Raw genomic sequence first — 67985 nt, 5'->3', positions numbered from 1 at the left:
TCTTCATTCCTCTCTTCATTTCAGGCCCCTTCTTTGTTTCTAGGTAAAATAAGTTGAATGAGCCACAACTTGATCCAGTCTAATCCGTTAGCGTTTTAAGCCCGTTGAACCACCTTGGGCAAAAACTTTTAGATTAGCACTGATTTTTTCATTCTAAATTATTTTGTCCTTTCAAAATAATAAATTAAATTTCCAAATTTTTTTTTCTCAATATGCGATACCCGGTCAAACTAGAGCTGGTATTGCCGGGCTTAAGTAACGGTACGCGTTTTCACAAAAATTTTTCATAAAAGATACATTTTTTCACTCATAAAAAATTTATTGAATTCAAATTTTACCTTTGTATTTTAAAATTAAGACGTCTAATTTTTTTGAACCGATTATGGGCAGTAGTATTATTTTTTATTAAAACGGTTGTTCCGATTCTTACAGTATGATTATTTATTTTTTTTATATTATTTTGTGAGTTTAACTTTTGTTTAAGGTTATTATTATTGTGGTTAAATTTGGCTTAATGAAGTATTTTTAGAATTGTTGGTTATTTAATGAAAGTAAAATTAATTTGTCTGTCTCTTGTTGTTTGGTTGAATTAAAAATTTGTTTTTTATTAGATATGAGTTTTACTATACTTTTAAATTAATTTTTTGAATAGTTTTATCTTGTGAATTTAATAAGTAATTTTTTTATTAGGACGATACTATTTTCTTCGAGCTCAGTTGAAGTTTCCTTCTTTTTGTCTGTGCAGTAATATTCCAGGTTAGTTTTCTATCTCTGAATATAATGAATTGTTTAATTTTATGTTGGACTTACTTTTCCTAGGATAGAGTTTTAGGATGGAAGTCGGATAAGGTTGCGTAGTGGCGCCTTCTCGAAAACCTTGTTTGCTAGAAATTGTGGAATTATAAGGGATTGCGCACTAGAATGGTTAGGATTTGATGTTTTATTGAATGCATGAAGTTTCTGCGTTGTTTTTTGTTTTTTTTTTGTTTAAAGTTTGGTTGTTTTGTTTGTTTTGTTAGAATGATAACTATTTCGGGGAATTCTATTATACACTTTGCTAATTCTAAAAAATAATATTTCTTTGTTCATGATTTAGGTTGTATTCGTATGACTATACTGGTATGAGATACCTGGTAGATAATCTGAATTTTAGTTGACGCGTTATGCGCATGTTTCTGCATGAACGTTTATGTCTGAAGGGTTTTAGGTGTCAGTCAAAGTGGGCTGACTATGGTTAGAACTGGTTCGCTCTCTTCTATGGTTCAGTGGTATGTGGATGAAACACGAAGAAGTTGACGAGCAGGGAACTAACCTATTTGCCTCTAATTTGAATAGGTCCGGTTGTCAATCAACAAGGGTTCACGTGGTGAGAGACCTAAACAGGGATGGAATAATTTAGGAGGCTAACCAAGAGAGATACAACGAGATGGTGTGTGATGCAATAGGTGTTACAAAATTGGAAGAGACTAAAGAAGAGCCTAACCTGGAAGCGAAGCGATTTTATCATTTGTTAGAAGCTGTTGCGAAACCTTTATATGAGGGGTCCATTCATTAGGAGTTGTCTGCGTGTATTAGAATGATGAGTATTAAGTCGGAGTCAAATCATACCCAAGAGTCTTTTGATAAGTGAGCCACTCTTTACAACGAACTAGTACCTATAGGGTCATAGTAACATGTCATCTTAAGCAAATTTTAGGATTTTTTTATTTTTTTTAAGTTTTAATTAAATTTCTTTTTTTCCTAGTAAAATTAATAATTAATCAAATATTTGGAGTTGTGATAGTATTTTATGTTTTCAAGAGTTTTGGGCTTAAAAAGTAGTAAAAATCAACCTCCTTTCATAAAGAAAGCACAAAGGAAATAGAAGCATGGCACAAGAAGCATAGCGTATGGAACAAACGCGTACCCAAAGGGAGGGAAACTGGAGCCCAAAACGTATATGCCCGGCGTACATGTCCACCAGGGCTGATCTCTTCACACTCCAGCGGTTATAACTTGAGCTATAGAGGTCCAATTGCGTTAGAAAGCTAACTTTTAGAGCTTCAGAATGATATGCATATGTCTATAGTGGACATTTAGTTTCAGCCATGTACCACCATCATCTTTGGGACACGAAAAAACAGCGCCCCAGACAACTCAAAATGTAAGTCCGGCGTATTCCAACTCTCAGGATGCAACAACTAAGACCCAAGCTTAATTATCCAAATTATCAAAAGCCTCAATCACATTTAGAAGAGAGGTGAAGATCTAGAAGATTAGTTATTAATTCTCTCTAGAAGAATAAGAGATTTGGTTGTTAGGATTTGATTTGAATTATCGTTTTTAAATTTGAATTAAAGGTAATAGCTTATCTTTCTCTCTAGAAGATAAGTAGTTATTTTATCTCTCCTAAATATAAGATTAGTTTAGTTTTGAATTTGAATTCTAGAACTTAGGCTATAAATAAGTGATCGTAGCTCACAAGAGGGGCAATCGGGATTAGGATCTTAGCATCCAAATTCAATTCTCTTCAGCATATCTTCATCGTGTTTTTCTTTTATTTTTCATGGGTAACTAATTCTCTGTCAAAGTTAGGAGTTCTGTATATGTTTTCTATGGATGATTAATCAAAGTTTATTTCATTTTGAAGTCTTGCATTGATCTATTTCATGATTGAGTTATTCGTTCTTTATTCAAATTAGTGGTATTAAAAGATATTCAAATCTCTTTTTGAATTATTTTATTATAATTGAAAAAATTGATATTTGAATTATAGCTTGAAAACTCTCTCACATGACTATTTGAACTCGGCTAGGAATAATAGTTTAATTAGTGTGCGACACATACATAATTTTTAATCACTCTAATTTTAAATAAGTAATATATAATTTGGATTAGAACAACTTTTGAAAATCATGTTTTCTTTTAAGATTTAACTGGACAAGATTAGCTTAAATACGTGACGTAATTTGACCTAAAGACTACTTTTAAATTTTATTTGAATCTAAAATTAGTTTTTGTACTTAATATCTTAATTAATTAAAGTGATGCCTAATTAATGCTTGAAAAACTGAGGAGTCAAGGAATTGAAATCAGTTACTAAAGGTTTTATCGTGAAAGATCTTTGCAAATTTCAAGATAAATAAACAAGATTGGTTTTCCTAAGAGTATAAGCATCTCCAAAGCCCTTGACTCTCCACTGTCTTTCTCAATTCAAATTTCAAGTCTCTGTCTGCAAGCATCCAAGATTCTAAGATTCCTCATCAATTCAAGTTATTTTAATCTAATTACGCTTTTAATATGATAATTGCTTGTTCAATCCCTTAATCTTCGTGAGAATGATATCCATTCACTGTGGTATTACTCGTGCGATCCGGTGCACTTGCTGGTATATGTGAGCTTCGATTTTTGCTCATCAGGTCATCTGGCATCCCCCAAAACCACTACCAAGCAAAGAAGCTAGTTTCGAAATTCGGTCTAAATATAGTGAAAATTGATTGTTATTTGAATAGTTGTATGTTTTACTACAAGAAGGATACAAACCTTAATAAATGAAAATTTTGTAGATCACCGAGATTCTAAGTTGAGAGGGAATAGATTGGTAAACGTCGGTTAAAGAGAATTCTACTTAAACGGATGTACTACATGCCCTTAATCCCTAGGTTTAAACGATTGTATGAATCGATGAGTTCAGCCCCTCACATGACCTAGCATAATAGCAACAAGAGAGATGATGGAATCATGAAGCATCTGTCACACGTAAAAGCTTTGAAGTATTTTGATTGGGTCCATCCTACATTTGCGAGCAACCCAGGAACATTAGACTAGCTTTGTGTTCTGACAGATTTGCACCGAATTCCAATTTCAGTAATGCGTACTCTTGTTGATCCGTAGTCATGACACCTTATAACCTGAGTCTCAAATATGCATGAATGACCCATACATGTTTCTAACTTGCATCATACCTAGTCCCTGCAATCCAAAGGCCAAAATTGATGTCTCCTTGCAGTCTTTGGTGGACGAGTTACAAGAGTTGTGGATACATGGTGTATAAACGTTTGATATCTCAACGAAGAGAAACTTCCAACTACGTGTTGTGTTAATGTGAACCATTAATAATTTTCCTGCATACGACATGTTGTCAGGTTGGTTACTCAGGGTTGAATGACATGTTCCATTTGTATGGAGGATATATAGGCATTTTGGTTGACAAATAGCGGTAAAAATCGGGTTTTGATTGTCATCGAAGATTTCTCGGCACAGATCATCCGTTTTGGCGCAATAATGACTCGTTCAAAAAAGAATAAAACTGAACAAGAAGAGGAACCTGTGAAGTTGTATGGTAGGCAAGTTTGGCTGCATGTCAAAAGAATTCCATAGATCATCGATAATGGGACAGGTCTGAGACCTCCAAGATATAGCAAGGAGCATAATTGGACTAAACGGAGTATGTTTTGGGAGTTGTCTTATTAGAAAAATAACTTGGTTCGACATTGTCTTAATGTGATTCACATTGAAAAAACGTGTTTGATAACATCGTGCACACAATAATGGATGATGAGCAAACAAATGATAACAATAAGACTATGTTAGACTTGATGGACATTTGCAGGCGGCCAGGTTTGAACTTAGACATAATTGTTAAGAGAATAATCAGAATCAAATTAGATCAAATTAGATCAATTAGTATCATTTGTATTTATATAGCGTATCTGTATATTAATTGTAGGATTCTATACTTTTATTACTTTGATTCTTCTAGCAGCTATACATACTCTTTGTACATTGTATTTTTTCTCAGACTGAATAATACACAAAATACTTTCTTTAGATTGGTCTCTTGTTTATAAATGGTATCAGAGCATATATTTTTTTTCCATGAAACTTAGTTCATAGTTCCGTTGTTTTTCCTTCTCCGGCAGTGTTCTTTGGCCTCACTTTTCATTCACTTTTTGACGCTTTGGTTCGTCACTCTTATTACCACCGTGTTCGCCTTGTTGTTGTGATTTCAACGCAACCAAATCGCTGCCATCCACCCGCCAGACGCGCCTCCACGCACTGCTGAAAGACGCTGCTGCCACCAGATTCATCTCTTTCCAAATTCATATTGAGCCGTCAGATTGGGCCTTCGATCAAACGGCCTAAAGCTATACACATGTCGCCCTGCAGTTGATCCATTCCAACCCGACGGCCTGCACATGGACCCGACCGGTCTGGTTAGCTGACCCACATGCTTCCTTCCTCCATCTAGACGCTGCCACGTGTCACTGACATGTCACTTTTCGACGCTGTCACATGTCCTTCTTGGCTGACGTGGCTATTGACGTGGCATCTAACATGGCCGCTGACGTGGCAGATAGTGGAACTCTCCATAAGATTTTTGGTGAGCTCTTTCCGATTCTGCACTTCGATTTCTCATTTTTTGCTCCGAAATTGCTGTCTTCTCTCCTCTTTTTGATCTCTGTGTCTATTATTATAGAAAAGTCAGATATTTTTGCTGCCACAGACAGAAAGGATAAATTCTGTCGAAACTATAATAGTTCCAGGCACTTCTTCTTCGACTATCCTTTTGTTGAATGTCGCACATGCTACCAAAATGGTCACATTACCTACCATTATTCATAGTTGTTCTACCATTATGGCAAGCTCTCGGGATATTTGATTACTATCTGTCCTACTCACCTGCCATGTCCGATCAACTCAAGTGTCATTCTCGTCCCAACTTCTCTAAGATTGTCCCTGATTCTGCTGTTGCTGCTACTATTGAATCGACCACCTCTACACCTCTCGACCCGTCTCCCGTCTCTCTATGTGATATTGCGTCTCTTCTTCAGCATCTTCTCTCCCTTTCTAATAATACCCCTGCTACTTTTTCGACTCCTCTAGGTAATTCTTAATGGTATTTTGACTCGAGTTACTTTAATCACATGTCTCTGTTGCGTAATCTTTTCTCGTCTCTGTCTACCACTATAAATGCACCTTCTGTCAATACTGCTAATGGTTCCCTATTGCACGCAATATACAAGGGTTCTATCTCCCAGTCGACTCTTAATCTTTCTGACACTCATTATATTCCCAAATTAAACTTTAATCTTATTTCTGTTAGTCAACTTGTTGATTTAGGTTTTAATGTCACTTTTTCTATTTTTGGTTGTCGTGTACAGGATCTTCGAATGGGACAAATCATCGGGACTGGGTGTAAGGTCGGAAGGTTGTTTGAACTCGAAAATCTTCATATTCCTCCTGTACCAAATCTTTGTGCTGCTTCTTCTCCATCTACCCTTCACTTATGGCATCAACGTCTAGCCCACAGCTCCTTAGGAAATTACGTTCTCTTGTGTCTCAAGGTGTTTTGGGTCAGGTTCTAAATGAATTTTTTGATTGCATTTCTTATCAAACTGTCAAACAACCTACTTTATCTTTTCACAATAATTCTTCTCTTGCTTGTTCTTCTTTTGATCTCATTCACTTTGATGTTTGGGGCCCCGCTCCCACTGCTTCTATGGGCGGAGCTCGATACTTTGTACATTGTATTTTTTCTCAGATTGAATAATACACAAAACACTTTCTTTATATTAGTCTCTTATTTCTGACAATAATAATGGGCGGTGAGCTAAACCAAAGGTGGTGTTTTCTCTAACGAAGGACCAGAGGCAAAATGTTTGTAGGTGGATTAGAGGATTAAGATTTTCTGATGGTTACGCCTCTAACTTAGGCAAATGTGCAAATGTGTCATAGGATAAGCTTGCTGGGTTGAAGAGTCATGATTATCATGTATTCATGGAGTCTTTGCTTCCGGTCGCATTCAGAAAACTTCCAACCAACATCTAGAAACCCCTCACAGAAATAAGTGAGTTTTTTAGGGAGTTATGTGCTACAAAACTTAATATTAATGACTTTACAGTCATTGACAAGAATATTCTCATCATACTTTGTAAGCTATATTTCTTCTATCTTTTTTTGATGTTATGAAACATTTAGCATTCCACCTACCGTACAAGCAATACTATATGGGCTGGTCTAATTTCGATGGATGTACCCATTTGAGAGGATGCTTGATTCCTTCAAGTGAACCATGAAGAACAGAGCTCGGATTGAGGGCAGCATCTGTGAGGCATTCCTGGCTAAGAAAACTTTTGCATAATTCAAAACTCTTCCTCTTCCTCTTCCTCTTCATCCTCCTCATCTTCTGCTGCTTCTTCTTTCTTTTTTTTATCATCATCACCATCCTCTTCTTTTTTTCTTATTCATCTTTTCTTTCTTGTTTTACCTTCTCAAGTTTCTTCTTGTTTTACTCTTTCTTAACAAGAATAAAAACAAAAAGAAGAAGAAACATATAATGCTACAAAATTACTTGAAAGAGGATGAACTTACATTCATTCAACTAAAAAAGAAAGAAATAAGGAAAAAAAGAAGAAGAAAAAATGCAGCATTAGAGAAAATATTTTGTGTAGTTACAGCAAAATTCGGGGTAAAACTAAGACATTTAGGTGTATTATTTAAGAATTTAGGTGGATTTGTATTGATAAATTCTGCATAATTTAAAACTCTTTCTCTTTTTCCTCCTCATCTTCTTGATATTTCTTATTTGTCTTTTCCTTTTTGTTTTACCTTCTAAAAATACATATCATTGCAAAACAACAGAAAGAGGAGGAAGAAAAAAGTGCAGCAGCAACAACAACAATAAAAAAATGACCAAAGTATAAACACGGGAATATGAAGAAGGAATGCGAAAAAAATGGAAAAGAGCGCAAAGAAGAAGAAGAAGAAAGAGGAGGAGGAGGAACGCAGAATACAAACGTTGGAGGAGGAACGTCGTGATTTCACGCACGCGTTATAAAAATGAATTTTGTTGGATTAGGGTTAACTTGTATAAATTTATATGGCAAAAAGACTTATATGTGTAGCAGATCTCTAAATATTTTTGTTAGATGTAAAACTTTATTCCTTAACTTTACCATCTTTTGTATCATTAAGTCAAAATTTAAATATTCTAAGAGGCCAAAGTAGTTGTTTAGCCTTTATTTCCAATTCATGGTTATACTTCAAACAATTAACTTTTTTTTAAGGGTTAACCACAAAAAACGCTTTTAAATTATTTAAATGCTGAAAAAAATGTACCTGAATTTTATTATAAAAAACACCTTTAAATAATTTAAAAACATAACAACAAAATCTAACAATAAATATATATTTTCAAAAAATGTCTTAGAGATTGAATTTTGATATGACTGTTTACAAGCATAATTAACAAAATGATATATTATTATTTTTAAAATTTAGTATTCTTTTAAGTATATATTTTTTTGAGATTTTTTAAAAGTATTATTAGTTGTTAACAAAAAAATTACAAAAAAATATATACGCAACGAAAAATTATCAAATTTAAAGATAATAATATCTCATTTTTTTAATCATGCTTGCAAAACATTACATTAAAATTCATTTTCTAATGTATTTTTTTAAGAATACATATTTAACGTTAGATAATCTTGCAAAAAATATAACATTAAATATGTATTTCTCAAAAAATACATTAAAGATTGAATTTTGATGTAATTTTTTACAAGCATAATTAGAAAAATAAAATATTATTATTCTTAAAATTTGGTGTTTTTTGTTAAATATATATTCTTTTGTGATTTTTTAAAAGTATTATTAGTTGTTAACGAAAAAATTATAAAACATATATACTTAAAGAAAAATTATTAATTTTTATGTATAATAATATCTTATTTTTATAATCATGCTTACAAAAAATTGTATTAAAATTTAATTTTTAAGGTATATTTTGAAAATATATATTTACTGTTGGATATTGTTGTTATATTTTTAAATGATTTGAAGAATTTTTTTCATAATAAAATTTGAGTATATTTTTGTCTACATTTAAATAATTCAAGAGACATTTTTGGTTGTTAACCTTTAAAAAAAAAAGAAAAGAAAAAAGAAAACAGCAGAAGTGCAGGACACAAGACAAAGTGCGAGTGCAGTTACGCTTTCAATACGATTTGTTACGTATCAGGGAGACCTAACCAACAAACACAATAAGCCATAAACAACTAAACATTGAAACAACAGCACCACCCCCGGATCCAATCTTGCCGGTGAAATAAAACGCGGCGGTGGCGTCTCCACCGTGGTAACTAACTTTCAAAGCCTTTTAACCTAACAACCGATTAATTAAGCTAAGGAGTACGGATCCTTCTGAGTTCCGACTACTTTGTATTGTGTTGCGCGCGCATCGGAGGGAGAGATGTGGGTGTTTTACCTGATCTCGCTGCCTCTAACGACGGGTATGGTGGTAATGACTCTGAGGTACTTCGCTGGGCCCCACGTCCCTCGCTACGTCCTCTTCACCGTCGGATACACCTGGTTCTGCTCCCTCTCCATCATCATCCTCGTCCCCGCCGACATTTGGGATGTAAGTTTCAAACCCTTCTTCTCTTCTTCCGATTTCAATTCACGATCTGCTTTCGTTCTTGTTCATCCGCTTCCAACTGTGTTGAGTTGGATTGCTTGATTGCATAATTGCTAGTTTTGTTTCATAAAGGAATTAGAGTTTAAGGGAGTCGAACCGATCTTAACTACAAGCTAGTAATTGTTACGCTTGTTGTTTTGATAAAACTTGATTCCATCCCAAACCCCTCTGCTTGGTAGGAAGAGATGAATGTAATGTGTTCTATCACTAACCATTTAGTTTAATCATAATTTTGCCATTCCAAGCATTTAAATTCACTTGGACTCTATTTCCCCGAACTCTATACAACTTTTGTGAATGCGCCCGGCGCCTGGTGGGTGGAGGGGGGAGATAAGGTTCGTGAACGAAAATGGTTGTAGTGAGAGATTGAATCGCTTTAAAACTGAGGGACAAATGCAGGTATTAGATTGCTTTTAACATAATTTCTAGATGCTGGTAATGGTATATGTAAGCGAATGTGTAGCAGTATCCAGACAATGTTTCCACCTTAGGTAGTCAACTTTTGGAAATTACTTGGGCATGAAGATGTTCTTGATATCTGGGTTTTAAGTTAGAAGCTGGAAGAAAGATTTACAAGCATGAGTGTAGAGCAATTTACTTTAAGAATTGTACTGAGTGATGAAAATCTTTATGCTACATTCGTTTTGTGGGCAAGGCAGCTGTGTGGCTTCTTATTTTGTAGGTTAGCTTGTATCAATTAAATCAAAGTTGTCATTCATGGCCACTTTGCTGCAATCTACTTCGACTAAATAGTTCTTGAGCTACTAAAGTAGCTATTTTCCCCTTCCTTCTTAAATGGAAGATGCTTGGAACTATAAGAATAAGGAGTAGTGTGGTTAATCTGTCTTTATACATCATATTGAGGATCTTTATCCTCCGTGCCCTTTCTAATATCCTTCTTTTGTTAATAATATTTATATAATGGTGTTTGTATTACACATGCAGACATTGTCATCTCAACATACAAACAGAGGCATTTCTTTCTTTTGGAGCTGGTCATATTGGAGTACGTTTTTGCTCACTTGGTACGCTTAATGTAAAGAATTTATTATATGTTTGCATCACTTTCACATATGACTGTTTTTCTGCTCTCATTGCCAGACAGAGCACACTTCCAGAACTTGTTTTGAGTAATCTGTCTGTGCACTTTGTCATGTGTACGATATTTGATCAAATCAAGTCAAAGTAACTATTTGATGTGAATGTATATAACCTTCATAGGCACTCATGATTAGATTATTTTTCTTTTGGTTGGAAACTTGGCACTATCTATCTGCTGGTATCTCTTCTACTCAATTTCCTTATGTAAGGCACAATGCATGCTGACCTTTTTCCCGCTACAGATCATACTTTGAACTTTGCCAGAAGAAATGGTGAACTGCACAACATGATTTGGTTATTATTTACAATAGTAAATTTTAAGCGATATTATGTATGTGGCCAAAATGCTATTTTGCTTTGTGTTGCTCTCATATGCTTGCCTTTGTAGTTTGTACTAAGCATGATTATTTCAAGGAATTATTTAAGTAAAATTTACATATTAGAGATGCAAATTTCCTCATTTTAAATTATTTATCCTAAGCAGGGCTGTGGTGCCCCTTATTCAGGGTTTTGAAGATGCTGGGGATTTCACTGTATCAGAAAGATTGAAAACTAGTGTACATGCTAATTTGCTCTTCTATCTAATTGTGGGATCCATTGGCCTGTTTGGGCTTATTCTTCTCATTATGATGCACAAGACCTGGTTGGTTCTCTTTTCTTATCCTTTAACCCTTTCTTAAAACTTTTTTTAAATGTAGATTTTAGTTGGTTGCAGTATGATGTTCACCCTAAGTTAGTAATACCATCTTATATTTTTATTTTTATTTCTTTCCTTGGTTTTTTAATATTAATATTCTTGTTTTTGACTGTCTATATGGTTTCCTTAAAGGCGTGCATAAAAATCAAAGGCCTATGTGGTTTTTATTTTCTTGTTTGTAGGCTCATGATTTTATATAGGAAAAATTGGAAATTAGGAAAACAATATGAATCCTGTTTCCTATTTTTATTTTTGTTTTTAATTATTTATTACCTCAACGAGAGTTCTAGTTGGTTTATACTTTGGTGTAAACAGGAAAGGAGGTCTTTTGGGATTTGCCATGGCTTGCTCAAATACTTTTGGACTTGTTACTGGTGCATTTCTTCTTGGCTTTGGTTTAAGTGAAATTCCTAAAACCATTTGGGTAAATGCTGACTGGACCACCCGCCAAAAGGTTCTTTCTCACAAAATTGCCAAAATGGCTGTCAAACTTGATGATGCTCACCAAGAACTTTCAAATGCTATTGTTGTAAGTGGTTAAATCAAGTTGTTAGGAAATTTTGTTATATAATTTTACCATTACAAAAGGAATCAGTATAAATGGATTTATTGAAAGTTTTGGATTTTGATAAAGTCCAATGTAGTCATTTGGTCAATTTAGCTGACCCACCTTGTTAGTTTTCCTTAATGTTTTGTACTTGCACCCAAGTTCCGATGGACTTTTCTTGTTTGAGTCGTTTCTTATATATATTTTTAAAAGAAACTGACTGTAGAACCTTTGCTACTAGTTGGCTGCACCAGTGGGATTTATATAAGTTATTGGTACATTAAACATAAAGTAATTCTGAAACTTATATTCAAAGTAGGAATTATTCTTCATGGAGCTGATTTATGTTTTCTGTTTAGTATCTGTTGTCTTGGTTCTCCCCTTCTCTTTCTTAGCAAAAACAGAAATAGATTGTTTGTGACCTGTTGGAAGACTATTAAGGGGGTTGTTGATTCCAATTTATAACCAGGCAACTTCATAAGTTGCCTTTGCCATTTTACGCAAGTATTAATACTTGCCAGAAGTATATAGGTGGCAGTTTTGTTGACTAACTTTTCTGTACATGGAGCATCACATGTAGAAATTATCATTATTTTTATTTGTTTGTGAGTTAGAGGAGGATGTAATATAAGGATAGATTTTCAGACAAAAATGCGTCCTTATCCTACACTTAATCCAAGAAAAAATTGTGGAGCTTGAGGTTTATTGCTTTATTTCTATAGGTTGCTCAAGCAACATCGAAGCAAATGTCCAAGCGTGATCCTTTGCGGCCGTATATGAATGTCATTGATGATATGATTGCTCAAATGGTAAAGATATTACATCATTTGATTAAGGATTTGTTCTTGGTTATACAAGTTTTAACCTTTAGAATTTCAGTTTAGGGAAGACCCCTCCTTCAAACCACAAGGTGGTCAATTGGGGGAAAATGATATGGATTATGATACAGATCGGAAGTCAATGGCAACATTAAGGCGTCATCTTCGGAGTGCTTCTGAGGAGTATCAAAGATATAAAAGGTAAGAAGATGACCAATCCCGCCTCTTATTGGTGTTATTTACTTTTGAGGTTGTTCTGGAATATGGTGTCTAATACATCAGCAGTTAGTGTAGATTCAATTTATGGTCTTAGAATTATGACAAACACCCATCATATCACTTCATTCTCATTTAAAGTAAATACACTAATCAATCATATAATTTCTCTGGTTAATTCTGCTTATTAATTTCAATATTTCGGTTTTTACTTGCACATGGGAGAGTTTCATTTTTGCTTCATAGCTTCTACAAATATAAGTGACCTTGTAAAACCTGGCTTTTTTATGCTATCCTATGGTGAAGTGTATTCTTTCTTGCTTACTATAGAATTAGAATCATTGATTTTATGTATGGTGAGAGTGGATATGCTGGCTTCTTAATTATTTAGTTGTAGCTCTTTTTAACATCCTTGCAACTAAGGTCACTTAAAATTTTCCTTCAGCAATAGCCAAATTTTATTTAATGCTGTTGCTCATGCAGTGAGTATGTGACTTATGTACTTGAAGCCCTTGAATTGGAAGATACAATTCAGAATTATGAACGGCGCAACTCAACTGGATGGTTTGGTTCAAATTTTGTTTTTTCACTTTGATGTTGTCTTATAATATATTGCATGTTCTCCGGATGACTCGACAATTTATGCTTTAATTTCAGGGAATATAATTCAAGCATTAGACCTGCTCGGACTGGCAAGTTGGGATCCCTATTTGATACTTTAGGTAATTGTGAGAATCATTATTTAGCCACCCGCTTCTTCCTAACTTCACGGAACGTTTCTTCGCTGCATCTGCAGTAGCAGTGACCTTTTTTAATTGGTTAAAAATCTGCTTTTTATGTGTCACCAATTTTGGGTTTTGTTTCCATACCAGTCCCTATACATGGATTTGAATCCTCTCGTTTATCCACAAGCTAATAAACTTCATTTATGGCATTAGGTAGTGGGTTTCTTTAGTTAGATCATACTCTGGTAGGTGGTAGCCACATAGGGATGACCAGTCCACAAAGCTGTGACTCTATTTGATTTTAGGGACTTATTTACAAATAATTGCGTATGTCGGGATCGATTTTAAAATTTTTGTCATGTAGGTAATAGTTTCATATAATTATTCCTAGAACCTACATCTCTTTTGATGAGTATGCAATATTTTGAGATTTGAGTTCTAATTATTCTCTGCAGAATTTTTCTGGCGATGCATTTTGAGTAAACAAGTTGCAAAAGGCCTGGCTGTTATCCTCGGTACCATGTCTGTTGCAATTCTTTTCGCAGAGGCAACTCTTCTGCCCAGTGTTGATCTATCACTTTTCTCCATTCTTATAAAATCTGTTGGAGGACAGGAGGTGTTTGTGCAGGTAGACCAAGTTTGTCTTAGATTTTGGTTTTCTTTAATTTGAACATTGAGATGCTGTATACAAATTTTTTTCCTGACATATTGAAAAGAAAGATTTTTATGAAGATTTAAACCATGCATGCATACTATGAAACAGAAAATAACTCATTGAATTGTTTGGAGGTTGAATTATGAATGATTGGAGACATACCCCTAGAACTAACATGTGCAACAAATCTTGACTTTTGGAAGAGATGCATTTACTAAATAAAGAATTCAATCCATGCATGCTGTTCTTGTTGCTGTGATGATTTTTGATAGTTTGTTCTATCATCTGGCCCTCATGTGCCGGTGACTCGATATAACATTTTAAGGAAATCTGAAGTCTATTATTTCTCCTTCTCTGCCTATTTAGCTCTCTCTCTCTCTCTCTCTCTCTCTCTCTCTCTCTCTCTCTCTCTCTCTCTCTCTCTCTCTCTCTCTCTCTCAAGCAAAAAAATGATCCAGAGGCTTTTTAATTGGTACTTCTATGCAGCTATGGTAGCATCACATACAAGGCCATTGCAACTGCTTACATGTTTCTTTTGTTGTCCCTGTACTGTCAGATGTTACTTTATTCGTAAATTGTAATAATTTTAATCACTCGTTATTTAATGTTTGTGGTGACTCTTTGGTCTTCAAAAGGTTGCATGACATTGTGTCTTCAATTTCTTCCTTAGGTGTTTGCTTTTATTCCTCTCATGTACATGTGCGTCTGTACATATTATTCCTTGTTCAAAATTGGAATGTTGATGTTCTACTCATTGACACCCAGACAAACCAGCTCAGTTAACTTGCTTATGATATGTTCGTAAGTATTATTTATTCATTTACATTACTACTCCCACTACCCCTTATGTTTGTTACTTGTTGCTCTTAATTACGAAATGAATCACAGTATCCTCATTTTACTTTTCTCAGGATGGTGGCTCGTTATGCTCCCCCAATCTCTTACAACTTTCTTAATCTCATTCGTCTCGGTCATAAGAAAGTGACTGTATTTGAGAGGGTAATTTCTTTATCTTATAAATGCACTGAAATCGCTGCATTGTTGTCTACTGTGAATAACTTTCTCTTGCTTCCTAATATTCCTGGAAATCGCTGTTTCATAATCCGTATCATTGGATGCATAACATATTACATGACTGTAACAGATTGTAACTATGCTACTATGTATTCATAAGTTCATTTGCCTAATATTATCCCCCTTCTTTATATTTCTCTTCTTCTAGATACAAATAACTTATTTTTCTGAGCATACCATGATTTTACTGTTCTGTATTTAGTTTTACACAAACTGTATGTTCGTTCAAAGTGGGCTAGCAACTGCTAAATTATCTGAAGTCTAAATTTTTTTCATCAGAACATGTTTACTTCCTTTCCTTGGTATTTCATTTTAACCGGCTACACAATGTGGCTATTATTGCAGCGAATGGGGAACATTGACAATGCTGTCCCTTTCTTTGGCGATAAGTTTAACAAAATCTATCCACTTATTATGGTTGTATACACACTTTTGGTTGCAAGCAACTTCTTTGACAGAATGTTCTCCTTTCTGGGGAGCTGGAAGAGATATATCTTCAAAACCGAAGCTGAGGATAGGGATGGCTTTGATCCATCTGGAGTAATTATTCTTAAAAAGGGTATGTAAGTGAGGAATTACAATGCTGTTAAAGGACAGAAATACAATATCAGAAGTATTAAATAGTGATTTTCTGATACTTGCACATTATTTATTGTTTTGTTTTATTTGCAGAGCGGTCTTGGCTTGAACAAGGTCACAAAGTAGGGGAGCTGGTTGTTCCACTAGCAAGGAATTTCAATGGTGTTGATATTGAATCAGGCAACAATTTTAAGGTAACATGGACATGCCCCCAAAAAAGTGGAAGCGAATTTTACTTTATTTTTTAATTGGGTATAAAGTATGTTTTTTATCTTTGAGGTTTGTGATTTTTTTTCCAAAATTACCCCTAATGTTTAATTTTGTTCAATTTTGTCCCTAATTTGTGTCAAAATTATCCTTGGTCGTTTACTTCATCTAAAACATTAGGGACAAAATTGAAAATCTAAAACATTAGGGATAAAATTGAAAATGTCTAGGGATAACTTTGACACAAATCGAAAACGTTAGGGACAAAATTGAATGAATAAAAAATTTTAGCCATAAAATTGAATCAAATTAAACGTTAGAGGTATTTTTGAAGAAAAGCACAAACGTTACGGACAAAAAACATTATCCTTTTTAATTTGTCATCTAACATATCCAATTTAAATTAAACCTAGTTGTTGTTTCAATAGAGACTACTATTTCTCTATTGCAACAAGTCTCTACTCACCTCATGCCTTGTTTGTTTAGGAGACGAATGGCGTCGAAATGAAGACAAGTTCCAAGTTAATCTCTGAGGAAACAAATGGAAGTCTCTCTAAAACTTGGAAGGAAGAAACAAGCAGTAGATATGGTTCCAGCAGGGAGGCTATCAGCAACAAGTATGCTGCCATTAGGGAGCAGGGTAAACCGAAACCAGAGGAAGCCATGGCGGATTCTTCGAATTCAGAGCTCGATGAAGGAAATGATAGTTTGAGTCATAGCATGGGACGACCACCTTTGGGTTTGTCTTCGACTTGGCAAAACATGAAGACAGGTTTTCAGAATTTTAAGGCCAACATAGGAGCCAAAAAATTTATGCCGTTAAGACAAACACAAATACAGGAAAATAATGTCTCCCATGCTTCCTCTTCTGAATCCCTTGATGAAATATTTCAGAAACTCAAAAAGCCTTCCTCGGATCAAGTTAATTATCACGATGATAATTGAGAGTTGTGACGGAGGCACAATACATGTGGTTCCTTTTGGGAAGAATGTGCACGTTCTCTTAACATTGGGAATGGTGGTCCATATTCCATAATATCATGTACAGTAATGGGAAAATAGTAAATGTTGATGTTCACAGAAGTGAATTATAACTAATTCCCCAATTCAGAGTAAAATGGGCATGGGAAAGATATATTGATATTGTATACATTAGAAATCAAATCTCATACAAAAAACAATCCATCCAGTGGCGAAAAGAATACAAATTGTACCAGTTGATTGCAATGAAAATGTTGTCTGGCTTGGATTCGGAATTTCATTTTTTAGATTCATGATTATAGCAGCACTCGAGCACCATTTTATTTATTTATTTATTTATTTTGAGATTTATTTCGTACTTTTTCTTGTGAATTTACTCCTTCAATTGGGTATAAGATGAAATAAAATCCAAATTCGGGCTAAATACTAGCTCTCTATGATTGCAATTAAAGTGGGTTGGGAGTTAAGGATGGTAACACCATCTGAACTTGAAGGTACCCGTCTACTCCCAACACGATTAGATGGATAATTATCCAATCCAACACTGGGTGAGTTGTAAAATTGCTTTTATCCATCCGATACATTTATGATAAAATAATAATAATATTATTCCATAAAAAATTAATAAAAAATAAATATGAAAACATATAATGTTATAAATACGGTTTTTGTTAAACATACATATATATTGTTATTCATACATACATGTATTTTGATGTTATATTCTAAATTTTATTAATACAAACTAAAATAATGGCAAAAGTATATTTAAGAGGGGTAAATACTTAAAGAGTTAGAGTACAAATTTCCAATGCACGAGTAGGAGTGAGTCAAAATCTAAATAGGAAAACATAAGGCCGAGAAGGATCAGATAGTGCCAAAATTCGTCCATTGTCATCCCTATTAGGAGACATCTATCTAGTATCTAGGAATTGGTGTAGGCTGTGGAGTGAGATGCAAGAAGAGAGTAAGATTTTATCCAAGCGTGATTCGTATCTAGTTAAGTGTGATAAAAATAAAGATGTTGAAATAGATGAGTGGTCACATAAGTATGAATAAAATAAGGAATAAAAGTATAAGAGAGAAGGTTGAAGTAGTGCCTATTTTAGAAAAGATGATATAATCTCATTTCAAGTGACGAATAATAGAGAAAGACCATACATGAAGTGGACAAAGAAGATCTACATATCAACATTTTTACTGTAGACATGCCAATGACGCTGTTTAATTTGGGTAGCAGATCCTAACTAGTAGGTTATAGATTTGTTGTATGTGTTACGCTGTTGTGATTGGTATCTAGTTCTTCGATGTGGTTGGAACTTGGAACAGTTTTGCAGCAATAGCATCAAACCATGAGACCACACATAACCTCTGCTAAATTCCACAGCACAGAGCTAGATTCAAGAGTACTTGAGTAAGATCTAGGTTGGGAATTTTATTTCAGAGGAAAAAGCGATAGATTTCACTATTATATGAATGAAATAATTTTATTAATCTAATAGTAAAATCCTAGAGGATTCGGATTCAAATTACAATGATAATATCCCTTTTGCAATTGAAATCTAAAGAAAGAAAGACTCCAAGTTTCCTTTTTCCTTTTATTTTTTTGGTCCACAGCGAGCCAAACTTGAAATCCACCGAATTATGATATTATATGCAACATAAACATCACCACCAACCCTTTTTTGTTTGGTGGAAAATAAAAAAAAAAAACCACTAAGCTCGTCCTTCCATTTGAGTGATGGAATTCTTGGAGTCCTTTTTATTAGTCAACTTAAGAACCTTTGACCAAAACCCATCTTTTTTCTTCCTTCCCCATCTTTCTCCACTCCCATGATCCCTCTCTCTAACTCTTCCTCTCGTGGCAAAAGCAAGCGATCTACTCTTCTTCAAATTCAACCCATAATTGAAACTTACCATGCAAGAAACCGAATCCCCCGCCGCATGGGAAGCGTTTCGCCGGAACTTGACCCCACGGTTACCCGCTAAAACCTTATTCGAGGATGCACAGACACTGACACCAACACCAGAAGAAAATTGTTGAGGAGAAGTAGGAGAAGAAGGAGGAGAAGGATAAAAATAAGTAGGGTCAATAAAATTGTTGGCTTTATGGTTGTTGGTATAAAGTTGTGAGAGTTTGTCCCTTAAACATGAAGAGCACACACCGGGTAGTCTCTTATCATTTGGATGATCCTTACACCCGGATCCACACTCTGACAACTTCATTTGATTTCTTCTTCTTCTTGTTTCAACAACTCTTGCACACACACGCTTGTGCATTGTTATCTTAGTGGTTTTTAAATTTATAGAGATTCAATGGTCAAAGATGTAATAATGCATAGGAATGTGCAAGTGTAACACACAAGCACACGTGTACATTGGAAGGTTCCTATTGGTTGCTTGATCTAAAATCACAACCCAAAAAAAAAAATCAACTAGAAAAATAAAGTTTTAATACTTACATTATTATTATTATAATAAATTTAATTTTTAATGAATTGATAATATAAAATTTTTTATATAATAATTTATTTTTATAATATTATTTATTAATATGTAATCTACTAAATTAGTCAAAATGTAACAGTGTTATAATTAAGAATAAGAATGGGATTATTGTGTTAAGACAGCGTTCAATGTAATCCATCTTCTAGATTTCATTTATTTCTTTATGGAAAGGAAGTGACATATGCATGTATATGCACAATCTCGATGAAGATTTATTAGTATTTATATCACAATTTCACGATCCATAATATTGCTACATGGTTATTATGTTTAAATATATTACCTATTTTATTTACTTTTTTATATGAATAGGGATTGTTTCCTTTTTTCAGTTATACGGTAGCAAGTGTTTTTCCTTTTTCTTTCATTTGTTAGCTAAAGTTACGTTTTCTTTTCTTTTTACTTTGACGCAATAGAATTTCGCGTTGAGCACTTTTAGAAATATGTGTATCACAAATCTTCACACAAGTCATGCTATTTATAAAACACTTTTTAACTACGTCTCTTATGAAAATTCTTAAAGAAATATATATATAGTACGTAGTAAAAGTATATATATAACTCATAGGAATTTTGAGGCAATTTTAGTTTACAACATCAAACAAATCTCAGGATGAATTAGCGTAGTTAACTCTTAAGTTGAATTTATTAAAGGGTTAGGTTAGATAACTAATAATTTTTTTAAATAACATAAATAATAAATTTTAAAATTGGTTCAATTCAAGTAAAACACACTATACTATCAAATTATCTATCTAAATCTTAATATTAAAATAATTATCTGTACATCTAGTGAATTAAACATTCAATATATTCATTGTTCACATTGTTTAATATTTTTATTGTCTATCGATACTTTTTTTTATTAAATTTAAAAAAATTGCAGTGATCAAATTTTGTACGTTATTTGAGCACGATGGTATTTGACTCAACTCTTTGCTAACTTGATTGTTCTCCTTTCTCGTTTAGTTAATAAAATATTTATAAAAAATATTATTCTTACACCAAAATCAGTTATCAATATATTTGTATATAAATACATATGTGATTTAATTTATTTTTAATATATATTTATATTTCAACATATATTTTATATTAATGATTGACTTCTGTAACTGATTTTAGTGTACACTTAGCATAGTCGAATATTCATATCATTGTTAGTTGATTCAAACAAAAAGTTAATAATGCAACTTGTTAAAAGAAATAAAAAAATCAATAAAGTGACAATTCAAGCTCACTAATTGATGTTTACATACATACTCTGATTAACGAATTTCTCAGGTTCTTGGACCGGGTCTTACCCCCCATAATCTTGAGTCTTATGAGCTTATTATATACTTATCTGAAAAATATAATAAAATCAAATAAGATTATTCATTATTGGTAGGTTGAATATGTGGGCACAAGATTAGATGGAAAATATAATTTTTTGAAATTTGAAAATGGATCACGAGGCGACGGCAGCCTAATATTAATTAATAATTAATTTACAACATCAGCATGTGATAAGATATGATAAGTATATATTATATGGCGATATTGGTCCACGGACTATACATATATTCAATTTAAAACAATCCTTGATTGGCATATACATTCAAAATTTGTATTTAGTATTCTAATGTGAATAGGTTTTTAAAACTCGTTAAAAACATGGTTTTTCCATGATGGTATAATTTTATTTAAATATTTTTCAATAGCGATGTTTTAACGTAATTTCGAGTTTTACTAAATAGGTCATAAGAGCTGTTATATAATCAAAGAAGAGCTTTTGAAGCCAAAAAAAAAAAAATAGTTACCATATGGGGAATATATATCTTGGTATTAAAAAAATGAATTCCTTATCAAATTCAAGAGTATTGGTATATTTTAATTATTTTTGTACCAAAAAATTTACATTTTCCGCTTATTTAAATTATCAATTTTGAAATAATTTTAAAAATTTATAAAACTTGTGATAAAATTACAGTAATTGGATACAAAAAGCGAAGTACCGGTATTTTTATAACATGAAAGAATATTTCAACTTGAAATCACTTTTAAATAAAAACTAAATATTTTTAATTCATTAATGAGTTGTTTTACATAAGTACATGGACAAAACATACATAATGCTACTTGTGTTGTTAAAGTAGTCGAGAAAAATAGCAAATATTGAGTTGGTATTTGGTGAGAATGCATAGAATATAATTGAATGATCAGAATCCTCAAAGGACAAAATATGTTGGAAAAGAAAAGCAATATGTGTGTATGTGTGTGTGTCTCACACGAAACTGAAAACCAACGTGTGGTGTGTTGCCTAACCCTATCGTTTTAATTTGCTGGTGGGGTCAATAAATGAATAATTAATTAATTATTCATGCACCAATGGTTTTGGTTTGCAATTGCATGGAAAAGTTTGAAGTTTCACATGCTAATGTTCTCTCAAATGAGGACGGGACCATATTACATAAAACGGCGCGCAATGGTCCTCGTTTTGATACAATTTCCAATTGGAATTTGAGAATACATAGGAAGGAACTCCGTGTGTATTACGAAATTGGTTTTAGTAGAAGACAATAAAAATTAGTTAGTTAATAAAAAATAAGCAGTCATTCATATAAAATATAAATTAAAATATTATGGAAAAAAATGAGAGAACGAGTGAGAGAAAGAGCGAGAGATAGGATGAGAAACACAGAGTGAGTTAGAATTAGAGAACATGTAAAAAATTTTAGGATTTGAAATCGAGAAGAGTATCAACGGTTGAAAATAAGTCTTTCTTTATCTTTGTTGATAATCCCTCTCAAAATATTTTGAAAAATGAATTATTTCATCTGTTCAATTGGACTGGATCGGACGCATTAACAACATCTATATTATCACGAAAATAAAAAGATGGTAATATGTATGTTTTTGCATTCATCCGATATACAACGAAAGGTGGTGCTCTGAAAGCTATAGCAGAAATGAATCGTATGAGGTTGAGAAGAAATGTTGTGTACGTGGGAGAAACAAAGTATAGAAAGACAACTGAGACAAAGATTCAAAAGACAGCTCAGGAAGGAGGTGATAGTTGGAACAAGATAAATTCTCAATCTCAGAGAGAAGATAACCAAAGGCAGGTAGAGAAATTAACAAGGCACCAAAAAAAAACCAGACCCGCATGGAAATGGGTGGGCGAAGAAAGTGAAAGTATCGGTGTGGTTAAAGAGAATTTGGACTGGCTACAGAGAAGTCTGGTCGGCGGTACAACGAAGGCAATAATTTTAGTTCCTTGAAAGAGATGATTGGAAAAAACTCGCCTCAAGTTGTCCAACTATGGGAACTGGGAGCGTATAAAGTTCTTTTGACGTTTGATTCTGTATTGAATATAGAAAAAATATATACATTTAAAATGAATAGTCTCTTGTAATTCTTCCATAGTATATGGAGATGGGATGAGACGGAGTGATGTGAAACTCGAAGAGTGTGGTTAGAATGCTACGGAGTTCTGTTACATGTGCGTGGTCAACGGATACCTTTAGTATGTTAGGAGGTCAATGGGAGGAAAGTAGTCGGTTGTGATGAAGTGACAGAATCGTGCATGTCTTTTAGTGTTGGACGAGTACAAATTAATACTTGTATCATGAATATAATTAATGAATAGGTCCATATCACAGTAGGTATTAGTGGATTCAATGTGCTAGTGAAAGAAGTAGGACGGGAGGCTTTTGGATTGAATTGTTATGAAGAAGCTAATGAAAAAAATGACTGTAGCTGTGAACAACAAAGAACAGTTGCGGAAAAAAAGTGTGCCGGTACAAGTTTAAGGAGTGCACAGGCTATAAAACCGGCAGTTTTCAACTACCAGGCAATCGATATGGTGATGGGGGAGCTGAGAAAAGACGAAGAAGATAAGGGCATGTCGGTAATTCCTGAAATTATTTTGAATGAGTGGATTAATGATCATTCAAAACAAAATCAAGTAAAAACGGTAACATATCAACTAATTTATGAAGGAATTGAAGGGAGAGTGAATTGTGTGGGATGTAATTATATTAATTATGAAGCTGACTTTGAAAATAAAGTTACATGAATTTATGAAGGTAATTTTAATGGGCTGAAAAGGAGGGATAAAAGGAATAAAAAAAAGAAGATCTTTTGTAGACTTGGTGATAAGTCCAACAATTTAAGAATGTCCAAAAAAGGTAGGAAAGGATCCTTGGAACCAGTTTCCTCAAATAATCGGTTAGGTGATATTGGATTAGGAGTAGAACCCGGGTCAGACTTGATGGAAATGGATCACGGTTTCTACGATAGGGATGGGCACACCAGGAAAGGGTCTATGGCAAGTGTGCAGGAAGCTGTATTTGCGACACTTGCACTAGAGACCGGCGTGGAGGTGACCAAGGGAGATCAAATCGGTGTTGAAGGAGGAAAGTTAAAGGCTGACCATGGCAGAGGAGGCTCAACGTGGCAAGAGAGATGCACAATCCTGACGCAGCCTATGTTAGGTCGTGAGATGGAGGAGGAGTTGGTGGTGGAGAACCAAGCCGCTACTCTCCCAGTGGTGATATTGAATAGAGAGACTGGTGGGTTGGGTGTGTATGTTGATGATGAGGGTGCAGAAGACGTTAATGAAGGAACGGGTGATAGGGATTACATTGTGAATGATAGTGGCATGGGTTCCGGCACAAAGAGAACAACATTGACAAAAATAGAGGGGAGCTGTCAGAACATGATGAAAAAGTACCTAAGAAGAGAGTTATTAATGATGGTCGTTCGGACAAGAATGAAGGAAGTAAGGAAAACAGAAATAGTATATTGGAGGAACAGATGCTTGAAAATAGAAAAATTTGGGACTTCGCGTTGGAATCAAGTGCAATTTTATACAATGAAAAAGATGATATCATGGCTATTCTCCAAGCACAGAATGAACAAATTGCTCAAAAAAGAAGATTGGCAAAATAGAAAGAGAAAGCAAGACGATGCAGACCCAAAAATAAAAAAAAGGTGCGTGATAATTTATTAAAGTAATTTTGTTCTTGGAATGTTAAGGGATTGAGGGGTGATAAAAAATTGAGCATGGTCAAAAACCTCAAGAAAAAATTTAAATTGAATATGTTAGGCTTGTTTGAGGCTAAAAGGCAGGTAGCGATGAAGTTTGATGTAATAAGAATTTAGGGGAGTGATACTGTAGGATGGGAATATGTTGGGTCGGAGGGTGCTGCGGGTGGTTTGCTATTAATTTGGTATGAAATAATATTTAAAATGAGTCGCTGTCATAAAGGGGAACGTTGGTTGTGTCTTGAATAGGTCTTATTAAAAATAATTTCAATTGTGCTTTCTTTGGTGTATGGGGCTCATACAAGAGAAGAAAAATTTGCTGTGTAAGAAAAATTGAGTTATATTGCAGGATTATGTCAGTCTCTATGGGAGAATTCAATGAGATTGTGCAGGTGGAGGAGAGAAAGGATGCTGCCAGATTAACCGCGACTGCAGACGATTCAAAGAATTGGATACAAGAAGATATGCAACTAGTGGACTTTCGATTAGCGATCAAAAGTTTACATGGTTTACATGTCGATCTTGCAGTGGGATTGACAGAGTTTTAGTAAGCTTGGAGTGGTTGGAGATTAGGGATGGCAAAAATCCCCAGCGGGGCGGATATCCGCGGGGATTTACCCGTCACGGGGCGGATATGGGGACGATTTTGTACCCGCGGGGACGGGGGACGGGGCCCCGTATATTAAACGGGGCGGGGGCGGGGATAGAGGTCCCCGCCCCGTGGAGACCCGTTTAAACTCCGTTTATGTAAAAAGACTAGAATACCCCATTTGTGTGTACTATGATTTTGTTAAGCATTTGTTATAATTATTGAATTAAGTTAAATATAATTTATATGATTATAATTAAGCATTTGTTATCATTTTCATTATCTTTGTTTGCTTTTTCTATTATAATTACTGTGATTTGGATAAACATTTGTTATAATTATTCTAAAATTTTTATTATTTTACTGATTTTGAATTTTTGGTTAAGCATTTGAGTGCTATACATGTAATTCATAATATTGAAGTAGATATTGATGTAAGTAAAATACTAAATTATATACAATACACTATTTTTTAAATTTTTTTCTAATTTTTTTCAATTTTTATTATTTTTTTATAAAAATCCGCGGATATCCGCGGAGACCCGGGTCCCCGGCGGATATGGGGCCCCCGTTACCCGTCACGGGGATGGGGCGGGGACGGGGACGAATAATGGAGGCGGGGGCGGGGGGCGGGGGGCATGTCCCCGCCCCCATGGGGACCCGTTGCCATCCCTATTGGAGATGTTTCTACGAGTATAAAATTAGGAGTACAAAATCTGGAGTACACTATAGGAATGAGAAGCGCAAAAAATGGTTGATAAACTGCTTTTCAATTTTTTCTTTTGTTTTTTTTGGTGTTTTTGTTTTTGACTTTTCTATTTGCTTCTTGTTGTTCTTGCTTCACTTTTTGTGTTGATATCTCTTGTTCAAAAAAATAATAAATTAAAATACTAAACACATCTTGAATACGATCGAATACCTCTTTAAAAAAATTGTACTCACTCTTAATTGTCAATTGCAACTAAATTTATTCACAGTATTTATTCAAACAAATAGTCGACTTATTTAGAAAGATCGCACCTAATCTTTTTTATGTTACCAAGAATTATTACAAAGCCAAAAAAATAATTTTTAGTTGAGTTGAATGCCATGAAGATAGATTGTTATTTAAATAGTTTTAAGATTTACTAAAAAGACAATGAAAGATTGATTAACTGTAAACTTTTTTAAATCACCTAGGTTTGACTCCAAAAAGTAAAGCACCAAAAAATGGTTTCTTTTAAAAGAATGCATTACTTGCCTTTAATACTAAGATTGCAAAAGTTATAAACATCGATGAGCACTGTTTGTAGTATAAGGTGTGATTTTGACAACTCTCGAATTAGCAATGTTATGACTCACTTTTCTCATGGGAAAGCATGAATTTATGTTGACAAAAAAATCTAGATTTCGCAGCAAAGTCTAAAAGTGTTAGACTTGGCCATTGTTCTGATGAATTTTTTTCTAATGTCAACTTTAACATCTCATACTCTTATTGTTACCCATACAATCTTTCACCCAAAATGCGTATGAAAAATCCTTAATTCTTTTTAATATGTTATCCCTGGTGCTAAAAATTCAAAGGATAAAATATATGTATTTCTTCAGTCTCTAATTGATAAGTTGAATAATTTTTGGTGTCCCGATGTTTTGACTTATAATGTAACCACTAAAACAAATTTCATGATAAGAGCCGCTTTAATGTGAATGATAAATGATCTTCTTGCATATGGAATATTCTGGTTATATGACACAAGTGAGGTTAGCATATCCTATACGTATGGAAGATTCTAAAGCATTTTAACTAGATATGGTAAAATGAAGTATTGGTTTGATTATCACAGAAGATTTTTACTTGAGGATAACTCCTATAGATGTAACAAAATTGCGTTTAGGAAGAATTGCAAGGAACGTGAAAAACTTCCAATTAGGTTAACCGGTGAGCAACTGTGGGCAATAGTTCGTGATTTTTCTAGAGTAGTTGATATAGGTTGTCTAATATAATTTTTGGGATATGAAAATAAAAATAATTAGACCAACAGAAGTATCTTTTAGAGCCTACCTTATTGGAAGAACTTCCTAGTTTGCCATTGCCTCAATGTAATACTTGTTAGGAAGAATGTACCTGATAATGTCATTCACACGATTATGAATAGTGATCGGACAAAGGATGACAAAAAAGCTAGGTTAGACTTGGCCGAGTTTTGTAGGAGACCTGATTTGAATATAGTATTCTAGTATCTCTAGGGGATGGACAGTGGACAAAGCCAAAAGCAAGTTATATGTTATTAGTAGAACAAAGATAAAATGTGTCAGTGGTTGTAAGAACTAAGGATGCTTGACGATTATGTTTCTAATCTAAGTAGGATTGCGCTAATGTGGCCAAAGGAAGGCTCCATGGCATGAAAAGCCATGATTATTAGGTGTTTATGGAATGAATACTTCCAGTGGCTTTGAGAGAATCGGCTAGATATGTCTAGTAGCTATTGACTGAATTGAGCCAGTATTTTAGAAATTTTTATTCACCAACTCTAGATGTAGAGGACTTACTTATCATTTATAAGTTAGAGAGAATATTTTTGCCTAGATTTTCTAATGTCATGAAACATTTGCCGATTCACTTGACATATGAGGAATAAGTACGTGGTCCTATGTAATATAAGTGGATGTCTTTGTTTGGATATCAAATAGGTGTTTAGAAGAGAACGATTAAGAAAAGGGACAAAATGAAGGGGTCAGCATGTGAGACATATCTCTCAAAAGAAACAACTCATTCCTGTTTATATTACTTTGAATTGCATGTCAATCATTTTGTACAAGAGTTGATCGCAATGGCGATAGTGGTGAGAGTTCTACATTAAAGCCAACATTATCTATCCTCAATCATTTGATGTTCTTGGGAGAACTAAAAAAAAAGAGGTGATTAACTTTTTTAAAATTAACTGCAGCTCCCCTTCACATTCTTTTTAATTGCAATGAAGTCGATTAAATTAGAAGATAATCTAAATAATTTGTTAGTTTCTTTATTAGTAGCAATTATACATATAATTACATACATTAATTGCTTGGATTACTTAACAAAATGTATGAGATAATTTTCGTTGGAAAAAGCATGGAACAATTTTCAGTGTGATTTTAGTCCTATGTATGATTTGATTCATTACTTAATAAATGTTCTAATAAAAACTCTTGTTAACTTAATCAGTAGCAAGTATATAATCAAGATGATAGATTCATGATCTGAACAACAATAAAACATGTCCACACCTTATTAATTTAGTTAGAGTCCGAACAAGACTTGTACAAGCTGGATCATGATGAAGATGAACATGATGATATTTCACATACCTGAACATGTTCAAAGAAGGATAACAATAATATTGGTTTCACTTAAGGGTAATGATGGTTAAGGAAACATGAATGGTTTAGACTTTTGAAGGAGAATTTGAAAATAAAGTATCTGGACTTGCCAATCAAATATGCGGTAGCGTATGTTTTTATGAATGGTATGACCCTACATGCTCTAATGGCACACGCACAAACAGAAATCATAAGATCATTAAAGTTAATTATAGTAGGGGTATGAAAGATATGATCCACTTATTCTATCTCAAAATACATGTCAAGTATATTACATATAATATCCTAGGAGGTCTAAATTTAATTGGAATATTAAAAAAGCCACAAGGTATGATTGGGACTCAAGAAAAAGATGATATATTGTTCTACAATCAAGATGTAAGCCCCTGCTAGATTCATAGTCAAAAGGTCTAGTATTTCCAACATGAGAAGTTAATTTAATCGAACTCCTATTATAGCAACTCAACAATAACGCTGAAGATGATAAAGAGTCTAATAAAATAGATGCTAACACATCTAGTCATGATATATGTCTGATGACTCTAAGTAAAAGTAACTTTATTATTATATACTTTATCAATCGAAATTCTTACTTATTTAATTGAATGTTATATTATGATATTAGTATTATATAACCTCACAATATTTTGCATATTAGGTTACGATGCGAGAAAGATAACGCTAAAAAACGAAGTTATGAGCGGGATGTGTGGATTGACTGCGGGTGGTCGAAGGAGCAGTCACAAATTTTATTTTTATTGTGACACATATTTTTGACATTATTTATAATTTGTACTATTAGGATGTTACTTTTTATTATTTGAATATGATTTGTGAATAAATTTAAATGTTTATTGTTATTAATTTCAGTTAGCATGTTTTAAAATTAAAATTAAAAGAATTCGTTTTTACCAACGGTCTTGGCATCGGTAATATTTATATATTTAATAATATTATTTTATTAATGACACAAATATTAATAAAAGAAGTAAAAATAATATGTAAAGGAGCAATATTACAAACAGCTATAATACATTGGTACAAATTAATTAGTTTTATCAATGCATTGAGGTCAATTGTAAAAGTGGATCGAAAATTACTAACAAAGACTTGTTCGATAGATATTTACACATTGTTTGGATTGGGAGAATTTGAAAAGAAAGAAAATGGGAGAAGATAAAATGAATGAAAAAGTGAATTTTTTATTGTTTGGACGAGAAGAGATAATGGAGTGGAAAGACAAAAAAAATGTGGGGCTCACTAAAATATTTTCACCTCAAAGATGAGATGAAAATGGAGAAAAATGTGACAAACATTAATAAAATTACATATTTACCCTTTATATTAATAAATTATAATTTATATATGTTGAGTTAAGAAATTAACTAAATTAATTAGTAATGACAAATATTGTTTTATTATGCAAAAAAAATAATTAAATGTTGATTATTTATAATTATATTTTGCTGATTATTTGAGGTTAAATGTTGCAGGTAAAAATGAATTGTTGTAACAGCCTAATATAAAAGCAAGCAGCCCAAGTGGTTGAAAAACTAGAATCAAGGTTGGTGGGCTAAAATATAAAGAGAAGCCCAAAGAAAATCAAAACAAGAGATCAGGCGGGCCAAGCAAACCAAGACCCGATTCAAGTCCGATTTGACTTCAGCAAATCCCTCCATTTTGCTTCTAAAGTAACGTTCTTTTTTTCTCTGTCTCAGTCAAATCACAGAAGTAAGAGAAAGTACTTAGTTCCTAAGCTATTCACAGAAGAAGGAAGAAAGAGAAGGATAGGCAAGAAAGGGTAAGGTCTAATCAACCATTTCAAACCACATCAAGGAAAGATCAGAAGCTAAAAGGTAACCCATTTTCTTATGCATGCATCATATGTTCTTCTCCTCTTCCCAACTCTCTGCTCAGTCCGAAATGGAATACAAAGGAAAGTTGATTTCTGTTTTTCACTGCTGTGTATCTACGGTCACAAGTGATTCTTGGAGACCAAGTAGTTTTTCAATGGCCAAGATATGGGTTTACCATTGAAGATATCTGCTTTCTGCTTACCTATGGTTTTCGGTCAGCAAGAGAAGGTCAAAGCAAAGTTTCTATTCTGAGGATTAATGGGAAAAAGTGAGATGGTGGGTTGGCGAAGCACACTGCTCAAGAAGTTGACCTAGGAAGAAGAACCTAGCAACATGCAAGGAGATAAAAGAAGATTTCTGTTCATTCAGAAGCTAAGGAGAGAAAACAGAGTTTGGTGAGTTGTGTTCTATGAAGAGTTCCCTAAAGAAGTTCCTCTACTTGGATAATGCTTTCTTTCAAAGAAGCATTCGGTCAATATTGAAGAGCTAAATCAGAGGCTTGCAAATCTGGTTTATCACATAGCAAAGAGGCTGTTGATGAAGTCAATCTCCTTCATGTTTTACAGATTGTAATTTACTTTTCAATGTTTATCTTTCTGTAATTTCTTGAGTGAAAAGACATAATGAGAGAGCTCAAGTAAAAGCCAAGAGTGGAAATAGGCTGAGTGATACACTTGAGAGAAAAGTCTAGAGTTATTTTCAGATTTCTTTAGGTAAGTTTGTGTCTCGTATCAAGCACTAGTGAGGTACCCCTTTCTTAGTTGGGTGAGCACTAAGAGTGAAGAATTAGGTATTAGCATAGCCAATGTCAAGTTAGGTTAGAATTTGAGTGTCAATCCTGTGGAATTGGTGTATGTAATACTTTTAACTATAGTGGAAATCCCTCCATTGTTGCGGAGGAGACTGGACGTAGGTTGCATAGCACAAGGCAACCGAACCAAGATACATGCTGGTGTTAGCTTCTCTCTTCTCTGCTATGTTCTGTTTTCTGATATTCATGAGACAAAAAAATAAATTATCTCATAAATTTTTCGCTGCTGAATTCAAACAGAATCAGAATTAAAAGTTTATTTTAAAGGGTCATTTCAGTAACTTAAAAGAAAGGCATAGATTCAACTCCCATTCTTTGAGCCTACCACAACCTTCAACATATAATATAGATAAGGATATTAATATAATTTTATATTATTATGATTTTCTTTCTTCTCACTTTTCTTTTCATCTAAATAAAAAAAATTTCTCTCTATTTTTTTTTTTCATCTATTTTCTCTTCATGTATACAACACACAGATAACTCCACTTTTTCTTTTATTTTCACTCCTCTCATTTTCTTTCCTCTTATTTTCTTTTTTTCCATTTTCTTTTTTATATCCAAAAAATATTTTACTGTCGTCATAACTGTCGATAAATTTGATTTATCTAACAGTGTCTATAATCTTCTTGTTTTTATTAATATTGATGAATTTAAGTGTAGTTCTCTTAAATACTTGAATTTCAATTTGTAGTAGCTACTTGTAAAGTGGTAATTAACAGAGGATAAGTTGATTATAATTGCAAAAGAATTATTTGATTAAAATTTATTATTTTACTATTGATTATAAAGATAAGGAACAATAATAAAATATCAAATTGTGCCTTTTAAGACATGTTAGTCATATGATATGAATCTTTAAAGTTGTAAATAAAATATATTTAATGTACGAAATGAAACTAAAATATTGTTTTTGGTGTCTAAATAAAATTAAAATAAATAAAACATTAGTATTGAAATATTTTTAAAATGTTAAAGACAAAAGAGATAATTTATGCTATTGCTTATAATCATGTTAAAGCCAAAGTGCTTTGAGGTTTGATTTAAGTGGTATATTATATATTGAAAGATGTTAGCTGACTATCAAAATTTATTTTTGGTCATCAGTTAGTTATTAATATTTAAAAATAGAGGAAATTTCATTCCTATATCCTAAGAGATGCTAAAATGATACCCCTCTTTTATCTATTTATAAAATATACATTCCACTCTCTAATAACTTTTAAAAAATTTCTTCTTTAATCTATTTTAAATTTTTTGTGTTAACTAATATTAATTTTATCTATTTTTCAAAAAAAAAAATAAATTATTTTTTACAAAAATGCTCTTTAACAAAACAAATTTATTTCTTTTGTCATTAAATTTTACTTATCAAAATATCTTTTAATAAATTATATTTTTACTAAAATATTTTTAAAAAAATAATTTAATTACTAAATATTTTTAAAAATATTTTGACAAAAACATAATTTAATTAATAACAAATAATTTATTAAAGGATATTTTGATAAGCAAAATTTGATGACAAAAAAATAAAATTTTTGTTAAAAGGTATTTCTATAAAAAAATTTATTTTTTTTTGAAAAATAGATAAAGTTAACAATAGTTAACACAAAAAAAAATTTAAAATGGATTAAAGAGGAAATTTTTTAAAAGTTATAAAGAAATGAAATGTACATTTTACAAATAGAGAAGAGAAGAATGTCATTTTAGCATCTTTTAGAAGAGGAGAGTGAAATTTTCTCTTAAAAATATGAAATAAAATATGTTGTTCGATTACTAAACTAAAGAAACTACAACAATGAAATTAGGTTGATAATTAAGTAATGACAAAAAAAAATAAACTTTAATAGTCCTCTAACATTTTTTTTATATGCCTCCCAAACAACTGCATTCGAGTTCAAATTTCACTTGTGGAGAGAGAAAATCATGTAATGTAGTATAGTGTGTGTGGGCTGATTTTTTTTTTGTTGGAACAAATTATATGATGTGCTCCAATATTTTAGTGCATGTGAATTTTACTCTTGTATGGAATAATTTTTTACATTTTAAAAGACACCGACATTTTGAATGTAAAAATAACTTTTAAATTTGTTAAATACAAAACAGCAATACCATTTTCATTTAAAAAATAAAAAATATATATTTTTCACAAAACGGCAAAGCATGGGGTAATTTTTTTAAATTGAGAATAGGAAAGCGTCATTGACATTTTGATGTTTTTTATTTTTTTAATTAAAAAAGATTGAAAACAATAGTGACATTTTGTATATTTCCACAACAATATTAAATACAATATTTTAGACATGTTGATGGATTACACCAAGGATAATTTTCTAGTGTTGACACTAATTATACTTTTAAGGTGTGTCATAATGAGAAGGTGACGTGTGGAAGGTAGCTTAGTACGTATAGTTAGGTGTTGGTTAAGGATAGGTGGATTTTGGGCATTTTTTTTTATGAGCTCGATGATGATATTTATTGTTTTGCAATGCAAAATAGATATGATTAGAGGTCGAGAAGGCAAAAAAATATTTTTTAAAAATAATAAAACATAAAAAATATTGAGCATTTATTTTTTTATCATTACTACTTAAGTGTATTTTTGGGCTAAAGTTTGGAGTAGTAATGATCTAACAGGTGAGAGAAAAAAAATTTAAAAAAATTATTCTTCATAATAAGAGTAGATTTACGGTTAGCTGATTCTTTCTCATATAAATAGAATGTTCTTAGTACCGCTAGTTAATGAGTTTGCGGATTATAATAGCTAATATGCTGATTAAAAGTGGGTGCTATGTGTATTTTGCTAAATTTTATGTTGTAATTAGATTATATTTGATGTTAATAAAGTATTATGTATTGTAATTTATATGCCAATTATCTAACGTCATAAAAAGTCATATGAAAGTAGATTGCGGTAAAATTTTTTTTTTTTGGAAATTAAGTTTAAAAATGTAAAATTAAAATGTACCACTTAAGGTCCAATGAATTTAAAAATACTTTGTTAACAAATATTAAGGTTGAAATATGTTAAATCTCCCTTAACTTTGTTAACAAATTAATTAAAAAAAGATTGGTTAAGCACAAGTATTAGCAAATGGTGGTAGAAAAAATTTTAAAGACATTAGGATTTAAAATTTAAATTGAAGTAATAGAGATACAATGAAATAAATATTTTGAGAATAGGATTGAAAATATTTAAATTTTGTAAGGATAGTTAATAAATAAATTAAAAAAAATGGTTAAGCATGACCCACTTACCAGCAGTTTCCTTCTAAGCGTCACCTTCTCAGTATGACACACCTTAAAAGCATATCATGCTGATAAAAAAAATTCGTGTGGGGTGTCTTGTATTGTAAAAGACAAAAAAAAGATTCTTCAAACCTTTGTAACATATAAGGTAAAGTTTTTTAAAATAAATAGTCATTTTTTGGCACCCAAAAAATTCTGATTTTGATAAAATGAACCATCAAATATATATTTTGTTTGATAAAGTGATTCCAACGTATAATTAATAGTTAATTTATCTAATCAATCATTAAATTTTTATAAAATTACTGTATTGCCGTCATTTTTTGTTATAAAATTACAAATATATTCTTCTTTTTTCCTTTTCTTCAGCATCACACTATTTCGTAACTTCCACCATCACTGTACTCTTGTCCTTATCAACAATGACAACCCACAAATTAACTATCACCAGTTCACTACAAAAGATTAATAGTTACTAATTCAATATGATATTTTAAAGCAGAGGATTAATATTCACTAACCCGCATCATCATTTTTCGATGGCTCTTTTGTTCAATCCATCATTGGTGTCAAGGTACATTTTTTACCTTTCTCTTATAACCCCTTTTAAGAATTTTTTTGGGTCTCTCTTAAAATTTCAAATGCCTCTTTCATTTTTTTGGGTTATAAAAAATGAAAGTCGGAGTGTACTATGTTCCCATTTATGAACTTGCCAATTCATAGTTGTTGCTATCGATATGTTTTGATCATTTGGTTATTAGGAAAAAAATCATATTTATTTTGATGGCGGCAGATGAAGTGCAAGTCCTCTTGTAATGGTTGTGGTTGGCCATAGAAAAAGAAGAGTAGATCATAGCAGGACGGTGGAAAAAACAAAATTTGACAACAAAAATTCAAATTGGGACAAATACTGTGCTTAAGGTGTTTGGAGGATGTGTATAAAATATTGAAAGTTGAAAATATATCATCACAAAAAAATAAGAGAGTTTCGCTATATGAATTATTAATGAGAACTACTGCAATGGAAATATAAGACAAATTAGTAATTTTATAAAAAGTTAACAATTGGCTTAATTTTAAAGCCACTTTGTCATACCAAACATATACTTAAGGGTTTATTTTGTCAAAAAAGTAAGTTAAAATTTGTTTTGTCAAAATCACAATTTTTCAGCTGCTAAAATAGTTATTTATTTATTCTTTAAATGTGTAAAATCGATGTAAACCCTCTGGACATAATATCACTCTGCACTTCATGGAAAAGTTCGGAAGTTAGTGGAGTCCTATCAATGGGCCTTTTAACCCTACTTATTATGTATATTAGGCCTTATCTTAATGTTCCTACCACCAAAGAGGTGCATTCTTTGTGGGCTCAACTTATATAAGGCTGGGCACTTCTTACTTCAGAAAATCCAATATTCCTATGTGGTGGTTGGAGGCTTGGTTGAGTGGCATAACATATGTCTCTTTAACAACCATATTGGGATTCAAATTCTGTCGGAAAAAAATAAATTTTTAAATAAACTCATGTAGTGTGTGAGTGTATTGTATAGATGTATAATACATGAGTAATATTTAAAATTAGGGGGTCTAATCTATTTAACCCAAATAAAAATTTGGATGTATAATACATGAGTAATATTTAAAATTAGGGGCGGTCTAATCTATTTAACCCAAAAAAAAAATTTTTATGTGAATATATATATATATATATATATATATATATATATATATATATATATATATGACAAATGGAGACCGTATGTTAAAACACTAACAAAAATAAAAAAATAAAAACTAAAAGAACTAACAATTCTTATGTTTTCTTTTACTGCTTTGTTTCTTTTTTTTTTCTTTTTTACTTTGGGTTTCTATTTTTAACACTCAAAATGACGCTCCAAATAATATTCTCCATTTGAAAATATTTAGAATGTAGAGTAAACTATCATTTTTAATAATATAAACTTAAGAGTTTAATTTTAAGGGAAAAAGATATATAGATCCTGATTTTTTAAACTTTTGATAAATATATTTCTGACAAAATTTAAATACAAAAAAGTTCATGACTTTAACAAACGGAGGACAATTTAGTCCTTCCGTCTATTTTCCTCTCATACACCAAACGGAACTGGCTGATGTGGCTAAAACGGTATCCAGGTGTCCGTTACGGTGCCACGCTAGAAGGAAAATAAAGTTCGAAGGACAAATAAGTCCTTGACGTCATTTTACAAATAAAGTTCGAAGGACAAATAGGTCCTTGAGAATTTTTTTTTCAAAATTAATAAACTCCTTTCCTAAATTCTCTCATCTACCTCTCTCCATTTTTATATTTCTCTCTACTATTTTTACTCTATATATAATTATATTTTATATTAGTAATTTGACAAATCAAAATATGTTATTTGATATTTTTTTACAATTAAAATATTTTAAATATAAAAGTATACACATTAAATTATTTTAAATTTTAGATAACGAATGTTAAAATTAATTATTAATAAGAAATTAGACTTTTTCATATAAAAATAATAACTAAAAATCTTATTATTTAATTTTTTATCTGCGGATATTTTGGTCTTCTTAGTCAGAAACTTTTGTCAACTTACGACTTTTTTGTAAAATTAGTTTGATTTTATAAATCTTTTGTGTCGTGCATAATTTATACTGTTAGAACAAAGTGAACTATAATTTAAAAAAAATTATTCTCATAATGTTATTATGGATAAAAATACTAGTTCTAATATAATACACGAATGCACTAATACTAACTTAATATATGAATGATGCACAAATGAACTAATGCTAACTTGATGCATAAATGAATTGATGCTAACTAATGCCACTCTCAACTAATGCAATTTAACAAATTCTAATATAATACACAAATGCACTAAAACTGAACTAATGCAATTTAAGAAAAAAATAAAAACAGAACAAGCCCAATTTCTGCAATTTTAATACAAATAATTTAAATTGTAGAATACAACAAGTTAACTAGATTTCAAAATACAAGCATAATTTTATAAACTAAATTCTCGTAATAGAAACATAATAGAAGCATAATGAAAAAAAAATTCTCAAGAACCTATTTGTCCTTCGAACTTTATTTGCAAAATGACGTAGGACTTATTTGTCCTTCGAACTTTATTCCCCTTCCAGCGTGGTACCGTAACGGACACCTGGACACCGTTTCAGCCACGTCAGCCAGTTTTATTTGGTGTATGAGAGGCAAATAGACAGAAGGACTAAATTGTCCTCTGTTTGTTAAAGTCAGGGACCTTTTTGTATTTAAATTTTGTCAGGGATGTATTTGTCAAAAATTTAAAAAGTTAGGGACCTATCTGTCTTTTTTCCTAATTTTAATATACTGATAGTGTAAAATATTTTACGTAATTGATCAATTATATTTGTTTTTTTATGATTATTTACACCGTTAATATAAAAAGACATTACATAATTGAATACACATGTAAAACTGTTTTATACTGACAATGTATAAAAATAAATTTATAAATTTAAATAATTAATTATAATAATAAAAGATATAAACTAACTCGATAATTATAAAAAATTAGGTTATTTTGACAAAATAAACTACTCAAAATGTTCTAACACAAAAACAATCTAACAAACTATCCGTTTTAGGTAATTTTGTTGAATGAATTCAAATTTTGATGAGTACCAAATTAATTTATATGTTTCATGGTTAAAACTAATACCTATATAAAAATGATGATAACGTTTTAAGGGAAAAATAAATAATATTATCATTACCATGGGATATCCTAAAAGAGTGAAGTCGAGTATTTGTTTGCAAGTAATATTGTAATAACGCATACTGACGCATAAAAAGAGTAACTAATCATGCATCTTAAGCTCTCAAGCTCAAGCAAAAGAGTCTTTAATAGGTTTCCTTTATCAATCACGCTATATTTACACTAAAACATCAGCCATTAGTTTAGCCACACAAATAAAATATATATTAAAATATAAATACACATTAAAATTATAACTTAAAGCTTTCTCACTTGAGAAAAAGTATTGATAAAAATACAATTATAAAAAAACTAGAAATTAAAAGCACTAAAGTGGTGTTATTGCATGGGCATAAATTTGAATTTATAATTTTTTTGTGAAGATAAAAAAATCATTGTGTTATAACAAACATAGAGTTAAGATGAAATTTAGTGCGCGAAATTAGAACTCGCACAACTGACCCGATAAGTGCACTGGATTGTCCAAATAATACCTCAGGTGAGTGAGGGTCGATCCCACGAGAATTGTCAGATTGAGCATGCTGTGATTATCCTGTAGATTTTAGTCAGACGAATAGAAAGTTGATTATTGTTGTTGTAGGCGCATAAAAAAAACAATAACGAAAGCAATTAAAAATTGACGTAGACACAATGGTGAAAAATCAGTTAAGGTCTCAGAAATGCTTGTTCTTCCGGAGTAATACTTCTTACTGACTACTTTAACAATGAGTGATTCATTCAATGGCAAGGATGTAAGTGATTAAGCTAGGGCTAGTGGTCATTCAATCTGGACGAGGGTAAAGCTCACGCAATTCAATCTCTGGTGATCCTACTCAAAACGCCACAGACTAGGTCAAATCTTCCGAATCGGAGAATGATGCTCAGTATTCTAGCCTTAACGCCATAGAGACATCAATTACCAATGACTAACGAGATTTTATGTCACGTATCCCAATTAGCCTAAATAACTTGTTGGAACTTGTGATGTATTCTCAAGTAGTAGCTCAATACTATCCGGCTAAGGCTTCGTAAGAGCTCATGTAGAATAAGGGGTCATATTCTCGTTCCACCCCAGATCCATAAAGATGAAGAGCGACAATACATCATAGAATGGAATCAAATATGTATTAAAGAAGAAAAGCAATAATATTAATCCATGGGAATGATCTTATCCTTAACCTAGGAGGTTCAGCCGCTCATACTTTACAGAGAAAATAGAAGTAATGTCTGTGCTTCTCCTCTCCTGGGAGGTATAGTCCTCAAGAGGAAGGAAGTCCTTTATTTATAATAAAAACTCTAAGACTAAACATAAAAGATATTGTTTTTAATTAAAAATTACAAAAAGAAAATAAAATAAGCTAAGAAGTGCTAAAATCCACTTTGGGGCCCACTTGGTGAGTGTTTGGGCTAATGCCTGGCATCTAACTCAAGTTCTGGGCGTTCAACTTGGGAGGTTGGTCCTTCTTGGATGTTCAACATCCGTTTTGGGCAGTTCATTCCAAAGAAAAGTATACACTATTATATATTGTTGGAAAGTTCTGAAAGTTAGCTTTCCGATGCCGTTGAGCGCGCATCAATTGAACCTCTATAGCTCCAGATATGCTCATTGGAATACACGGAGGTCAGTATCTGACAGCATCTGCTATCATTTTTTTGCCTCCGAATCAGACTTTGCCAAAACTTGCCAATTTCACCCAAAAATCACTTTAAATCATAAGAAAAATACTAAAACTCAAAGTAGCATCTAAATATGAATTTTTTCACTAAAACCTATTAAAACTTAATAAAACTTAATAAAACTTAATAAAATATAACTAAAAACACACTAAAAATACTGTGAAAAAGGATATAAGAAATCCCATCATCAGAATCTCATACACTAAAAAAGATGAGCCTCATCTTTAGTGCAGTTGAGCACATCAAGAAGCATGGAAAAGGAAGTTGGTGCTTCAAGAAGAAGAAGAAGAAGAATTAGGGTTTATAAAAGGGAGGGACCAAATTAGGTCACAACTTCAATTTGGCCACATCACTTAGCCATTGTTCACTCCAATGTAACAACGGAATGCCACATCATTACTGTACAACTGACTGAGTATTGGAATGGAGTCTATGGATCATTATAGTGCTCGAAATAGAAAAGTGAAAAGATATTATCATGATGGAGTGTCTCCCACCTATCACTTTTATTTATTGTCCTTAAGTTGGACAATTGAAAAGCTCCTTGTCATGGTGGCTTGTGCTTAAACTCATCTTGAAACTTCCACCAATGCTTGGACTTCTAATAAGCTCTAACATTTAAAATTAACAGTTCCAAGCTTTGATTAAGTTCCACACAAGCTAAGGGCTCCCAAAGTTGATCTTCATATATTCCCGGATCCCAAATCTTGTTTATACACCCGTCTTCAAGTTGATCACCATTGTTCCACTCGGGTGGCATAACTTTAGATTCCTCAATCAAGCATCCAAACAACTTCCAAGACTCTTCTAATTTAGCACTACACCAACCCTTACATGTCAATCTTGATGATCTAGCCATAATGAACCTTGAATATTATTTCCATCTACTAACCATCTCCCTTTTGCTCTTAAAGTCACAAAGAGCTCTAAGTTAACCATCTGTCTCAACCAAACCATATTCAAGTGGGAAAGTAAAGTTTAGGGATAAGAGTTTTACCCACTTGAATATTGTGTTGGATGGTGATGGCTTAGGGAGAGGTGTTTCTAATGGTCTTGCAAGCTCCACTCCCTTGTGCTCTTCCTTGACTACTTCCACCTCTTTACAAGCTTCTTCAACTTCAACCTCTTTCACTTTGCTTGCCAAGGGATTTGGAGATTATGTATCTTCTTCTTTAGCCTCTATTTCATGTCCAACGGGAGAGGATTCAATTGTATATAAAAACTCATCAATGATTGAATCCATTTCTTCCAATTCTTCACTCATGACATGCTTTAGAGGTTGTATATCCTCCTCAACATCAAATTCAAACTTCTTGGAAGGAGGCTTTATGACTTGAGGTTCCCATGGACTTTCAACATCTCTTAAGTCTTCAACCACTTCTTTCTCTTCAACAATTACGACTTCTTCCAATTGTTCCAGTACAAAATCCAATTTCTCATTCTCCACTGGAGTTTCTAACCTCTCTTTCATGCTACGCTCCTTAGTAGATTCTCCACATTTGATCATGGGAGTGCTTTGAGTGTCCAAGAATTGGGAGGCTAAATTATTTACTACCTCGGTCAAGGTAGCTATAAGTTCTAGTGTCCTCCCTTGAGATTCATGTTGCTCTTGAAGTAATGACGTGATAGAATCATCCACGAGTGTTTGAGGTGGATAGGAGGGTTCATTAATTGGGAGAAAGGGTTCATAATAGGAAGGTGGTTCGTCTTGGTAAGGAAATGGATATGGTGTATATGAAGGTGGTGGTTCTTGGAAGTATTGGTATTGGAATTGGGGTGGTTCCAAATATGGTTCATATGACTTATATGGTTCTTGGTATGGTGGATAAGGGATAGGATCATATGGAGGTATTTGTTGAGGAGGAGATTCATAGGCATCTGGTTGTAGTTGATAACCACAAAGAGGTCCACCATAGCCATTAGATTGGTATGGATCTTGGAATGGCTCTTGCTCATAGTATATTGGAAGAGATTGTTGCCATGAAGGTTGTCCATAAGCTTGAGGCTCCTCCCAGTTTTGATTGTCCCATCTTGAATGCATGTTCTCATTGTAATTCCCATTTTCTACAACAAAGTTAGAACCAAACTCATAGCCAAAGTGGTGAGAATTTATAGTAGCAAGAGAAAACAAAGACAAAAATTCATAAGAAATAAGCACACAAAATCCTAAAGCTAACAAAAACTAACAAAAGAAAACCAAAAATCAAGCTATTCACAATATCAACATATATACAATAACCAATAACAAGAACACATTGCAATTCCCCGGCAACGGCGCCAAAAACTTGACGTGGGATTATCGTAGGTATAGAATTTCACAAAATAAATATGATTGAAGTATAGACCTAAACCGACAAAGAACCCTCAATCAAAGTTTAATTTGTTTGTCAGAAGTACAAACCCAATAAAAATAACCGAAGTATTTAAACTTCGGGTCGTCTCTCAAAGGAATTGCAAGGAAGTGTGCATATTATTGGTTATGAGTGTATATTTTTGGGAGATTTTGGGTTTGATTGACAAGAAAATAAAAGTGACAAGAAAGTAAAACTAACACTAAAATGGGTCTTGGCAAGGATCAAGAGTCAAGGGCTCCTATCTTGGAACATTGATCACAACATGGTAATTATAAAGAGTTAATTCTTCTTAGTTTCCCTCTAACATCGGAGGATTAATTCAAGTGGACATAGTTGGTCCTAGAACCACTAACAACTCTAAATCACCAATGAAACTAGACATCAATGATCTCAAAGGTCCTAAATCCTCAATCACAAGTCAAGAGTACCAAAATCTACTCAAAAATCCAACCAAGCATTTTATCAAAGACTTGGAAGGAATAAAAGGAAAGCATTGTGAATTGCATGAATTAGTAAAATCTACAACTACCTAATGTAAGAAAACACTAATAACAACTCAGACAAGCATCAAAGAAACATAAAACATCAAATTGCATTAATGAAAATCAAAATATACAAGAGTTCATAAGCATAAAATCAATCAAGTAAAGAAAATAACAAGAGAAACTAAGAATATTAAGACAATAGAACAATAAAATATAAAGAGAGTTGAGCTAAAAACAAGAATTAAAACTTGGATATAAGAAAATTTGACCTAAGCTACCCAAGCTCTCTCTAGAATTCTAACCTAAAACATGATGAAAAACTAAATTATGACTACTTGGTTCATTTCTCCCTCAATCCTTGGGTTCAATAGCATAAAAAATGAGTTGGATTTGGGCCTGGATGGCTCAAAAAATTGCCCTCAGAGTATTGTCTTTAAGTTGGTCACGTGCTGCTTGTCACGCGTACGTGTGGGCCACGTATACGTGTCGCCATAAATTCTGCAAATCCTCATTTCTTTAGGAATTCTCCACTTTGCATGTCTTCCATTTTTTTCAAGCCATTCTTGCCTTCAAAACCTTAAATCACTCAAACAAACATATCAAGACATCGAATGGGAGAAAATTGAATTAACTTTAGCAATTTAAAAGCCTAAATAGCATGTTTTTAACTATTAAGCACAATTAGGAGAAATTCATGAAACCATGTTATTTTAGTGAATAAATGGGAGAAAAGTTGACAAAATCCACCAAATTTAATACAAGATAAACCATAAAATTGTGGTTTATTATTTTTATAAATATTATTAATTTTGATTATTAAATTTTTACATTTTACTAATTATATTTTTATTTTAAGATTTCCTTTTTTATTTTTTTTTTGTTGAATGAGGTGTAGCTTTAATCGTAGGTTGTTCATACTGATAATACACTTGGTTATTTCACTACAACACAACCAGCATTTGCGGCAGTTCTGGGGCTACATTGCGACGGTTGAAGCCAAACATATTGTGGTGGTTACACCAAACGCTGGAAGATAGGCTGTGGATAAACGGTTAGCGACGGTTTTAGCTAACCGCTGGAATAACCGCCGCGTAATAAAAATAGTTTCGCGGCAATTACAAACCGCCTCTAAACGATAGAGAATTGAATACAGCGGTCGTTTTGGGGCAATTGAAAACCTCCGCTAAATGCTGGAAACACATACAATATGCTTATTTTGCGAAAATTCAGGATTTCTATTAAAATTCTAACTTTTTTTTATTATTTTGCCTCTTTTAAAATAGTATGTTTATTCAATTTTAATTTATTAGTTACCGATTAATTTAAATAACTTCCAACCAAATAAAACAACTAAATAACATAACAAACCAAACTATATATTTACAAACATAACTTATATAATGAGATTATCATAAGTGTATGATTCAATATAAAGTAAACTTTCATAATTTGAAGAAAATAAACATAAAGCACTAAACCAACTTAAATTCAATAGTGTTTAATAACATTGATTGAAAGTCATTATTTTTGTTGTGGGTCATGATTGCCAGATGAAGATAGCCTTGCACGCGACAAGGTCGGTGTACTGCCCAAATCATCCAGTGCTGCAGCAACGTCAACTGGCAAATTACCTCCTTACTATTGGATTATATATCTCAAAACCTTCTTTATCGGCTGTCTCTTAACTTGCTCTTCTTCTATCTTAGCACTTCATTCTACAATCCTCCTCTCATACTCTTCATTTGGCTCACCAGAACCCGACGGTTGTCTAGCAGCATTACCAAATACTTGGGTGGGACATGATCCATCACCTAAGGCACGAACTCGTCCTGCGTGCTCCTTTCTAAGAACTTGTGCTAGCGAATCATTTTGTGAAAAAGTGCTTATAAGATTCATCCTGCCTCTCAACATTTGCAATTGCTTCCTGCATATATACAGGAAGTTGGAAAGGCATGATTTAAAATCAGCATGATATATACAGTAATCTAAGTTTAAAATTTTCAGACATTACTTACACTAACAACACGCGCATCAGGATGGATATACGAGCCATTTTTTTCTTATGAGTAATGATAAACAACTCTCCTCTACCAGCGGGCCTTCCTTGTTCTTTCTCCTATATCATTGATATCGACACAATTATGGAAATAACAACACCATATTCAGGAAGATTAATCAAAATCTCAATGAAAATAATTACTTATTACCACTTCGTCTTTTTTCTTGCCAATGTTTTGGAGCCTCCAGTATGTATGTAAAGTTGCTTGCTCCGATTTAAAGCCTTTTGTTTACACTTTTTCTATGAATAAATAACAAAACAAATATAAATGAGAATGGGATGTTGAGTATAAAATGTAAGGAGTATAATATGTATACACATGTATGTTTTTGTGAAAATAACAAAAAATACCAAGGCTTACCTTTGTTTCTTCCTTCTGACGATATTCAAGGAACCATTTCCAGTGATCTTCTTCTATTCCTTTCGGGCGATGCTTAAGATTTTCCTCAAAAGTCCTTGTTTCTTTGTAACACTTATGATACAACTTGTGTCTTGTATCCTTCCTGTTCTTTCCTATCATTTTCATAATTCCACACTTTATTTTTCCTCCGGCATCATCCTCATAGTGAAAGACCCGCTGCAATCAGTTGCCATTATCATTAACCAAAACCAACTAACAAGCATAAGACTGATAATTTGAAGAATATCCACAACCATTACAGGCTGCTTTAAATTGAAAAAGTTTAATACGCAACTCCAGTACAAGAAGTCGTAGTTACGTATAATATAGAAATGCTGACATAAACATATGAAAAATGAAATGTGGAAACTTATCCAGCAATTTAATTTACCCATGCAAAAGTCTTACACAAAAAATTGAATACTAAATTTTTTAATATGTTGAAATTTAAAGATGTACCTTAATCATGTCGCATGCATGTTCCTTCTTGACTTTGTTCACGTGCTTTCAACTCTCTTCACATATGAGAAAGTTTGAATAATCAGCGCCCAAACTCCCTAAGAAACTACTAAATAGTCTAGCTACCTGACCAATTGGTTGCAACTCTTTGTTAAATGGGAATATTATCTTTGTATTGAAAGGAAGTGCTATAACCTCCTTCACGCTTAGCTTAGACCCTTTTCTCACACCGTCCTCTAAGAAGGGTATGGGAAAAAATTACTATCTATTCATTGCACAAAAGAGAAATAGAAGTAAAGGACTTTCACTATGAATTTTTTACTATGACATGGGAGAAGAGAATGAAGAAGCTGAATTTGATTTTTCTTCACAGCTAGGGTTGAACATGTCAACGAAAGATGACATTGAAGATTTACAGTTGACAAGGGGGAATGATATAGAAGACCTATATAAAATAGTTCAGAGAATATCGATGATGTTGCGTAATACTTATATGAATATTTTTAACGTAATTTAAAAAGAATCTTTGTCTCAGGAACTAAGTTAAATAAACTGAACGTTGTACGTTGTTTTCTTTGGTTACAAAAAACATGGTGTATTTTCGATTTGCAGTTAAGTATTTATTGTACTGTGAATTTTCATGAGTAAAAGCAGATTTTCTGTTTCTTTCAATATTTTTTTCGTCAAAAGTTAGTTTACGTTAAATCTTTAATGTTGTTTCAGTTGTTATTGTTCTTAATGTTGCAGTTTTGATAATCTTGATATGTAATATTCAATATTAATTCCAATAGTGTTATGTTTTTTAAATATTAGTGAACATAACATGACGGTGAAACAGGACAAATAAAAACTAAAGAATTTTCATCATCATTTGCAAGCACAACATACACTATAGAGCTTCTGCCTAAGAAATTTGCCCAAACTACCAACAAGGGAGATGGTAATTGTCGATAATTTGTGTTTAGTTTTAAAATTGTCTTAGCATATTGTCGTTCGTTTTTTTATAAGTTAGTATCTAATGACTTGGGAGTTCTCAGTTTCTTCTGGTTATACTTATTTTGTTGTATGCATGTTGATATTTTCAGTATTACCTGAATATTCTGGAGAAATAGTTTCTGACAGTCTAGATGGGGAAGAGTCTGATTCAGAAGACGATTTAGATGATATCTCCTCTGTGGAATTGACAGATCCATACAGTTTGATCTCAATAAGGTTTCGGAAGAAGACAATGAAACTTTAGAAGACTAACAAAGAGAAGATGATATACATGTTAAGAAAAGGTGCTTTAATCTGAACAAAAAGCCATGGTATAGAGATAAAATATTAGATCCTGTAAAACGTGAAGTCCATAGATTCTTGACAGAGTATTTTTCACCAGGTCAATACAATGTTAAAGAGAAATTTTGATCTTTTATTATAAGAGTTACGTTGATTCCCTTAATTTAATGATTTGGATCGCAGTTTTACATGTTTATCTACTTTTAGAGTTTCTTGATTTAGGTTTAGTAAGGCATAACTTCAAAGAGGAGTAACTTTAATTTATGCTCGTTAGAACTTTATTTTAACTCTATAAATTCAAACTATGACTTTATTTTCTTATTTTACATTTATGTTTGAATGCAAATTTAAATGACAATAAAGTAAACGAGAAAATCTTATTGGTAAATTTGTTCACATGAGTTAACATATATAGCTTATTTAACTTGTGAACTTTTTTACGTAAAACTAATCTAGAAAAAGTGTTACGAATTTAACAATGATTTAAACATATGTAGTTTAAAATAGTAGTGTTAACTTAACTAAATTATATCCGGATGGTTGTTACTAAAGCAAACATTGAAATATGTGGTTATACGTATTTTGCGGCAGTTGGAAAAAAGCCGCCGCAAAATGTAAAATGATAATTCACTCAACGTTACATATAGCAGCGGTTCTAGAAAAACTGCCACTAAATACAAGGCTGATTGCAGCCCAGCGCCACCCCTAACCACCCGATATGCGCCGCAGTTTGTCATTTTGTGGCAGTTTTATAAAACCATCACAAAATTATCGCCGCTATCTGCTGGATTGTTGTAGTTTGTACAGTACCGATGTTAGTTTTATATCTCTAAATATATTAAATTGTTTAAGCTTTATATTGGACTTACTTTTCTTAGGATATAATGTTAGGATGAAAGTGGAAGGTTGCCTAACGGCGCATTCTCAAAACTCTTATTTGCTAAAGAATTGCGAATTAATAAAGGAATGCGCACTAGAACGACTAAAATTGAATGTTTGCTTAAATATTTGTTTCTTTATATTTATGTTTTGCAATTATTTTTTCTATAAAAATTGAAAATTTTGTTTAATAAAAGTCTCTGAAGTAAAAAAAAAAATTGTCGATTTTTTATTAAAATTATTTAAAAATATGTTTGGTTCGTAAAAATTTAAAATTACATTTGATGATCTCTAATTAATTATAACCGAAACTCATCGGTCCAAATTTCTAAAAAATTCTGCCGATTTTTTTTTTTTTTTTTTGCCATCTTGATCAATCTTAATGTAGTACCAATATGTTGCAATTAAGAACTCACTAACATTGGAATATTATTATAGGTCTTTTTTTATTTTTATTTTATTTTGTAATGGCTATTGCTCCGAGATTAGGACACGACTTTAGATCCCTCGGACATATGCATCCACTTAGGGGCCCATAAAAATTTTTTTATAGGTAACCAATAGTCGTACTCAATGCTTCATAGCCACCACAGTAGCCTTTATTTAATTTCTAGCTAGGACATATCATACATATGATATGTATGTATTTTATTCACCTATTAATAATAATGTTATTTAAAAAATAAAAAGTAAAATAAGTATAATTCTATCTCTGTCCAAATTGGAATTGGTTTATTCATTCTCAAACTTCTTTTTAATTTCTGCAACAAAAAGAGGGTGCATGCATGCATGCATTATTATTATTACATCAATTCAATAATGCCATGATCAAAGTGCATACCCTTCTTTTAGCCATGATCTTGTTCATAATTGGGAATCTGCTCTTTAAGTATAAAAAGCTGCATATATAGGCTCCTATATATGTGAGTCATATGGTGGACACACGAAAGAAAGAGTAGGCATTTGTATTTTTTTTTTTATAAGCACCTCTACCTCCTAGTTTCCCATCATTAACTAACTCTATAATAAAACAACATGGAATCATCACCACCCATGTCTATGTTGGATGAATGCAACAATTTCAAATAATAAAATAGAAAGAATGTCTTAGAACCCTAATCGTCATAGTAATTTAATTATTATGGGTAAAGTATCTTTTTAATTTTTGTAAGAAAGTTATAAAAAAGAAACACTCATATTCTTAATTTTTATCTGTTTTCGTATGAATATTTGAAATAAGTTTTAATATTAAACAAAAATTATAATTTACTCGGTTATATATATTAATATATATAAAGTAGTGCCTCCCCTGTACGTACACCCAGATTTTGAATTATTTTCCGGTTAATAAATAAAGAAAATGAAGCTGATTAAATCTAGCCATAAATCTAGTTTTCAGGTATAAAAAATACTTGATAGAGAATAAAAAATTAATCTAAAACAGTCTAAAATCATCATATTTTATATTAATTTTTTTATTTTATATTTTTTAAATTATTGCTTGAATAATTGAATAATTTTAAATATTATTCCTGCGTAGATAATGTTTTTAAAACACTAATTATGCACTCCATTACCAGATAAATTAATTAATAATATTCTAAATGAAGAATTTAATATTGTAATTATTTCAAGACGAATGCTAACTAGCACTTCTTGAATTTTAAAGTGTCAAAACTTAAACTCTAAATCCTACTTTAAATCCTAAACCTTAATTTAAATTCTAAAATTTAAATTTTAAATTTTAAATTTTAAATTTTAAATTTTAAACTCTAAGTTATTAATATAATATATAATAATTAGAGTTAAGATTTATTTAAAAAATAAGTATTATTTTGATCCCTAAGATTTAAGATCAAAATTAAATTCGTCTATAATTTTTTATAATGGTTTTCAATATTACATTATTTAGTATTAAAATTAGTCTTTTTACAAATTTATCTTTTATAAATTTTGATAAGTTAAAAAAAACATCTCTCTGGCACCCAAATACCGTGTCTCTTCATACGGCATTGTTGATCACCGATGACTAGAGAAAATGAATTACAATATTAAGATGGAACGAATTATATTGGAGAAGAAAATGTTAAATATCGAAGAACGAATTATATTGGACTAAATACTTACAATTAAACCAAAAGTTCAAAACATATAACTACTATCAAGGATGTACTTAATTTTGTTAAAAATATTTGATTATAAAAAAAATTAGTCAAAAATAATTAAAATTTATCTTATTTAATATTTATTAATTATTACGATAATTAATAATATTAAATAAGACAAATTATTACTTTTTTTAATTTTTTCTAGCATTACTGTAACTTTATTATATTTCCCTAAGTGTCGTTTGAAGGATATGATTATTAAACTCATAGCAATGCTTTAATATGTTGCGAGAACAAAGTGGAGCGTGCTACCTTAGGTGTAACCTGTCCTAGAACACCCAAAATATAGTGACGAAAGAAGATGGAAATAATAATGGTGACATAATATAATAAAATTCAGTAAGTGGAGAAGATTAACATCAAAAGTTGGAACACAGAAAGGTAAAGCTAGCAATAGGAAAAATGGATTTATGACAAAAGAATTTAAAAAAGAAAAACAACGAGAAGCACCTGAAAGGCAACAAATTAAAAGAATAGAGAGATTATTCTGTATGTGCTGTTGCCACTATAAAGAAAGTAATTAATTAATTAATTAATATAGGTATAGTGAAGAATTGAACGAGGAATTGACGTAGATTGTCTATAATATTTTAATACGGTGAAAATTTTTATGATGACATTTTTACCATATGAAGATAGCATTGTAAATTATTAGATGAATTGATATGTTTAACTAAATATATTTAATTAACCATTTAAAAATTCATAATATCATCTTTATATATAAAGATGTCATCATGTGAATATTTTCTTTTTAATATTACTAGTTACATCCAAGCTAAGGCAACCATGATGGAACAAAACAAATTAAAGCTATATATATGTGCATGGACCAATAAGTACACTCACTACAAGAGAGGTGAGAACTGGCGGCGATTTTTATGAATTAGTGGCGATTTTAAATCAATGCAAAATTAAATATCAGCGGTTAACCGAACCGCCATGGATATGAGCGTCTGGATTGGATTTGACAGTGGTTTCCAACAACCACTGATATAACCGCCGTTAAATCAAAATTTTGTGGCACACCAATAGAAAATCGCCGTCAAATTTAACTGATACGATTTGTCTCATATTTACCGACGGTTTTAAACCGCCGCAAGTTTTATTGATATGTCCAAGTGACCGCACATTTAGCGGCGGTATATTAATATAGTTTTTGTCAGAGATACCGACAGTTACAAACTACAGCCAAATATAATAGTTTTTATAATCATTAAATCAAAATAGAGGCGATTTAACGACCCATTATTGTCAATTTTGGGATCGCTAATAACAAAATATTTTCATCTTTAAGATAACGGAAATATTTTGGTGGTCAAAAATTATATTTCACACTTAAATTTGTGTATTATATTTTGTATATTTAAACTACACTTTATTACATTATGTTTGTTTACAAGATTTATAATTATATATACATTTTGTTATATCCAATTAAATTTTAAGAATGATCCAATTAAATTTTAAGAGACAGAACTAATTATTTTTTATATGATAAACGAAGTTGTATAAGACGTTGATATAAGTTGAAATTGATATATTTCACAAGTATATATGATGCATAATACAAATTGGTACTCACGATTTCTATAACAAAAAAATTGTTATTTAATTTTATAAATTACAATTTTTTTTAAATTAAAAATGGTAATTTATGATTTTTTTTGTCCTATCTAAAATCGTGATTCACAATTTTTGTTTATTTTTGTTTATTCTTTTGATCTTATTATTTAAAATTGTTACTTATAATTTTTTTATTTTATATCACTGTATTACATTAAAAAATCATAATATTAACAAAAAATACCAATAACAAACTAATATTAAAAAAAATTAGCCTTGGATGACTACATATATACCAAGAGCCAAGAGGAGGAATTCGTTTACGCCAGTTATATGTAATGTTTAGCTATGTGAAGGAATGGAATTATGTGAATTGAATGTGGTTTACTGTTGTTACATATAGTATGATGTAAATTCTTACTTTGTTTTAATCGAATCAAATTGTATCTCAATTTGTAATAACATATTCAGTAAGAATTTTTTCTAGATCAAACTTAAATTTAAATATGAAATTCGTCATAGATTAACTCATTATTTTTAATTGATATTTAGTAATCTCTATTATTATTATTATTATTATTATTATTATTATTATTATTATTATGTATGAATACATATATTATTTAAATTAATTTTAATATTATTTTGTATTTTAATATGTATTTTATATGCATGATTAATTGATTCGGTGGCTAATTTTTTATTTACAATGTATTATTATATATATATATTTGTAGAGTTAGAAAAAAATATAATAATATTCTATATCTATTTAGATATATAACAATAATTATTTAATTATTAGATTGTATTAAATTCTATAATTTAATTATCAAAATAATAATTAAATAATATTTTAGTAAATATCAGAATACTCATTAGTTTATTGTCCCACATATAAGTTAGTACTAAAATGGTAAATTAGTTATACCAAATTTTTCATCTAATTAATATTAACGTCTAAAAACACTTCTCGATGAACTAATAGCATGAAATAACACATTTTTACTAATGAAAACAAGAAAAAAACAAAGTATAATTTATTTTAGAGCAAAATATTTTTTTTCTAATGTTTCTTAAAATTTTAAAAATTATCGCTAATGTTTAATTTAATTCAATTTTATTCTTCATGTTTGAAATAAGATTCAATTGTATCTTTATTTGTAAAATTTTTTTTATAATTTTACTTTAAACTATCTTTAATCTTTTGGTCAATCATTTACTCAAATTCATTCTACCACCACACCTGTCTATCTTACCAACTTCATCGTTCACTCAACATTGTCATTTTCTTACTATCACCTTCACCACCACTATCAACTCCTTCGATTTCTTACACTCATTCCTTATCTGTACCACAACCACCATCATAATCCCATCTTCCACCATAATAAGCACTTCCTATTCACCTCTTTCACCCTCATCAACACCAAACAACCATAACCCATTGCATACCGCAACTCGCACTTGCCTTCACTATCATAATAATCTTCACTACAACCGCGCCACCCCCTATCATTCAAATTCAACAACAACAATAACATTATTTAATTTTAAAAAATATAAATCATAAAGACGAAAAAAAGAAGAAAGATCAAGATGGAAGGAGGAGTAGCGGAAAAAGATGAGAGAAGGTAGAGGAGGTGCGAGACTGAGTAGAAAAGAGAGATCGAGGGAGGAGTGAACAATGACATATAAGTAAGAGAGAAGAGTGAGGCAATCAAACAATCAAATGACAATAACCTATTGTATACTCCAACCCACAATTCTCCTCACTATCACCATCATCTTTGTCATATTTGCACCACCACCTTGTCATTCAAATCCAATAACAACAACAATGACAATGTTATTCAATTTTTTTAAAAAAACACAAATCACACAGGTAGAAAAAAGGGAGACAGATCAAGATAAAAGGAGAAGAGTAGTGACAGAATAAAAGAGAGGGTGCAAGAGGTGTGAGACTGAAAAGGAAGGAGATATCGAGAGAAGAGTGAATAATGACAAAGAAGTAAGAGGGGAGAGTGAGGCAATAAAGAGAGAGCAAAGCGGAGGACAAGTAAAGGGAGAACAATACAAGGTAAAGAGGAAAGAGATCAAAGAAGGTGGGAGATAGTGTGTGGAAAAAAGAGGAGGTAAACGCTTTGATAAGGAGAAAGAAAGAAAGGTGATGACATAATGTGTGGTAGGCGGATAGCAATATGTAAGGGGGAGAGAATGAGGATTAAGAGTCGGGAAGGAGGAGATGAACATAGTTGAGGGAAAAAAATTGATTAATAGTTGATTGACAAATAATTGACGGTAAAGATAAATTGAAATTTATTTCAAACGATTAAGCATAAAATTGAATCAAATTAACTATTAGGGATAATTTTAAAAATTTTGATCAGGAATAAAAATTATACTTTATCTTTCATTTTATCTTTTAACCTTTTAAGTAGGGATAGTAATGGAAATGTAGGGGTGGCTACACCTACATTGCCCTATCCCTATTTAAAAAAATTCTTATATCTATTCTTCATTCACATTTCGATCCCTTTATTTATCAATTTTTGTGGAAGGTGGATATGATCTCTGTAGATATATGTACATATATATGGAAAAAAGGATAAAGTATGTTTTTTATTCCTAACATTTTTAAAAATTGTTAAAATTATAACTAATGTTAAATTTGATTCAATTTTATCTTTAACGTTTCAAATAAGTTTCAATTTTACCCCTTTTGTCAATTTGTTAGGAGTAAATAACTAATCAATTTTTTCTTCCAATTTTGCCCTTAATCAAAATTTTAATTTTAACTCCAATCTACTTAAAAATTCTATTCTAAGCCCAATCCCATTATCAATCCTGCCCTTCATCATCTTATCCCCCTCTTCGGTTACCATCGCCATCACCCTCCCATTAACAACCACCGCCACCACTCTCATTGCCTACACAACCTAACTAACTCATCTTTCAAATTCAAAATCATTATCATCAACTTCATTCACTAACATACACCCACAAACACATAGAAGGAGCGTGAAATAAAAAAACTCAGAGGAAGAGGAAAGGGACACAAGGAAGAAGGAACTACCACCGGCCAAGGGTCGCCACTGTCACTAAACCACCGGTGAGCTTGGGAGGAGAGAAAGACAAATTACACAAAGAGGCAGTGGTTACTAACAGCTCAGACGACTTTTTCAAAGAGCAGAGACACTTGCAACGGTTGTTCCAGCATTGTTTCGGTGAGCTCCTCACAGTGAAGGTGGTTCTCAAGCTAGCCTCCCCTCTTTTCAAACTCTCTCTCTCTCTCTCTCTCTCTCTCTCTCTCTCTCTCTCTCTCTCTCTCTCTCTCTCTCTCATTTCCACCTCTCAGCGTCTGTCATGGCGGTGGCGACAGTAATGACTTCTTCTAATTTGTCTCTCTCCTCCCACTCTCGCCGGCAATTCAGTATTTGTTGTGGCCTTTCACCTACAATGCCCTTTCTTCCTTTTCTCTTCTTCCTTCTTCTTCCTCTGAGTTTCTTCTCTCTATTTCTTCTTTCTTCTTTTTTACTCTCTCTTGAATGTGTGTTAATGAATAAAATTGATGGTTAATTTGAATTTAGAAGAGGAGTTAGTTGGGTTTTATAGGCGGTAAAAGTGGCGATAAGGATGTGTGGGTGGTGGTGGTCGTTAATAGGAGGTGATTTTGATAGTAACCGAAGAAGGGAGTGAGATGATGGAGGGTGGAAATTAGAATAAATTTTTTAAGTAGAATGAGGTTAAAATTAGAATTTTAGTTAAGGATAAAATTGAAAGAAAAAATTGATTAATTATTGACGGTTAAAAATTGACAACAACGATAAAATTAAAACTTATTTGACAATTATATTGTAATTTAATATTTGATAGGGATTTAGAGAATTTTAATGGGACGGTACCTTCTTTACTATTGCTGCCCTTGTCCCATTCCTATTTATAAGCAGGTGTTGGTTTCTATCTCTATGAAATCTTAGTAAATCTCTATTTTAGTCTCGGTAAATTTTTTGCTATTCCTACTTTAAAGTATGTTATAGCTATTAAATTTTAATTTATTATCATTATTATAATAAAATAGTGAATGGTTTAAGAAATTTATCTTTTTATTCATTCAATCTTATTGGTTATGGTTTTAATTCAATCAATATAATTGTATAATTCAAATTCATTACTAAGAGTTAATGAATTTTGTAAAAACTTTTTTTTAAAAAAAAAATCTAAAAATTATAAATATATTTCACAAATAATTTTATCAATTATCTTTTCTAAAATATCCTAGAGACATTTTAGACTTGAAATTGTAATTAATTCCAATCTTAATCAAATCAGGTTAATTAATTAATTAGTTTTACAAAAAATCATAAAATTTGTTAGTGAAAATTTACTACCTTAATTTTCTCCTTTTTCAAAAAACATTTTCAGTCACTCATTTCTATGAACTACTTTCATAATATAATCTTGACGACTCATATGGGTAAAATACTTCCTTAAGATACACTTAACCTTAGTACACTATTCCTAAACATCACAACTGTCTCTCTCATTAATTAATTTTTATATTAAAAAATTACTAAGGATAACAATGGATAAGATTATTCACTAAGCGATGACTAGGATTCTTAAATTTTACCTTATCCTTTTCTTAATTTCTATTAGTCATAAACTCATTTTTTACCACTCTCATAATTTTTACTTCATACCACAATAAATAAAATTAGCAAGTGAAAGAAGAAAGAAAATAAAGAAAAAAGAGAGAAGAGGCCGAAGCCTTCAGTGAGAAAAATAAAGAAAAATTACTTTTGTTTTATACAATCTTACACCACTAGTTTAAGGAGTTGGTGTAGATTTCCAAAACTACAAACTAATCGGTAAGTGTATCGGGTCATACCAAGTAATACCTCAGGTGAGTGAGGGTCGATCCCACGAGAATTAACAGACCAAACAACAACAACTGAATGATTTATTTAGTCAGACAAGCAGAAAATAGTGTTTTAAGGTTCAAAAGCATTAAACAGTAATTTAGAGATTTAGAAAGCGAATAGTAAAATCGATTTGAGAAATATGTGAGAGAATAGTTAAGGCTTCAAAGATATTTATTTTTTCAGATTTATATTCTTACCAACTATAATCATGCAAGATTCAATTTATGGCAAACTGTAATTGACTAAACCCTAATTTCTTAGTGATTTAGTCTCCTCTAACTTAATCAACTACCAATTCCTTGGTCACTTAATATAGATTAAAGGGTTAGGTCCAATTCTAGTTTATTAGCCACAAAAATCCTAATTATCCAAATATAAGAGGATTATATGTCACGTATCCCGTTAAGTCTAGAAAATTAGTGATTTAGAAGAAATTTACTTTCAAACTAGTATCCAAGTGAGATAACTTTTCCAAGAATCAACAAGAGTTCATGTAGAACATGAGTTATTTTCCAATATACTCAAAATCATAAGACGAAGAACGAAAGTAATCATTGAATTTAAATTAAGATATTAATTAAAATAGAGTGGCAATAGTTTTAATCCATAGAATAAACAAAGCTCCTAACCTTAATAAGGGAGGTTTAGTTACTCATGACTTATAGAGAAAAACTAGGGTTCAAAAGTGTGTGAAAACTAGAATGAGGAAGAAGAGAAGAGAGATGCCCGAAAGGCTAAATATTTTTCTTTTTATATCTAACCTAATTTAATTTGAAAATAAAATAGAATAATCACTACTAAATCTCAAAAGATTGTGTTTGGAAATAAAGATAACTAACACGAAATAAAATAAGATAAATATGACCCAGATCTAACTAATGAAGCCCTTTCTTTAAAGGTGGATCCGCACTACTGGCGCTAAACGCCAGAATCTGTGTTTAGCTCCCATGGAGGCAGTAAGCTTTTAGTTGTTGCTATCTTCTAGCGTTAAATGTCAGGTTCGGCGTTTAGCACCCCACGAGGTAGTGAGCTTGCACACTTTACGAGGCACCTGGCGCTAAATGCCCAGGTTCGCGTTTAATGCCAACTTGACAGAATGGCTGCGCGCATTTTAAAGCACTTGGGCGCTAAACGCAAGATGCGGCGTTTAGCGCTAGATCAACAAAATAAAAGATTCTTCTCTTTTCTTCTGCACGGACTCTGTCAAACTGTTCCAAACCTCACCTGAAATACTTAAAAAAAATAGAACGACTCAAAGTAACATCCAAATAGGATTCAAACACTAAAATCTCAATAAAACTCAATAATTCATATTTAAAATAATAAGAAAATAACGAAAAGATGCTTACGCATTAGGAGCACTTCACCATTTCTTCAAAGATCAAGCCTTTTAGTCCATTTTTTCACTCTTTTCTTATCTTTGCTCCCAAAATTCAGCAAGGTAAGTGTAAGAACGTCTCTAATTTTTTTACTTCTTTTTTTGGTTTTAAACAGATCTCCATAAGAGACCATGTTTCTCTCTTTTTTTTATCTAGATAACTATCACTAGAAACTAGAAAGAGCACACATAGGAGACCTCAATTTCAAGATCAAGAGAGTTGCATTTCATCTCCTCTATTCCTTTTTGTTTCGACCATAAGCACCATTATTCTATTAATTATCAAATTTTCCTTGTTTAGAAAATTTTTTGTCTAAAGTGTTCAAGAGAGTGAATCAAGAAAAAGATAAGGGTTAGTAACACTTGTTGATTTTTATATTTGAAAGTGATGTTAATACCCTCTCTTGAAAGAATGATGATATGTATGTTTGTATGAATCTTGATGATATGATGAATTGTCTTTCATTGATTCAATATATACTATACGTGAACATCATGACTATGTCTAATGTATGAATGATGGCTGAAATGTATGATGCATTTGGGGTTGAAGTTTCATGTCATAAAAGACACTAAGAGTTAACAAAAGTCATAATATGAAGTTTAAGAAAGATAATTAAGAGAAAAAATAGAAGATGTGTGAAAAAGAGTCAAAAGAGGTTAAAAGTATAAAATATAGTTCTAAAAAAATATGATGCACCAAAAATGACACTTAAGTAAATTAGAGAACTAAAAGGGGTAATGATGTAATTAATAAGAATTAAACTTAAAATCATGAATGTAGAAGTTTTAGGGGTAAATATGGAATTATATGAGATGATTGAATCAAAACTGTAATTAAAAAAGAGTTTAGTCTAATTAAAAACTTTAGTAAAAATTGGGGGTAAAAGTTAAACTATAGTAATTAATAAGATAATGATAAATAATCTAAAAAAAAGATAACAATTTATGCCTAAAACAAAAAAATGGCATTAATAAAAATTTTAGGGGTAATATGATAAGTAAGGGGTGTGAGTTGATAGCTTTAGTAATAATTAACACTAAGAATAGTTGATTATGATACTTAGGGTTATAATAGTCATTTTGAAAAAAAAAAGTAAGGCTTAAAATGATTAATTAGAATAATTAGGAATAAAATAGTCTGTTTGTAAAACATAAGGATAAACTAGTAAAGTGTCACTTCTAGGGTTAAAGATCATCTTTACAAAAAGCATAGAAGATAATTAAAATAAGACTTAAGAAAGAGAAGGGTAATATGAAAATTCGGTATAACTTAGAAGTAAAAAATGAAAATTGTGAATTAAAGGTCTAAAAGACTCAAAGAAAAAGGAAAAGAAACCATAAAATACTTTAACTAAATTACTAAGATCAAAAGAATCCCTTAATACAAGTAAGGACAAGATGGTATTGATGTTGAAAGGCTAAAAGTAAAAGGGTCTTTTGAGTTATGAAAAAATACCATGGCAGTGTATCGAGAGGGCAAGGGCAAAAGAGCCCATTCAGAGATCACTACACTGTGCCCCAAAGAAAAATCTAAACATCAAGGTGATTAAGGACCGCCTGGTAGAACGAAACTTTATACTGCCTAGCCAGTAACTATATGGCATGGAGACGTCTACTTGAAATCGAAATGAGGGTCTCTCCCATGAGGAGGGAGATACGTAACACTTATGGAGGGACAATTTTTTAGGTAGGGACAATGATACGTAACGCCTACCACGAAAACATTATCGGAATTTCGAGTAACCAACCGACATGTGAGCTCACGGTCTGCAATAGGATCAAGCATGCATCATACTTGATTGTGCATTTTTCTCGTAATTGAATTTGTGTGCTTGTAATTACTACATGTATTCTATTATCTACTTAAATTCACTGCTTGTATGTATAACTTATTAGAATGGCAACAATAAACGTATACTTAGAACGTAGATTTCCTAATTTTTCGCAAAACATAGGCTTAGCACGAAACCCCTTTGTTTCCCATTATCACCTTACTAGGAACCTTTGGTTTTCATCTCATTCTTCTCTCACTTCGCAGATGGGATCGGGAGTCATCTTCTTTGAGGTACCAATAGCATGCCACTATGTGAATCCTATATGGGGCGGGACCATCATATAGGGTCAGACCTGCAAATTTCTGAAAGACCTTTCTCTCACCTCTTCTTAGTCTGGAGTTTGATCTTGACACACTATACGATTTTTTACTATCTGAGTTATATCCAGAAGGTACCCACTTTCCTTTTCTTCCTTAGCCACTGCACTCGATGGAGTTCGAGCTAGACTCTCCTTTCGACATTCAGCCCATATATCCCGAGTAGTTTGACCAAGTGCTAGAGTCTATGATACTGGTGGAGCCTGTTCTAGATTATCAGTTACATGACCTTATGGATGAGTAGTTCGGTCCTTTAGGAGAGGAGTTCATGCTAGCCATACGCAATGGCTTTTTGTCGACCTCTTCCAACGAGGAGTCATCTGACATCATTCAATCTTGGAGGACCAGATGATCATCAACTTGACCTCAAGCCCATCAGAAGATGTTACACTAGAAGGAACAGAGACATGAGAGTAGCTCAGTTTTTCTTCCCTCGCTCTTAGTAGATTTATATGAGAGATAGGACCTTTTATGTAAAAGTTAGGTCGGGTCCAGTCTAGGGTGGCTTTTGTGAAGCCCGAGTCTGGTAGTAAGTCTTAAGAGTCTATATATATAAGTCTCTACTAGTAATATGTAGTCATGAAGTCTAATGTAATCTATTATGAATCGTATTGTATTAAAACCTAACCTATGAACACTTATGTGATATATATATATATATATATATATATATATATATATATATATATATATATAAAATCATATTTTTGTGTGGTAAAGAATTTCACAAATAAATTTTCGTTGCAAGTATAGTTTCTAAACCAACAAAGAATCCTTTCATACAAACACTTGGTTGTCACAAGTAACAAACCCCTATAAAAATAAACCGAAGTATTCAAACCTCGGATCGTTTCTCAAAGGAATTGCAGGTAAGTTTTCTTGTTATTGGTTATGGACACGTATATTTTGGGGTTTTTAAGATAAGAAACAAGAAATGTAAATTGCAAGAATTAAACTAATAGCTAATAAAGCTCTTGGCAATGTATGAGAACTAGAAGTCCTATCCTCATTATCCTCATCAATTGTGATGACAAATGTCCATTGCTCCCACTTAGTCAACTTCTACCTATGAAGGAAAGTCAAGTGGATAAATCAAATTGATTCCTCAGGTGCTAGTCAACTCCCAAGGAAACACTAGCTTTAGTGGAATTCAAATCAACTAGCAACTTCTAATTATCAACCAACAAAAGCATTAGATAACTCAAGAGTCACTAATTACTCAACCTAAGCCAAGATGAGAAAAATCTATTCTAACATCTTTTCAAGCATTTTATCAAATACTTGGAAGGCATAAAATAAAAGCATAGAAAAGTAATAGGAGAACATTAAATCTAAACAACCAATTGCAAATATAAATGAGGACAAATGAAGGAAGAAGCAATAAACATAAAACACCTCAAATTGCATTAATAAGAAATTGAATCTAACATGAAGAGTTCATAAACTAAATTAGCAAAACAAGAAAATCACAATGAGAAATAGATAACTAAAGTGCTAGAACAAATAATAGTAGAAGAAACCTAAATTAAGGTAAAGTAGAAATCTAAAATTAAGAAGAAATAAGACTAAGAACCCTAAAACCTAGAGAGATGAGAGAGCCTCTCTTTCTCTCTTAATATAAAAGCATAGAAAAGTAATAAGAGAATATAAAACCTAAAACCAACAATTGCAAAATCAATTATAACAAATAATAGAAGAAGCAATAAACATGAAATACTTCAAATTGCATTAAAAGGAGAATCAAATCTAACATGAGAATTCATAAACTAAATTGACAACATAAAGCCATCAACAAGGAAAATAAATAAACTAGAATGCTAGAGCAATTAAAAGTAGAAGAAAAACTAAATTGGAATAAGATAGAATTCAGAAATTCAAAAGGAATAAAACTAAGACCTAAAACCTAGAGAGAGGAGAGAGCCTCTCTCTCTCTCTAGAAAATTACATCTAAAACCTACAATTATGTGAATGAATTATGAATTGTATGCCTAATTCTGCTCCACTCCCAACCTCTAATCTGTATTTTTGGGCTTGAAATTGGGCCAAAAACAGCCCAAAAATCGCCCCCAGCGATTTCTAATACGTACAGCACGTGGCTCCATCACGCGTACGTGTCACCCACGCGTACACGTCGCTTGTCTGCCATACTATCTACGCGTACGCGTACGTGTCACCTAACAGAAAGGCAACTATGGCAAATTGCATATCATTTCGAAACCCTGGATGTTATCTTTCCAACGCAACTGGAACCGCCTCATTTGGATCTCTATAGCTCAAGTTATGATCAATTTAATACGAAGAGGTCAGGCTTGACAGCTTTGCAATTCCTTCAATATCTTGTATTCCTTCCACTTTTGCATGCTTTCTTTCCATCCTCTAAACTATTCCTGCCCTATAAACCCTGAAAACACTTAGCAAACATATCACGTCATCGAATGGTAATAAGAGAGGATTAAAAATAGCAAATTTAAGGCCAAAGAAGCATGTTTTCAATCATAGTACAAAATTAGGAAGAAAAATGTAAAACATGCGGTTTCTATGAATAAGTGTGAGAATAGTGGATAAAATCCACTAAATTAAGCACAAGATAAACCGTAAAATAGCGGTTTATCAATATATCTATGATTTTCTGCTTTCATCATGAATGTATTGCATGCCTAATTGGTATAACTAATATCGATAAACTTGGTTAACTCATGATTATAATGCACGCTACAAGCTCATATTAATATAACTAATATATAGTCTAGAGTCTTTAAGGTCGACTGAATGGTAACACCTGACGACTAGCATTAGTCACGACGTGTTAGAAGTTGGGTGTTACAAATTTCTTACTAATTAATAATTAATTTTAGAAGTATTAGGAAAAAAATTCTTTAAAAATTGTTGTCTTTTTGAAGAAAAAAACATTTTAATAGAAAAGAGAACACAAGAAAAGAGTTACCTAGAGTGCATAGAAGCATTGTTATTGGTCAAGATAAGGCAATCAGTTTTGAGAGTTGCCACGAAAAGCATTCCCTTTAATATAAAGAAACATTGCTTCAGATCAAAAGGTAATGACCATGTAGACAATCCCATCTTACCGACAGATTTTTTCTGTCGATAATTTACCAACAAATTTTTTTCTATTATCGACAAATTTTTCTTTGGTAATCATCCCTCCATTTCGCTAAAAACGTCAGATTTTTTGACAGATTTTTTGTCAATAATTAATGTCAAACTTTTCGACATATTTTTTTTTTGTCAGTAATTAGAACCAAAAAGAGAATTTACAACTCTGCATACAAACAGATTTTCTATCTATAAATTCATCAGTAAGATAAAACATAATTTTTTTTAGATTTTTCAATTGCAAAATAAACCTATTTTTATACAAAAATAAATATAAATTTAATCAAAATAAATTTTTATCCAATTTTTATGTAAGAAATATAAACCAAGCTTCAAATAATATAGTACACTATTTAAGAAAACTAATAATGTAAAAATCTCACTATTTAACAAGGATATTTTTTATAATAATATAAAAGCATTTATATATATAGGCATATGCATTCATGAAATCTTGAAATTATTACATTTGTCTATTATATGATAGCACTATCTAGTACTTAAGTGCTGAATATATAAATTGCATAAAAATATTATAATAATAATATAATATAAGATTCTTCATTAGACAAAGGACCAGTTCATGAACATGAAGGCCAAGCAGTGATTGAAATCATCATCATTGAGAACTTTCCATGCAATTATTTGGTCATAGGACACTGGCTTGTTCATGCTGGTAACACATATTCCTCATGGTAGATATGCAAAACCCTGAAAAGTCAAACAAAAAGAAAAATAAAATTATGACTTCTGCTTATTGCATAAAATATCAACTCAAATAAAAACTACAATGGCAAAGAGAATAAGAAAGATGCAAATCATGTACATGTAACAATAGATCTTTCTTATAACATTAAACAAATGAGGTCTACTACATGGATCAAACAAATCAGTTGCGCCAATCCATTATTCCTGTAGATCTTTCTTAAAGTAAGGTTTATTTGTTAATTATCCATGGCAGCTACATTGTGACGCAAATGGTTCTCATATGTGAATTGGAATGCAATGGTAAGGATTGACCGAAGGTTGTAATCATCGGCTTCTCCAGTTGCACGTATATTCCCAGAACCTACTTCAAGTGTGGATGCCAAATCTAATGTCCTTGTTATGGTTATCGTATTTTGGGATGCAAAAGAAACAGAAACAGTGACATTTTATTAGTCAACATAGGATCATGCATGATATGATACCATTAGTATCAACTAACTCAAATTACTTTCTAAAAGTCATAAAACTATGTAAGAGCATCATTAGCAAATGATTAATCAATAGGTGCAAATACCAATTGAGCACAAGCTCCAATTGTATTTTCATCAACCCCACTGCAAAGTTGCAAAATCAAATTGCATAATAGAAGGTTAAAATAAGAATTACTTGCATAAAAAAAGAGATAAAATAAAAAGACCTGAGTGCCTGGGAAGCCACTAGTTCTTGCACAAGGAACAGCATAGAGAGTAGCCTTAAAACATGCAGCGGAGTATGCATCAACACCATAATCAACCCATTCAGATCGAGTCAAACAAGCAAAGCCGGAGGAACATCCTGCAAAACACCATCATTAAAAAGCAGTTCAAGAATATTACTTTTGTACCATAGGTGATGATGAAATTTATTTGCTTCATTAAGTACCTGCAACAGCATTAACAGCTATAGTCACATCTTCTATCCTATCATTGCCTAGCAGTGACCAACCATCTTCCACAAACCCATTAACAGCATCATTGAACCCCCTAGGAAGTTGAATTTCAATTAACTATACATCAATTAAAAAAACTCATAAGATGGATAAAAATTAATTCTTACTGCAATGAAAGTCAGCATGAATAAGATGACCATAAGAATCCACAGTTCCTAATATTAAGTAGCCATTGCCTGAAAAATGCATCAAGTTCAATCTTGCTGTTTAAAATAAGGTAGCTAAACAGAGTATTAGATTTAAAATAAGAATTATGTTGTTTAACTACATACTCTCAGTGTCGGCAAGAACAATACTTTGAATTTCAGAACGACGAAGATAGTGATTGATTATCGATGAGGCAATATGAAAAAAGACAAAGGTAGACCAAACACAATTATCTGTTTACCTTCTCAATCAAGCCTAAAACACCATACTTTGTAGGATTTGAGCATTTTCCTCCCTCGGTTTGAATAATGTCTACACTTTCTCGTTCTAGTAACTCTACAAGCTTGACCTGTTAAGGTTTTACATTAATTTTATTCATCCATGCAGGTAATTCATAACATCAGCTATATAGTGTATTCTGAAATTTAAAATGATGTTTATAACCTGATCAGGGAGGCTTAGTGTGTGAGGCATGTTATTGATGGAAGTATCCTCCTTGTCTCTTTTGTTAGACCTAGAATCTGCACGAGAATTTGTACTAAATGCTAATTAATTAGTTAGCATTATTGTGAGAAATTCAAAAGAAACTATCTGCATCTTTTTTTCTTAACTTCAATTGGCTATCATAATCATAGTGTTTATCATAAGAACATGAAATGAGATATTTGTGCTCTAGTTAAAGTCCAAAACTATTTCTTTGACAAATATAAATTCAATCTTTAATTACTAAATTCTCTCTATACCTGTTGTGGAGTAAAACCACATCCTTCTCATAGAATGAATCATAATTTCTAATCTCGACTTATCCATGCCATTAATCAAGGTCTATAGATGAAACACAACCCTACAAGAAGCATGAATTATACGCAAATAATAGAAACAAGAAAATGATCAAAACATAAATGTAAATGTAATCAACAATTACCACATATAAATTCTTCAACTCTTGAACATTTTAGATAGCCAAAGAAGCCGAAAATTACCAATTATCACATACACTCCTTCACAACATCCAAAAACAGGTACAATTCATACTCCACCTCTTGTTCTGCAAATACACAACTAGCATTCACCTGTTCCATCCTCAGCAATGAATTTGTTTAACAAAAGCAATTGAAAATGTTTAATTTGTAAAACTCAGTTAAATAATAAATAATTAAGTGATAAATTAATTATGAGCAAAAATGGTTAAGAATTTAAAAATGTATAATTGAAAAAACAAAAATATTTAGAATACGAATTAAAACATTTATCTTAAAGATTTTAACTTTAGGTTGAGCCAACGGACAAAAACCACAAAACGGGTCTCACTCCCCCAAGTAGTCCAATCATTTAAGCACTTTTCTTAGCTCCACAGAGAAGAGAAGAGTGAAGAACAAATACCCTAATGTTACTATTCATCACTTCACTTAAATTTCCATAACTTTCAAACCATAGCTCCGATCGAAGATCGGTTTGCGACTACGCATTGTTCTTGTCGTGCTTTTCGATTCTATGCCACTTTGCGGTAAATACACCCAAGAACCTTGAACCGTTTTTGAAATTTCCTTCAAATTCGTGTTTTGGGTAGAGTGTTGAGATTGTTGCGATTTTATTGTTTAGGGGAAGTTTAATCTTGAGTTTTAATGGGATATTGACCCAAGGTTACAAAATAAGGTAAGAGAACATTTTCTCTTTATTTTTTTCCAAATTTAAGTTAAGAACCTTGTGTAAATATTGTGAAATTTTTATGTGATTAGATTGAATAACTGATAATTAAGCTTTGAATACACTGGGAAGTGATATAATGAGATGAACTAATTAATTCTTAGATAACCACTTGGTAAACCGGATGAAATTATTGCGGGGATAGTGATTTTGTCCTACTCGTGATGAGGACGGTGGTGATTTCCACTCACGTATTAATGAAATTGACAAATTTATAAAGGTAAAGTATATGGAACCAACTAATAATCAGCCAAGAATGGAACAACATAATTAATTATAATTAGTTTTATTAATTTATAATTTAATTTATTTTTTAAATTATTGTTGACCACGTTCAAAACATGAGGGAAGATACGCTAGTGATAGGAGAGAATCACGGAACAGATGCTTTGATCATTCATTAGTTAGTTCCATATAATTAATTATGTTTTATTAATGCGTAGCACATGAAACATAGAAATCATATCCAAAACCATCCAATTTATAAGAAAAAGAAACATCCGTGTGCCTATCAGTAGCAACATCCGGTTAAAGTCACTGGTGCCTCTAGTTCACCAGTTGGCTGATTCTTGGCTTATATAGAGTTGGTTCCCTAGCATTGTTGATTTATAAATGATTGTGGGTTAACGAATTCAAATTGATAAAATGAATAACAAATTTGGGTTGATGAATTTAATCACTTATGAAAAGACTAAAAGACTTTGATATTGATTAATTGTGGCCTAAATGACTAGAACGGCAAGGTCTGAATGTTATCCCGCTTGCGTGATAACTTGATCATTGTATGGTAGGGTGTTACATAATTCAAGATCTCATCATGCACTTTGGCAGAAAAAAGTTCTCATTATGCACACACATGTATTGTGTCGTTATTAGTAACTAATCAACTAAGTAACTCACTATAAAAGTTAACTAACTATGTAACTAATCAACTACAGAAGTAAGTAACTAACTAACTACAGCGTAACAACCTGAGATGCAAGCTGTTGTATGATATGCTCAGCGTTCCCGAATCTAATCATGAGATTGAAGCCGCAATCCTTCAAGGAGTTCATCGAATTTCGTAATGCGAACATATAAGGGCAGTTCCACCATTTCATCAGAGAAACCTACAATCAGCAATTCAACATAGTGAGAATTTAAGTTAGGGCAATTTAAATTTGCGGCAAATTTATTAACTTATTACAAATGAATTTTCCGTCAATAATAAATTTGAAATCAAAATTTCAATAAATCGACAGAATTATCGGCAGATCTTATAATTTATCGGTAATAAGTTGAGAAAATTTTTAAATTTTTTATCGACAAATATTTTCGAAAGCAAAATTCTATCATAAAAATCT

General features: G+C 31.9%; 2 protein-coding genes across 5 annotated transcripts; one reads left to right on the top strand and one right to left on the bottom strand.

Moving 5' to 3' along the window:
• The first annotated feature begins 8881 nt into the window (after positions 1 to 8881).
• On the top strand, positions 8882 to 17335 carry LOC112715153 (uncharacterized). Of its 4 annotated transcripts, none has more exons than XM_025766919.3 (14): positions 8882 to 9403; positions 10406 to 10485; positions 11046 to 11204; positions 11574 to 11787; positions 12528 to 12614; positions 12685 to 12824; positions 13323 to 13403; positions 13497 to 13561; positions 14020 to 14192; positions 14890 to 15020; positions 15131 to 15218; positions 15639 to 15852; positions 15966 to 16066; positions 16566 to 17335. In XM_025766919.3, the coding sequence occupies exons 1-14, from the start codon at positions 9236 to 9238 to the stop codon at positions 17022 to 17024; spliced, it is 2160 nt and encodes a 719-aa protein (XP_025622704.1). In that variant the 5' UTR covers positions 8882 to 9235; the 3' UTR covers positions 17025 to 17335. The 4 variants fall into 4 exon arrangements, with proteins under 4 accessions (XP_025622704.1, XP_072060700.1, XP_072060702.1 ...); XM_072204599.1 differs by having other exon boundaries at positions 8897 to 9403; positions 10406 to 10466; XM_072204601.1 differs by having other exon boundaries at positions 8900 to 9403; positions 10406 to 10466; positions 11068 to 11204.
• Positions 17336 to 44424: 27089 nt separating this feature from the next.
• Positions 44425 to 45641, bottom strand: LOC112717318 (uncharacterized). Its single transcript, XM_025769386.1, has 4 exons — positions 45633 to 45641; positions 45135 to 45350; positions 44730 to 44830; positions 44425 to 44638 (listed from the first exon to the last, which is right to left on the bottom strand). Exons 1-4 carry the CDS (start codon positions 45639 to 45641, stop codon positions 44425 to 44427), a joined length of 540 nt encoding a protein of 179 aa, XP_025625171.1.
• Positions 45642 to 67985: the final 22344 nt, after the last annotated feature.

This window comes from Arachis hypogaea, chromosome 10, assembly GCF_003086295.3.
Source record: "Arachis hypogaea cultivar Tifrunner chromosome 10, arahy.Tifrunner.gnm2.J5K5, whole genome shotgun sequence".
Lineage (NCBI taxonomy): Eukaryota > Viridiplantae > Streptophyta > Magnoliopsida > Fabales > Fabaceae > Arachis > Arachis hypogaea.
The sequence above is the reverse complement of the archived record's forward strand: the minus strand, read 5'-3'. Positions and strand labels throughout refer to the sequence as shown.

Coding starts and splice junctions, on each gene's coding strand:
- LOC112715153 (XM_025766919.3), top strand. CDS start 9,236: ATGTGGGTGTTTTACCTGATCTCGCTGCCTCTAACGACGGGTATGGTG. Junction 12,615..12,684: donor ATGATATGATTGCTCAAATG/GTAAAGATATTA, acceptor TTAGAATTTCAG/TTTAGGGAAGACCCCTCCTT. Junction 14,193..14,889: donor GACAGGAGGTGTTTGTGCAG/GTAGACCAAGTT, acceptor TTTCTTCCTTAG/GTGTTTGCTTTTATTCCTCT.
- LOC112717318 (XM_025769386.1), bottom strand. Junction 44,831..45,134: donor GTCAGAAGGAAGAAACAAAG/GTAAGCCTTGGT, acceptor TCAATGATATAG/GAGAAAGAACAAGGAAGGCC. Junction 44,639..44,729: donor CTGATGCGCGTGTTGTTAGT/GTAAGTAATGTC, acceptor GTATATATGCAG/GAAGCAATTGCAAATGTTGA.